The 72,089-nt window shown below is 36.9% G+C and overlaps 2 protein-coding genes across 2 annotated transcripts; one reads left to right on the top strand and one right to left on the bottom strand.

The window, feature by feature from the left end:
* Positions 11,654-41,028, bottom strand: LOC109715197 (HVA22-like protein k). The gene is made up of 9 exons (XM_020240095.1): positions 40,970-41,028; positions 39,824-39,917; positions 37,411-37,469; positions 37,080-37,177; positions 25,278-25,329; positions 17,181-17,244; positions 14,142-14,237; positions 13,744-13,816; positions 11,654-11,999 (listed from the first exon to the last, which is right to left on the bottom strand). Exons 2-9 carry the CDS (start codon positions 39,884-39,886, stop codon positions 11,875-11,877), a joined length of 630 nt encoding a protein of 209 aa, XP_020095684.1. The 5' UTR covers positions 39,887-39,917; positions 40,970-41,028; the 3' UTR covers positions 11,654-11,874.
* LOC109715438 lies at positions 66,399-69,815 on the top strand. Its single transcript, XM_020240426.1, has 5 exons — positions 66,399-66,962; positions 67,072-67,851; positions 69,036-69,159; positions 69,244-69,637; positions 69,716-69,815. Exons 1-5 carry the CDS (start codon positions 66,399-66,401, stop codon positions 69,813-69,815), a joined length of 1,962 nt encoding a protein of 653 aa, XP_020096015.1.

Raw genomic sequence — 72,089 nt, 5'->3', positions numbered from 1 at the left:
TGTGGGGGAGGGCGAGGGCAAGGGCGAGGCAGTGGAGGAGGCGAGGCGGCAGCGAGACGGCGAGCCGGAGGGAGGCGAAGCAACAGAGAAGAGGGCGGAAGGGTATTTTTGGCATAAAAAAATATTTTATAACGGAACCCTAACGGATCACTAACGGTAGGGGGTGAAGTGCACATTTTACATTTTACAAGGGGGCAAAGTGTAGGTTTTTAAATGGCAAGGGGGAAAGTGAAAAATCGGGTTATGACAGGGAGGTTTTCTGTAATTTAGCCTTTTAAAAATTTTCTTACAATTCCCCACCAATTTTTAAAATACATCAAAATACGTCAAAATCAAAATAAAACAAAATCAAAATCAAAAAATCAAAAATTAAAATTCTTGACAACTTGACAAAATTGTATGCATAGATGTAGGTGTATTAAAACTTGAACCTACACTTAGTGAAAACACATCAAAGTTAGTCATAATTGAATGGTAGACAAGCTTTGAACCAACAATTATTTTCGACTAACCAGACATATCTTCATAGAAATGTATAATCAATCGAGTGCTCTATTTTATTGTTGACACTTTTATGGCTTTGTGTCTGCATCCTGTTTCATGAATGCTGTTAGAGTCAAGCCCTTAACTCCTAGAAGCGGCCACACTTCACATTCATATAAGTAGACTCTACCATAAGTGTCCCGTATTTAACACTTCAGTAAATACTACTGTAGGTCTATTAAGAACTTGATTAGTTCAACCTTCCCTTTTCAATCCTGATACCAAGCACTTTACTTGGGATGGAAATTTTATATTATAGTGCTTGCAATCACTCCATATGATGTACTTTGGCTCATTGAACTTAAGACTTGATGATGTTTCAAGTGTTAAGTCGAGTTTTCATCATTGGTGACTTTGTAATATGGGCTTGAGACCCATCCCCATCGATGTCCTGAATATCAATTCTCTTGGAAGTCCCTTAGTCAACGGATCCGCAAGATTTTGGTTTGATCTTACAAAATCAATGGTAATTATGCCATCTGATATCAGTTGTTTTACATAGCTATGTCTTAATCCAATATGTCTTGACTCCCCATTGTATGTTTGACTATATGCTCTTGAGAGCGTAGCCTCACTATCGCAATGTAGCGATACCGGCGACATTGGTTTTGGCCAAACTGGAATTTCATATAATAAATTCCTTATCCATTTTGCCTCCTTACTAGTTGACGCTAGTGCTATAAATTCTGCTGCCATGGTAGAGTTTGCTATACATGTCTGTTTCTTGGAACCCCAAGAAATCGCACCTCCACCTAATATAAATATCCACCCACTTGTAGATGCATGATCTTCTTGATCTGTTATCCAACTGGCATCTGTATAGCCTTCCAATACTGTTGGATATCCACAATAGAAAATTCCATAGTCCATTGTTTTTTTCAAATATTTCAAAATTTTGTAAATAGCATGCCAATGTACATTACCTGGATTGCTAGTAAATCTACTTAATTTACGTTGAGCAAATGCAATATCAGGCCTAGTACAAGACATGGCATACATCAAACTTCCAATAATCGTAGAATATTCTAACTGATTAATTGATCTACCAGTATTGCGAACTAATTTAAGATTAATCAAAATAACCAAATTTTCTAAGAATCTTTTCGATGTAATGAGACTGGGTTAAAAATAAACCATTATTTTCACGAATAATTTTAATTCCCAAAATAATATCAGCCTACCCCATATCTTTCATATCAAAATTGCAAGATAAAAAATTTTTAGTATTTTCTACTTACTGAACATCGGTGCCAAAAATTAACATGTCATCAACATATAGACATATAATAACACCTTTACCATTTGAAAATTTACTATAAACACATTTATCAAATTCATTAATTTTATAACCATTGGAAAGAACAATCTGATCAAATTTTTATACCATTGTTTAGGTGCTTGTTTAAGCCCATACAACGACTTAACAAGTTTACACACTTTATGCTCTTGTCCAGGAACAACAAAGCCCTCGGGCTGTTCCATATAAACTTCTTCATCTAATTCTCCATTTAAGAATGCAGTTTTGACATTCATTGGATGAATAATCAAATTATACATAGAAGCAAGAGCAATCAAAGTTCTAATAGTCGCTAATCTGGCAACAGGTGCATAGGTATCAAAATAATCAATGCCTTCTTTTTGTGTAAACCCTTTGGCAACAAGTCTTGCCTTGAATTTATCTATGGTGCCATTTACTTTGATTTTCCTTTTGAAAATCCATTTACACCCAATACGTTTACATCCAGGAGGAAGATCAACTAATTTCCATGTTTGGTTTGTCATAATTGAGTCCATTTCATCATTTATCGCTTCTTTCCAAAAAGCGACATCAGGAGATTTCATTGCCTCCTCAAATGTTGTGGGGTCTGAATCAATGTTTAAAGAAAATTAAAAACTTTCTGTAATCATTTCTTTACTACCCTCAATAAGAAAAATATAAAAATCCGGTCCAAGTATTTTAGCAATTCTAACTCTTTTACTCCTTCTAAGTTCTGGGGTTTCAATTGCAACATCATTTTTCTCATTGGAGTGTTCTTTACTCACAATAAGTTCTTTGGGTCTAGGAATTGAAACAAATCTGTTTTCATCAAATATAGCATCTCTAGATTCAAAAACTGTGTTGATCTCAATGAAGTCATTAGATTCAATCACGTAAAATCTGTATGCTTTACTATGTTGTGCATACCCAATAAATATGCACTCAATTCCTCTTTCACCCAGTTTCTTTTTTTTCGGTTCTGGAACCATCACAATAGCTCTACAACCCCAAACTTTTAAATAATTTATATGGGGCTTTCTTCTCTTAAATAATTCATAAGGAGTTTTATCATTCTTCTTTGTTGGGATTCTATTTAGTAAATGACAAGCAGTTAATAAAGCTTCGCCCCAAAATCCATAACTTAACCCAGAGTTAGAAAGCATAGTATTAACCATTTCCATTAATGTTTTATTTTTTCTTTCTGCAACTCCGTTTTGTTGTGGAGTATAAGGTGCAGATGTTTCATGTATAATACCAATGGACTCAAAATATGAAGGATCATAATATTCTCCTCCTCTGTCAGATCTTAGGTATTTGACCATTTTCTCACATTCACCTCAACTTCATATTTATAAATTCTAAATTTATCTAGCGCTTCGTTTTTAGAATGCAAAAGATAAACATAACTATATCTAGAAAAATCATTAATAAATGTAACAAAATATTTCTTTCCACCAATAGTAGAAGAAGCATGCAAGTCACAAACATCACTATGTACCGATTCAAGTAGACTAGAACATCTATCAATTTTAGGAAAAGACTTTCTAGTAATTTTAGTGAGCATGCAAGTATTACATTTTTCTAATTTATTATCAAAATTAGGAATTAATTCTAACTTAGCCATATCATGTAATCTTCTATAATTAACATGTCCTAAACGATTATGCCATAAAGAAGAAAAGTCAATAATATAGGCTGAAATATTCATTTTATTAATAAAATTGAGTTTGAACATGCCCTCATACAAATATCCTTTTCCCACAAAGATTCCACCCTTTGACAAAATAAATTTGTCGGCCTCAAATACAAGTTTGAATCCAAATTTGTTAAGAAGACTTCCTAAAACAAGATTCATTCTAACTTCGGGTACATGATACACATCGGTGAGAGTAGGGATGTCAATGGGTATAGATACCCGAAATATTACCGGAACCCGAACCCGAACAGGGCGGGTTTACTCGAGCTAAACGGGTATGGATTTGGTTATGGGTATAGAAAATAAAAACCCGACGGATATGGATACGGGTATGGATTTTGTATTTACCCGACCCGAACTCGAACCCGACCCGAACCCAAACCCGAACCTGAATAAATTATATATATACATACTTTATTTTTATTTATTTATATAATATATAAAATATTTAATAATTTTTATCCCTTAGATCTTCATTTAACGGTATGGATTTTTAAAACCGGCCGGGTCCGGGTCCGGGTTCGGGTTTCGGGTTTTTGGGCGGGTATGGATATGGGTATGGATTTTTAAAACCTACCGGGTTCNAGACATGAACGTGCCGCAGTGTGTTATGTTTTCATGTTTGTCATATGTTGGTGTTAGTTTACTTATATGTCTATCGATATGTAAGTATGTAAGTGGTAAGTGTGGCATCAAAATGTAAGCTACAAATTTGTCTTCAGGTGCTTTTTAGAAACTTTTGACAAAGCATGCGCTTTTGGCAATAGAAAATATCTTCGATGGTGCCCCCCATCTTTTGGAAAATAAAATGGTTTAGGTCTTTAGGAAAATTATGCAAGTACTTTCAGGTATATAAGGTTTCATTATTTTTATGACTTGGTAGATTTGACTGATTCGATATTGTTGTCTTATCATCCCTATTTTGATTTGGCTATTGGGGAGACTCTGTCCGTGTGAACAGTGGATTCCCTGTATTTGTGGCGGATCTGGCATAGTCTGGGGTCAGGTTTTCAAAAAAAAATTCAAACGCTTTTCCGCTGTGTTTCAAACAAAAAGGGGACCCCGGGGCGTGACAACGTTAGCCTCGGATATCCTAGCCACAAAATTCTTTTTGGAATCCAGTGCACTTTCCCTTTTGAGGAACCGACATTCTTTCTTGTAGTGACCTGGTTTACCACAATGAAAGCATGCGCCTTTCTTTTTCTTATTTGTCAGGTTGTGGTTGATCGAATGCTTGATTCTCTTTCGATTTTCTTTTGTGGGTTGACAGGTTTTATTATACTCATCTTCCGTCACATACACTTTGGCACTCTGAGCATCTTGCTCCTTTTTGCCATCTTGCAAACGATATTCTTCTTCTATGCGAAGATGGTTAGCCAAATCTTTAGAAGTAATCTCTTCCTTGTTATACTTAAGACTTTTCTTAAAGTCTTTCCATGATGGAGGAAGTTTATCGATAATAGAGGCCACAATTATAGATTCATCCATATTCATATTATATTGAGTAAATTGATTGAGAATATGTTGAATTTCATGTAATTGATCAAGAACAGATCTACTATCAACCATTTTATAGTTATTAAATTTGCTAACAAAAAAACTTCTTACTTGTGGCATCCTTGGATTTGTATTTTTCTTCAAGACCTTCCCACAGTTCTTTAGCCATTTTCACATTTTGATAGACGTCGAAAAACGCATCCGACATAGCATTTAGAATGTTGCCTCTGCATATATTGTCATCTTCATCCCATTTTTGTCTTGTACGAGTTTGTGCAATAGGTTCATCATCGTTTTCTTCTAGTCTTGGAGTAGTGAGAACATAAGCAACTTTGAGAGTCGACAGAAGGAAAGATAATTTCTTCTACCAGCACCTGAAGTCCATGCCATCAAATCTTTCTAACCTCATAAAGTTTGTTGCCATCTCTCATAGAGTAGTAGTCGACATTATCGGATTTAAGCCTTAAGATTGTTTGAGCAAATAGTGAAAAAGATATGAAGTAGAAAGATGAAAAAGGCTTCAAGGCGTGTAGCAATGCCACTTTTCATAAGGCTTAATCCGTCCCCACCGTTCAAATAATTTGGTGTGCACCGGGTCAACGGACAGTCTCCCAAGATACAATAAAGCATAAACCTCAATTGCGTTTGCACACACGAAGTCGAGCCTTTGAGCACTCACTCGATTAAGTTGTCAAACAGAATAAGAAAACAAGAATGGAATTATTATGAATGGAGACTTAAACTCTTCAACTATTTCGTCTTATGTTTCTGCAACCAATACTGTGAACTTATATAGACCACGAACGAGTGCTTCATGAAGTGACTATTCATGAACGGGTGTTTCATGAAGTGGCCCTTCAATTGTAACTTTTCATTTGATTATAACTACCAATAAGTTTTATAAGTCAAGTTCAATGAATGTAAGAATTAATTCCAACGGACATATACTCGAAGAGACACACTATAAAGATGTGTCTTTTTATGTCATATCCTTTCACTAAAAGTCACATCCTTTCACTCTAAGAGTCACACCCTTTGATTAGAGTTGCATCCACTCACTAAGGGTTGCATCCATTCACTAAGGATCGTATCCATTCACTAAAGATCAATAAACAAAATATATTATTTTAAAAATTTTCTTACACAGACACCATAACTCGGCAGCTTTCAAAAAATTAGAACACGAACACGACATGGATAACACTAATAAAATATAATAATATTATTAATATAAAATATTAATTTTGGTAAAATATTATTATATTTCTCATATGAATGAAAATTAGTAAAATTTTCATTGATAGTTCATGTATTTTAAGAAAAAAAATTCTCCACAATACATAATTTATTTATATTATTAACAAAATTATATGCATTCATCAAAAAGCTTACCATCTTACGTGATATATGCATAGAAAAAACAAAATAAAAAATATATTTTTATTGGTTGTATGCGCTATGAATCGGCATTGAACGCGCGTTCAAGAAGTGTCATATCGGACACGTGTCCGACACAGACACGGGCATGTCCGATATGAACACGGAGGCTTATAGAAGTGTTCGTGATATATAGGCAACAACTGCTACAATAAAAACAAAAGAAAGATAAAAGTAAATTAAAGAAAAAACTATAAAAATAGTAAAATTATGCTTATAATAGTAATAAAATTATGCTTACTAAAATGTCATATGACTTATAGTTAGAGTAAAAAATTATAATTAATTAAAGTTTGAGAACTAAGGTGTGAGATGCCTCATAGTTTGAGCCAGAAATTATAATACATTAAAGTTTGAAGACTATAGGTCACGTGCCTTATAGTCTATGACTAAAAGTGTAGTTTATCCTTTTTTATATTTTATTTTTATTTCAGATGAAGATAGTGTTGAACATAAATTGGTTTTATTCAATTAATAATTTTATTTGAGGAAAGAATATGCTGAACTATCTAATAAAGTTTAGAATACATAATTATTAAAATTAAAAATCGATCAATTATATTTGGATATTTTGTCTCAAAAGATTTTGAACGTGATCAATGACTAATTATATTTTGGATATTCGAGAAGATTGTGAACTTAAAGTTGATCACTCATCAGACTATAAATATAGCATTAAAGTTTGATTTTAAAACCAAAGAAAAAATGTATCATACTTTCTTGAACTATGGATCATTTTGAATCGGTTATCCAACATTTCAAAATATTATTTTTACTATCCAACATTTCAATTTGTTTGATTTTAAATCAGTTAATGATACTTTGACTCTAAAATTTAAATGTGTCTTTTGTTTTTGTAGTTTAGTTAGTATACTTCATGAAATTTTTGCAACTATAAATTTATTTGTAATTAGCTTAAACTCTATCAATCTTTCTCTTTTTTTTATTGTATAATTTATTTTTAAGTGATAAATATTATGAAATTAAAATTTATATTTAATATACGCAATTTTAACTATGTGCAAAAAATATATAATTTAAATTTTTATAAAAAAATAAAGAGGAGATTTGGTTGGTGAAAAGAAGGTGGGTCCACTCTTGTCCTATTCGCAAATCAACTTGGGGAGAGAGAGAGAGAGAGAGAGAGAGAGAGAGAGAGAGAGAGGAGAATTGGATATAAAATAATAACATAGTATAGATTATATAGATATCGATCTGTTTGATTTTTGTCAGAGTAGTGCTAATTGTAAATCCTAATTTAGGGTGTATATTTTACACCTGCTAAATATAAGGGCTAGCATGATTTTTTTTTTTTTTCTATCGTGGATCAGAAATTCTAATATTAAATTAGAAAAATTGATGTTATGCTCACCCTCTTTTCTCCGCCTTTCTTTTCGGTCCGTCATTCTCTTCTTTTCTCTCTAGGGGTGAAAATGGATAGAATGTTATCCAAAAATATTCATATTCATATTCATTAATAACTATTTCTGCATCGAAAATATTTTAATTCAGTCGAACATGGATACGGATAGAATTTTAAGAAGTCAAAATTATCCGGATATTTGAAAACACAGAATATATATAGTTGTGGATATCCAGATTTTTTTTTTATATATTATCATAGTTTATATTAATAAATTAAATAAATTGCATTCTAATATCCCATTCTCATTATCCCAATATCTCATTTCTTTATTTCAATATTGTGTTTACATTTTTTAGAGATATTTTTAAAACAAAAGATTATTTGATTAGTAATATGTGTGGGGAGATAAAGAGTGTTTAACTATCTTTTTCTGCAGGAGATAAAGATTAAAGACAGCTTAATTGCGACTTGTGGAGAAATACAGAGTTTGAATTACTTTTTGTGGAGAGAGAATATATATTATGGGAAAACAAGATGGTTTTTGTGCTCCTTGTTTATTTTATTTGTGAGTTTCATATAAAAATTACATTTGTCATTGTTAAATCTTATGTTTGATTCAATCAAATATAGGTATATAACAGTTTAAAATGAATGCGAAACTTTAGTTGCAATTTATAAGTGCATATTATTAGTGCATATATTATTATTATTCCAATAATACCCGAATATACATATCGGGTCTATATTTGGTCAAAAGAAATGTTCGACTGTATCTGAATTCATTTTTAGCGAATATAATAACGAAATTTAGCATCCAACAAATATTCGAATTTGAATTCATATTTTTTTTAAAAAAAAAGAAAAAAAGAAAAAACCGGAGGATACAAATATATATGGTTTCATCAAATATTTATCCAAATTCGATCGGTACGTTTCGATCCCTACCGCCCTCCTCACTTATTTTGTTTCTGCACCTCTTGTCTGTAGGCTAGCTAGCATCGTCCCCTCTATGCGCCCACCATTCACTACTGTAACTCCGTCTCGTCTCTGCACCTATCAGCAGCCATCGCCCGCCATGGTGTCATCTCTGTGCCAACTACAGACTAAATTTCCTCTCTCTTCCCCCGGCCCGGCCCTTTCTATCGTACGTTCATTCAAACTGTGAGACGGTACAATCGATCTGCGTTTGTGCATCGCGTGCACTCTAGCTAACAACTCCTTGTGTTAACGTGATCCTACATATTTTGATATCATGTCACCAACGATTATTATGAGCCCATCAGCCTGTATTACACTCTTTGAATTTAGAATAGCTAGTTTTTATATATAAAGTCTAATGAAAAACTAAATAAGATGATGATGGGCTATTTACATATATAGAGTAGAAAAAACAGCCGAAAATTCAATAATTTGGACTGCACTAATATTATATTTCAAGGGAGTGGCCACACCGGCCAAGAAGAGACAAGTAGAGAAAAATGCCTCACCTATAAATATAGTATAAGTATAAGTATATATATATATATATATATATATATATATAATAGAGTTAATAGAGTTTAAGCTAGGATAATCTTATAGGTATAATAGTCCTAGTACAAATTTGAACTCAGTGAGCATAAACAGAGATGGAAAGATTTTGTTTTTCAAAATAAGAGAAATAAAATAAAACTCCGCAGTTTCTAGGTGCTTACAATCAATCTTAAGAAAGCTACTGTCGACCACCTAGCTAGCTGCCAAAGAAAAACAACTCACTTGGAACACTTTTGGTTTTTTTTTTTTTTTTTAGAGAGAGAAAGGTAGCAGCATGTTAACCGCTTCGTTTATTTTTTTAGAAATAAACTTAGCTGAAAATGTTAATCGATTAGAATTCAAATTTGGCATCTCCAGTATCAACCACCAAACCCTTAGCCACTTGCGCTAGGGACATTCGGTCTTGGAATACTTTGTTAAGTTGCAAAAGTGTCAACATTATATAGGCACTTAACTTTCCAAAGGTTGATAGAGATAGGGCTGGCAAACGAGCGAGCCCGCTCGCGTTCGACTCGCGTTCGGCTCGATATTCGGCTCGCTCGAGCTCGGCTCGAAATTAGATGAGCCGAGCTTGAACAAAAAAAAAAGCTCGAAATTCATTTCAAGCCGAGCTTGAGTATTACTCGGCTCGCTCGAATTAGGCTCGAAAAGCTCGAATATATATATATATATATATATATATATATAGGCTAAGTGAGTAACCTAAGTTTAGTTAAAATTGAGCCAATATTACTGGCCCATAAGAACAAACCCAATATGCCAACAAAAAAATAAAATTTTACTAAATTTACACTCTCTCCCTCTTTTTCTTTTACAAAGCCTTAAATTCCTAATCTCTCTCTCTCTCTCTCTCCTCAAGTGGTCAAACCTAAAGCCCCCAAGTTATCAAGTAACAGCACGCGTCCGCTGTTGCCTACCTTGCCATTAATTGTGTGCTTGAGAAAATATACAGAATACTTTTAAGATAAAAAATTATTGTTTATATAAAATTTTGATTTTAGTTATATATAATTAGATAGTTTAATCTAATATTTGTCTATAATTTATTCATTTTTTGACCGCATAGATGAAAAAGAATAATATGAAAATTGAAGGCGGAAAAGAAGACATGCGAAGCTGAAAAGATTAGATATTCAACTCGTTAATTATTTTTCTTCATATTATAATACCGTATTTCATATAATTATTTTGTATCTTGAACTATTAGATATATTTTTGTATCAAATTGTAAATAATGTTCTATACAAATTAAACTATTAATCGTACGATGTTGAGAATTTCAAGCGGCTCGCTTAGGGCTCGAGCTCGCTCGACTTGAAATTAGGCTCGCTCGAGCTCGGCTCGAATTAATTTCAAGCCGAGCTTGAGCTTAAATTTAGGCTCGAAATTAATTTCAAGCCGAATTTGAGCTGAGGCAAACTCGCTCGGGCTCGGCTCGTTTCCACCCCTAGATAGAGATAGAGAGGTATTAAGGAGAAGCTAAAATACATAAAAACCTCCTTCACACTTTAGCAATTCTCGCTTGTGTTCACAATAATTTTCAAAATTCTATACTTGACCTCTCGTCAATATTTAGATTTTGTTTATTTTTCTTTGCGGTGGGGCGGAAACTGCACAAGAATTCCCAATTTGACTTTTATTTGATTTAAAATGAACGGGTAGGGGCCAATGCCAAACCCCCATCCAAAGGGATGGCTTTATCCCGAAAAAATAAAAAATTTAAAATTAAAAAAAAAATCAAAGAATTTAATCACTTAGCATAGGGATGGGGGGGGACCAATCCAACTCGCTGTTTGCAAGCAGTTCATGTTCGGGTCTAAATGATCGATTCAAATCGCTCGTTGTAGTAAACGATGCGAACACGGAGCTTGAGATTAGCTCGTGTCGTGTTCGGCTCCTCGAATACATATATTTTATATTTATATAATTTATTTAATTTATATTTTTATATATAAATAAATAATTATATATAATATATATTTTTATTCTTTAATTTTTAGCCAAAAAAATATAAATACGAGCTTAATTATAAAAAGACTCATTTATACGTAAAATTTTAACTATTAGATCAAAGTCCAAGGAATAAGATTTTATAAATTTATTTTTTATATATATTTAATCTAATTTTTTTTAACTTATTGTTGGTTGGGCAGCTCGTGAGCCAGCTCGTATTCGGCTCGTTAATAAACGAGTCGAACACGAACTAAATTTTTCGGCTGAACGAGCCGAACATGAGCCGGCCCTAGCTCGCTCGCTCATGTTCGGCTCGTTTAACACCCCTGCTTAGCACCATTCCATCACACATCCACATTCAATATCATTATTTACTGAAGATAAGGCGCTTGCAAACCAGCTAAATGTTCCGGAGAATTAAATGTAGATTTTCAGATACGAGGAGAGCAAGGTGATAATTACAAAATATCAGGATGTCACTCTACACTTAGCCTTAAGAAAGCATCAATAGAACAACTTTTCGTACAACTGGACATTAGCATGCTTTCATAACTACTACTTCTAAGATATGCCGTCGATCATGCTGCAACTTCAATTGTCGGTCTCACCATCTGAATCGTCTGCTTCTTGTCTCAAGCGCGAGTTTTGGTCCTGAACTGTATTCCTCATCCCTCCAGGTAGTGCCATCTGAACGATGTCGTTGACCATCTGATTTGCTGGTTCAGATGTCAAACAGAATAATTAGTGATTGCAGACAAAATGAAACTGCATTTCCGTGAGCCAGCAAGTTGACTGCTATTTTCACGAGGAAACGGGACCTCATTATATGAGACTAAGTTGACCAAGTATTGCTATAGGAACATCACTTGTATGGACGCAACAAAGTAATCATCAGACGGCAACATTTAAAATTCAGGTGTTTCCCAAATGACGACAACAGTAGAAAAGCTTCAACCATTTCGACCAATTGGACTTTTTTTCTTTATTCAGTCCCATGAAGGACGCAAATCCATTATCATCGGAAAAAAGGTCAAAAACTCACCCTATGGTGTAGTGTATGTGCAGTTTGACACTCATCAATTCAGAATAGCACACTGCGGTCAAGATTTAAATATCACTTTGCTGCCATGTGGTTTCTGCTTGTTTTCCTTGAGGACCTGCCCTCAGAAAGAGCAGCAAGATAACGTGGAACAACCAATTACTCTAAAGCCTAAATTGCTAGAGAATGGTATTTTTAATACTTCATATTCAACACTCCCCTCATGTTAAGGCTCGAGGCTTTTTGATAGGCCGAGGATGTGTATTGAATTAAATCGGAGGAAATTAAATTAACTAGGAGTCTGGTAAGATTTGAAGTCGGCACATTTTGCTTTGATACTATGTGAAATAACCATTTGCCTTTAAAAGCTTAAGCTGATAGCAAACGTCATTTTTAATATACTTGATGCATGAACAAGTTGAGCGAGCACGATAGCATAGCATGAGTACTTGCAGAGGCATAGTATTCGGCACTACTTATTATATTACTCCCATTTCCGGTTGTTATTTCTCACTTTTAACTTGCACTATTATGCCTCGTCCAGATCGAATGAGTGCAGATCACCCCTCTCGGCAACTGTACCCACTGGAACCTATTGTCTTTAGTTCTTGCACCCTTTTGGTGCTTACTTTCAGATTCAACCATAAGCGGAGGAATGTGTGACCGCGGGGAGTTGCGGCTAGCTAGTCTACTCTTTATGTGCTTTAGTGCAGTTTGGACATGAAACTATGTAGTAAAGGTGTTGTCCCAATTTGAATAGAAGGATATAAGAGAAATTGCAATATTTGGAAGGATTTCAATGTTAACTCCCTTTTCCTAGTTATTGCCATTCGTCTGCATGTATTTCATGTTGCAAGCTGATTGTACTACTAGCATGTATTTCATGTTGCAAGCTGATTGTACTACTAGCAGTTGGCTGCTTTGCACGAACAGGGAAGACTCCGTCCGGGCAGCGGAGCTTCCGTGCCTGGGCGTGGCACCAATTGTACTTGCGTCACTCCAACACCCCTTAATGTAGAAATGTACAAGCTTACTGTGACATACAGTAACAGCTTTATATGAGTCTCCACCATATTCACTTAATTTCTCAGCATACGAATGATTTGCTAACCGAAAACCCTAACTAGGAACGAGAAGAAAGAGACACCAGAGCCCAGATTAGATATTACTGCGGAAATTCATGGGGTGGAAATTCATGGGCTTCCCTACTCAAATGCCATAGGTTCATATGACTCTCCTAAATATGACTAGTGATTTTTTAAGCATAAAAATAATGAGTAGCTAATCTTAAAAATCTGGTAAGTATGAAGAAACAGAAAAATACCACAACCCTAGCATAGAGGCAAAATTTTGCACTCTGTAAGAAAAACACATGCTAGAGAAGAAAAATACTGAGAAACAGCTGGAAGAATTTTGCATACCTGTTGTTGCACATTTAATTGCCGCAGCTTTCACGAAATGAATTTCTCCTCTGTGATTGCTAATAAACTTGTTCTGATTAAAAACAAAATAAAATCATTATCTTGTTTCAATACAAAACTATACTGGATGGATCAAGCATGGAAAAGCTAACAGTTCTACATATCAAGATCATCCATAAAAAAATTACTAAGAAAGTATGTTTAATGAAGATCAAAGATCATATCTGATCTTTGTACAGACGCAGGCAATTAAAGCAGCTAGACAGATGCTTACAAATTACAAGTAGGAAAAAAGCTGCATTGCGAGAGAAATAATTATAGCAAGCAAACACCCCTTGAATCGAATGTGAAAATAAGTAATTTATGCATTGCAAAGGTAAGTAGCATGGGGAGCATACAATTTCATTGGACAAGAGATTAAGCAGTCGATCAATTCTAGCTTGATGTTTGAGAAGAAATGGACGCAAGTGTCTTGAGTATAAATGTTTTGATCCCTGAAAAAGGAAGAACATTAGTAATCAGTGCCATCACAAAGTAGAAAACACAAACCAAATAACAAGTATAACAGTGCTGGTTAATTAGTATATTGTCAGACAATATAAGTATACTAATAAAATTAGCAAAAGTCAAGTATCGACTACTAAATACTAGATCTGGTTTTGTCTCAGTTGAAACAGTAAACCAATACAAAAAGCTCTCTTTATGTAGACCATTAAAATCAACTGAATATATGTTCCTGAACTAAGTTTTGATCTCAAGGTTATCTCAAGGTCTACCATCGTTTGTAGATGCCTGAAATCCAAGTACATTCAAAGCCTATAAAATGTTCTTGCTTGTCTTGCTGATTGAGTCAGCTAAACTATGACACCCCTAGTCCTATATATAAAATATAATAGGGTTAAACCTCTTAACCCGGCTATAACATTTTGGATGGTGGCCAGGCCCAGAAGGTTAAGAAAGTTAAGCGCAAGGATTTAAGTGTCGTGGCACGCGATTGTACCAGAAACTTGCCGGCACGGTGTGTGCCGGTCACAAAAAATACATATGTGCCGACACATACTAGCATGAAATATTTTATTTTCTTTTGCAACAAAATATTCTAATTATTTATTATGCATATTTATCAAATCTTTTAAACTTTATTGAGAAAATTACTTACTAATTTAAGGAATAAAGGTGGTTTTGTGTTGTGCCATCGACACGGGGACTATATCGTGTCGATATCTTGTTGGCACGATACAACACGGTGAATACAATTTGTGCCGATGGGCACTTAAATTCTTGGTTAAACATACTAGGACTAGAGTAGTGCTAGGATGGGTGACCCCCTGGGAACTGGAAAATAGGACATCACAGTTGGTATCAGAGCCATCCACCAGTCAAAAATATAAGATGAGTCTCGAGTGAGCTGGGATTACACGGCAGGTAGAGTGTGACTCTCCAACTGATTACCGTTGTTGTTGTAGCGCAGCTCCCCATAAGGTGGGTTAAAGGTTAGCGAGACAAGTCTGATATCGCTTGGTGCTTGTGAATGTGCTTGAGCCTGACAAGAACGTCAGGGCTTAAAAGGGGGAGGAATGTGACACCCCCCCACTCTTATATATGAGATATAATAAGGCTAAACATCTTAATCCAACTATAGCATTTTCGGTGGTGGCTAGACCCAAGAGGTTAAGAGAGTTAAGCATGCTAGGACTAGAGTAGTTCTAGGACGGATAACCCCTTGGGAAGTGGAGCATCACAACAGCCTCTAGTTCTTACTGTTTTGTAATCTGTTAGTGTTCGTCTCACAATTTTTTCGCACTGTCTGGAAAGAAGAGTTTCCATGTTCTATCGGAAGAAGATTCTGCTTTCAATTTATAAAACACCAATTATACCAATGCAGCAGACACACAAAAGGTACCATACCATGCACATGCAAACAGCACATAACCATGCTCTTATGGTAGTTAGGAACGAGAGCGTGCATTTGTTTGAGTTTGATGCAAAGGCCACATGCAAAAATTAATTTTTTAGGATAAGGTGCTTAAAATAACTTTCTTATGATATGTAATGGATCTAAAGAATGCAAATAACACTGCAATATTTTAAGCAAGAAATTAAATGCCCACCTATCAATTGGATCATTTTCTCCTCATAAGATAAAGGCTTGGCCAAACAAATCCTTGTTCCCAGTGAAGAGAGCAAAATAGGTGACAAAACCCTATACTTTCCACTATAACCGATAAACTAGGAAAAGATGGTTTGATTAGCAAAAGAATGTCTGGACCCCACACAGTCCCTTGGGTGCCACTCCACTCTATCCAAACAAATCATAGATGCTCCGGTCCCAAATAGGTTATCATACTTTTGATATGCAATGTAACTCATAATATATCTAACAAAAATACCTATCGCTTGAATGACAATATCTAAGATGGCTGGTCGACAAGGATTTAAGTGCCGTGGCACGGGATTGTGCCGAAAACTTGCCGGCTAGTATAGCACGGTGCATGCCAGTTCGTGTCGATGCATACTGGTTACAAAAAATACATGTGCCGATACATATTATATGACATATTTTCTTTAGCAACAAAATATTCTAACTGTTTATTATGTATCTTTATCAAATCTTTTGAATTTTATTGAGAAAATTACTTACTAATTTAAAGCATAGAGGGTTTTGAGCTGTGCCATCTGCACAGTGGTTGTATCGTGCCGATATTTTGTTGGCACGATACAGCACGGTAGATATAGCCCGTGCCAATGGATACTTAAATTCTTGCTTGTCGAACATTAAATAAAAGGATTTAAAGAATAAAAGTTTCCACTGGCCAACACGGTTTTACTATTATAAAACAACTAAAATTATTGTGTAAGCAATTGTCCGAGCAATCTATCTTGATTTCAGAATCTGATTATCTAATTATATATTTGTTCTCTCCGCATTTGGTTTAGCAGTGCCCAAAATTATCCGGCATTACGTTCGCACTCCATATACTAGCTACTACTTGGTTAATTGTCAGTTAAAATAACATTAATAGTGTTTTCAAGGAGATAAATGGATAGAACAACAGAAGGTTTCCAATATTCAGTAACATGAACAAACTAACCATCAGCAACCGCACTCTCAACTTTACATGCATGTAAATGTATTGCTGCTAAAATTTGAACCATTAGTTTTCAACAAAGAATCCAGCGAAATGGACAAAACCATGTCAGGAAATTCTAATTCATGCAACAAGTTTTATTCATTGTGAATTCATTTTGTTGGAGCAGTTTTCCTTAAAAAAGCCAAAAGCACATATATTGCATCACAAGACTTTCAAAGCAAAGAAGCATTTATAATTTGTTATGAACCACATTCCATCAGAACTATCCCTTTCTTGCATTATGTTATACAAGAAAGGGGAGAGATGAGGCCAAAGATTTCCTAATGCATCTTTCAAGTTACATACATTGCCACTGGGGAGTTGGAGCCAAACGAGAAAAGCCAACTTCGTATGATAATAGAAAGGGAACCTGCAAAAAGAAAAGGTCTGAAAAGTAAAGCTCCATCTGATTGGCATGCTCGGATTTTGGCTAAAAAAGAAAAGTTTAAAATGCACAAAACAGAAAAAGGAGCCATTTGAATGCAACAAACAAGTTATAACAAACAAAAGGGTGGTTGAAGCATATATGCTACCCTCTGTTTCAATTAAGGACGATGTTATAAAACACAGAAAACAAGTCCTAGCTGGTCAACAAACCACATAGCACCTATTTAGAAGATGAAAGCATACGCGATCTACATAAGACGTAAATTAAAATATAAATGTAAAAATGCCTTCACACTTCCACTTTGTTTCCACTGATAGGACATCACAATGGACAATAGACACCACTAAACATGATATAGGCTATCAAACTTCCAAGGAACTAAATTTCATAATTTTTTGATATAATTTAAATATAATTTACCTACTGATCAAGTAATTATCTCTAAATTGACAATTCAAATGGCCAAAAGGGCGTTTTTTGTTTAACAATGTCGAACAATCCAAATCAATTAAATTGTTTATATATAATTCTTTAACTATTTAGACTTTAGGCAAGATTTACAGTCCTAATTTTGAAATAATACTTTAATTTATTTTTTGAAGGTTATTCAATTTTAACTGTTCATCTTGACGCTAGCTAATGAACTGGGATGTCATTTTTTGAAACTAACGAATTCACTACCTAGAAAGTCCAAATATCATGTTTAGCATGTCAACTCTAAATGTACCCAGTACCAAAATATGAATAAAAACAAATGATAAAAGAACAATAATGAAACATTCTATGAAAATGTATATTGTAGGACAAGTCCACTATAAAGTTCATGTCAATATCCATCTAGCTATAAAAAATGTGTCCAAGTACGAAAAAAGACTAATAAAAAATAGTTTAATCATTTAAGTGTATGATTAACTAATATAGATATGTCACATATATATACAGTTAAAGTAGATGAAAGTAAGCGGCTTTCCCATGTGCTCATTATGTGGCACTAGATCCACATGCGAATGCAGTTTATGCAGAGCACTGCGGTGACTGCATCTGCATATGCAGGTAAATACACTGATCAATCAGCCGCTTTTTACTGTAATGATTAAGTATGAAACAAATTACAATTAAACTATCTGTAATCTGCCTTAAATTACGGAAGAGCTCATGAAACATCTATTAATTTGTTTGATTTTAGCCACGTAATGTGACTCTTTTTCCTACTTTTAAATTTACTTCGAAGCTGGTGTACAAGAAAAGCGCAATGGAATGCTATTTGTCACTCATAAAAAATAATTGATAGAATTGAGAAAATTTAAGAATTCTAGAATCAACAAGTAATACAAGGATGTATCTCAAGATAACTATGCGCTGACCAGCTATTTAAATTGTTCAATTCATTCTCAAATATTTTCTTCCTAAATCACAGGCTTAAATATAACTCCGTTCACTAGTTGTCTTGATCAAAAGCAGCCATACGCCCACGAATTGCAATCTTGATTAAAAGGAATGCTAAACCATGTCATTAGTAAATCATAAATCGTTGATTGTCGAGGACCATCTTTCTTTCCAGCTAATAACACGACCTCTTTTAGGCTTTCGTCTATAAAAAAACCCACAGGCTTTCTGTGCTTTATTTTTATCCTATACCAATGTTTCTATTTGTTGTCTCCAATTTCTCTAAATCTCTATCCTCTCTTCTGCAAATAGATTCTATCTGACAGCTTTATAGGGGTGAGGCGAATATGCGGACCATAATTTGTTGAGGGAGACAGACAAGTAGTGTAGAACAAACTCATGATCTAATAGGAGTGCTATGCACAAACTTAGTTCATAGATGCTACAAATGTTATTTAACACATGGTGACAAAGCCAACTTCAACACAAAATCAAGCTTTTAATCAGACTAGTTTAGGGCCCACGTTTCGCAACGGACCAACATCGGCAACCTAAAATTTCAGTTTGATTTTCGATTTAAAATAAAAAGTTAAATTTTGATTTCATAGTTGAATTTTAAATTATCATTCCGATTTAAAATTCAAAATTGATAAATTTTAAATGAACATCTTTCAAGCTTAGATTTTAAATATTATTTTTAACTTTTAAATATCAAATATCAAATTTAAAATTTTAGGTTTCAAATATTAAATTTTATATTTTATATTTTATATTTTAAAATTCAAAATTTAAATATAAAAATGTAAAATTTAAAATTTAGAAACTGAAATTTAAAATTTAAATATGTAAAATTGAAAATATTGAGCTCTTGCAATTACTCGAAGTTTTGGAATTGTGAGATGCATGATATTCCAAGGTACTCAAAGGGCCTGTTTATTTACTTATTAATTGATTGTCAAGTTGAGATTGATTTTTACTGATACTGAAGTTAAAATGAATAATATTTTTTCTACTACCGACTCTTGATAAAATTCAATGAGAAATGATTCGGTACTTTATTTTATAAAAAATAAAAAAAATCTTAACCATTGATCAATGGAGGTAAAGATGTAATTTTAACATATAGCAGGTAAAAGGGTTACTTCGTTATTTTTGTAATTAAACAATGAAATATTTAAATAAATTTTTCATTGATATCCTAAACTTAGGGATTAAGTTTTTACTAATTTTAGAAATTGATTGATATCCCAAATTTAGGCATTAATTTAGCCATTTATTTTAGGAATTTTAGCGTTTCTCTAATTTAGGCATTAATTTAAATTATAGAAATTTTAGAAATAGTACTATTTCTAAATACATTGAATTTAAATATTAAATATTTAATATTAAACATTTAAATTTTACAAATGTCAATTTAAGTTAGAGAAATTTTGTATTACTATTTTAAAAAATTTAATGTTGGCAAATATTTAAATTCAACATATTTAATATATTTAAGAAACTTTTAAATTTCTCTAGTTTAAACATTAATTTTGTATCACTTATTTTAAAAAAATTGAATGTAGGTAAAAAATATATGTATAAATTCAATGTATTTAATATGTTAAAAAAATTTAGAATTGATCTACTTTAGACATTAATTTTGTATCACTATTTAAAAATTTTGTAATGATAAATTCAAATTATTTAANAAATAGTGGTCCCACCGAAGCCCCCCGCCAACCGCGAGAAACCGAAGGGGCGCGAGAGGGAACGGTAGAGAGAGAGGCGCTGAGAAGCCGACACGTCGGCCACAGTAAAACTCAGGATTTAATATATCTATAGATGCTTTCCAAGGACTTCAAGTCCCATAATGTATGTCCCTCTATACAAAAATTCAGCTACTTCCAAGTTTTTTAGTTGTTATGCCCATGATGCCCGTGAAATTCACAAGAACAATAATCCCCTCCCCGCCCCCCCCAAAAAAAAGAAGAAAAAACTGGTGCCGCCGCCGCAACCATGGCCACCATATAATAACTTCTCAAGGCCCTAATGTACCAAATTGGAACTAATTGTGCTTAGAATTCCGTATCTTTTAAAGTTGTATAAATAAGTAGCTTGCTAAATATTGAAGTGCTATGTAACAAATACTTGTTAACAACACACAAATGTAGAAATTACGTACTTCAGAATTGTCGTATTAAATTAGTACCTTGAATATCACGGCATAGGGAAAAGCAACCATCCATACTGTTCAATACCATTGATGAAATTCGATATATCCCTACACACCTTGATACATGTTGGCAAGGTTCAATACTTTATGGCACAGGAGGTACCTTGATATGGGCTACTCTACTCTGCCAAAGCAATTTTAGCACATTTCTCACTATGCTGACTAGTGCAATAGGCAGGAGCATTCCAAGGTTGTGTTAGTTTTGTCCCACCTGAATTTCTTAATGAATATTCTTCAACCACTTCAAATATAATAAGGTCTTCAATTTAGTCCACTGCAACGCACTAGGCTTGCATGAGAAATCCAACTATTTGCAGTCTTGCAGGCTATGATCGTGATGTCCATGTAGACCAATTTTATAATGTATTATAGTTAATATACATGAATTTATTGAAGATGAAAAACTATCATTGTAATAGAGTTTGATTTTTAAAGTTGTCCCTATTGAACTCTTTCTTTAAGAGAGAACAATAATACTCATGAAACCCTTTATATACCCCTCTCACAAACCATAAAATGCATTAATAGCGATCACTGAGCTAAAAGTTCATTAGGTATCGTAGTCGATGGTTAAAAACATATTAGCGGACTACTAGACATCTCTTACCATTTAGCATTGAGGTCCATTTAACGCTATTGCGCAAATGGAGTTGGAGTGAAAGCATATAGGAATATGCTTTGCCGCTTTCCGATGGAACCCTTTTTATACCCCTCTCACAAACGCTAAAGTGTGCTAATAGAGATCAAAGCTCATTAGGTATCGTAGTCAAAGAGTAAACACAGTGGTGGACTAGTAGACATCTCTTAGGCCCGTTTGGCATTGAAGTCCATCTAATGCTATTAGGCAAAATGTAGTTGCAGCAAAAGCATATAGGAATTTGCTTCTCCGTTTTCCAATGGAATAGCAAAATATATATCATAACCTACTCATTGTGGCATGCACAATGTGATATTACGTACAGAAAAAAACAATATATTTTTTCATCATACTTTCCCACCTCGCATAATGCAATCTCCCGCAATCCAAACGAAGTCGATCTATGATTTGCCAAGAGATTAAAATTTTATTCAATTAATCAATCCTCCATCTGTCCACCTTTAATCTAAACTAATCAAGCCTGAACCCCTCATCTATTGTCCAGATGAGTTGATCATAGACTTTGTTCACTTTCCTTCATAGGTCACAAAAATAAAGACCACAACAAGAAACATCTCAAATAAGCAAAATGCAATGTATATCTTAGACCAACTACCAAATTACCTTATCAAATTGATTGAATGTCCTCACCAAACTTATAAACTTTATTCAATTAATCGATCATCATCCCATCCACCTTTTATCTCAACCTATCAAGCCTTAAACTCATGTATTATTTGGATTAGTCAGTCGTGGACAAGCCACTTTTCTTACATAGGTCCGCCTTCTAATTTGAATACTAAGAAATCAAGACACCACCAATATCAAGACGGTCTCAAACCCTAGATCTTAAATCAAATACAAATTTGGTCACAAATGGAGTACCTTGTTAAATTAATTAAGTATCCTCCCTAACTATTGAGGGGTCTGGAGACTCATAAACTTCATGACTTCATGAATTTGACTTCAAACAAGCATAAGAGACTAAACATATTTTGCTCATGAAAATTGATAATAAAATAGGACTAACAATGTTAATTCACTGCTAGCCATCATGGCTACCAATTGCATATTTTTCACAGCGACCTACTATTCGAGTCACTAACCAAAGGTTTTTTTCCCTGAATAAACTTTCTTACCTCTATGTATACGAAGTGTTATGAAAACCATCGATTACATAACATTGCCTCCAGGTCCTGATGCACAACATCCCATAGTTTGCTTGTAGCTTGTGGCTATGTCTAGATAATGAAGCCGCAATGGATCATCCATGTACAGCAGCCTAAAAGTGTGAATTCCATGGTATTCATTTATATAATTTGCTTGACAAACGTTTTACATAAGCTATCAAGCTACTTACCTCGGCCTCCTTTATCCAATCTACAAGATTGGTTACAAAATGTATATCAGTAAGGAGCCGTTTGGTTCACATTATGCAAGATTAACAAAGAATGTTAAAGCGTCCATAATTTTATTTGTATTGATCAGATTTCTTGAAATATAGGATTTCTCTGTTTCATTTGCACAGTATATCATGTCAAAACTCAAGAAGTGTCAAATTGATGTGTTTGATTAGTAATCATCTTTGTAATAATCCTTACAGTGAGCAAGCTCTTCCTAGAAGCATTCTAGTTTTAAATTTAACTTTAGCTTTAATTCCAATTTGAAATTTAAATTGTGAATTTTATGACTTGATTTGGATTTGAAATGTGAATTCAATTTGTAAGTGGGTCTGTGATCTTTCGTAAAAAATGCTCAGATGTAGAATATTAGAGGAGAGATGAGAGAGATATTAGACAAAAAAAGATTTCCTTTTAATTTCATTTCCTCAATTAAAAAGATTACAGGAGTTATATTTATAAAAACCCGAACAGAATCCACAATCCTACCCCGATTCAGAGTGATACTCCTTGGACTCCGTATTTTCCTTTTATGGGAAGTCGGTCCAACAGTATCATATTTGGGAAGAGCATATTAAGTACATCAAATTTGACTAAAAGATGAAATCCTACTTCTTTACGGAAAAGAAGATAATCATGGTCAAACTTTCTATAGATAGAAAGTCAAACTATTGACTGCGATTTTGAACGCCCAAACAACCCCAAAATGCCCTAGGACGCGTACTAAGTTACGTTGCCAGAATCTGACTAGACCTTCTCGATCCGCACACATAAAACAAATAATAGTCTCGATCGACATCTGTATGTGGAAGATATGCCCTTCGGACGATGTTGCTGTCTTGACTCAAACCAAACTTGACCACCCAGAGCTTTGTGGATCATTAATTTCAATTGTGAATTTAAATGTGAACTCAAATTAAGCTTTCATACATCTGAGAACTATGAAAGCTCACCAATGTCCATCTTTTAAGACATGACAACATAACTAAGGATTCGCATGAGGGTAACATTTTACGCCCTTCCATTAGCAAATTTGTCACTTAGTATGGGATGCAAACCTTCTCACGGTTCCTAAACTAGAAGTAAATTATGTATGAGGAAGTTCGTGACGTTGTATCATGGGCACAAAACAATTGTGAATTTCATAATATTGACGGAGCCAACTTCTAATTCCAAATCTAGGACAGCTTTTTTTCTTGTCTATTTTCGTCAAACACCCCAAAACTTTTGGAGTCTATTGCGAGTTCTAATTATTCAAATGATCAGTTCACACCTGATGCGGCAGTAGTAGCATCCGTATAGGTAGATAGTTTCTTAAATCATTGACCAAAATTGTTAGACTTAATAGTTCAAACCAATGTGATACCAATTCCGTACCCTAAAACAACATTGGTTCTTTTTGTCATACTGAATATGATTAGTTGAAACCTACAGCAACAAGGTTGCACATATCCATACCTAGATATTAGAGCTACCACACCAACTCAAATGTTGTATACTAAAATCGCTGCCGATCATGTTCACATAATCTACACGTAATAATGTTCTACACTTACCCTACGAAGTGTTAGCTTGCATTAATTGAAACCAGCAATACACATCATCCAAATTCCATAATTTTAAAACTACTAAATATTACTAGTTTAGTGTTGTTCTACTCAACTCAAATAGGCCTTTTTTCAAAGCTTAGAATCAGTAATGTGAATCTTTAAAAGAATTTATATAGGGTAAGGTACATGTATCTGTTCTAGCCAATGAATTCCACTTTGAGTTATGTCCTTTCCTAAACAAATAAGACTAAATCTTTTCTTATCATATCAAACCATATTATTTTGCTTCCTTAACCACTTTACCAACTAGTATTGCCTAGATCTAATAGGTCAGGGCATTTGTATCTCTATTTTATATTAGTTCTTTACTAGAAATATATAGTAAAAAAGAACTAAAAGAAAACTAAAAATGAAAAGAGTCCAAATGAATAAACCAAAGTTTGCGTTAGCGGCAGCTAGCAAATGCCTAACAGCATAACAACCTGGGTTTTGGCAGTATAATTTGTCCATAAGTTGCGATGCTAAGAATATTCGGTATAAACACAAGCATTACAACAATAGATACTTCCTAGTTTTAACATACACAAGTAATATTTGTTTTGATAAGAAACTTGTAAATTATCTTAGGAAATGTGAAGAATCCATAAGGAGAAGGAAGGAAAAATCACATAATTATCAACCATGTCGCCATTCAGTTGCAAAATGAAATATTAACGGGTAGAGGAATAACAAAATCCAGGGCTTGTCTCAAATAACTAAACTGTCAGCACTCATCCGTAAAAGATAGTAAAATATAAGTGCAATTTTTCACGTAAAGAAAAATATACCACGAAAGAAGTTTGTCAGAGAAGATCTCCACGAGGCTAAAAGATCCATAAGCTGCAGAAAACGTACATTTAAGAAAACTATTACAAATTGTTGGACGTAAAAGCTAAACTAGAACAGAAGAAACCAATAGTAACAACCAATAATTCAATGATGCAAACAACATGTCGATGTCTTCTATTTGCTGCATTCTAGATCATGAGTAAAGGACATAAATTGAGTGCAAATCACAAGTTAGGAGCCTTTAGACGATCATACGTCAAGCTGAGTTGCATTCACAGGAAAATTACTTCTTCATTCAAATAGTGGTAAGTTGGAACTCTTCGCAAAGGGTTAAATGAAAAGGTTAAATCAGGATGCCAAAAGGCAAACAAAAGAAAATATCTACTAAGAAGTTCTTCCTTGTCTCAAAAAGTTCATCCCAAAAGTCAATTCTACATTCATCAATAAAGTAAACAAATTTGCAATAGAATACTTAACTCTCAAGAAATTGCAATTATATCTCATTTATAAGGAGATTATACAAAAGTTAAAAGTAAAGTTGAAAACATTTTATACAATTGTATGCTATCTTTGTTTCCTTACAAGGCTGTAAATAGCAAGTAGCAGGCACATAGCATTTGGGCAATCTCATAGCGGAAAACATATAGCGGATGTCATAGCAGACGGTACAAACCAAATCGTTTTCATTAATAGACTAAAAAATCTTATAATAATAAGAATAGCCCTTACAAAGATTTATTTACAAAATTAGGCCTATGCGGTGAATGAATCACCGCTTTCTAAATGCGACGAATCATACATCGCTTTTTCCAAAGCATTAAAATTACTTTTAGTGTTTAATACTATACATTCATCGAAATTCTGATGTAGAAAACATACAAGTTAGGTGAATTTCACCACTTTCTAAAAGCGGTAAATCATTCACCGCTTTCGGCCTAGTTTTAAATATTAAAATTTTTTTAATTTTAAATTTTTAAAATTAAAAATTAAAAATTTGACCATATAATTAAATCAAGAAGATCTATTTTTAACTTTTTATAAACTATAGATTAAAAACTGCCTAATTTTATATTTCTTCAAAAAATGAGCTTTACAAATAAAAAATATTCAAAATACATAAACAAAAATTTAAATTATAACTTTTTTGCTTACATAATAAGTAAATCTTCGATTTGCAATTGTTTGCCTCTTTTTTAAGCGACAAAAGAAAAAAAAGGGGACACAAAGGCCCACCAAAAGAAAAAGGAAAAAGATTCCCACTCCCCACAGGTAGCACAGTGTGCGTTCGAAGGGAGAGGGGTGAGTGTGCAAAAAGAGAAAAAAAAAACCACAACAGAAATAAAAATAAAATAAAATAAAACCGGCATGATAATGTGCCGCGATACCCACTGGGGTATAGCGTCCTGTAAGACTCCCCTTGTACCGTGCCCCCATACTGGGGGCACGATAAGTGTTGCCCCATGCCATACGCCACAGGCCAGCACTTGAATCCCTGAGTAAAACTTTCGACATCGGTTCTTTATGTACATGAAAACTCTTTTAATCTATTTTCAAACTTGCATTTGTGGACAAAGCTAGAAAATCAAATTTTCCCACCATCCCCCTACTATGAATGGTTTTAAGGAGAATTTTAGAGTCTCTCGAAGTCATTCAATTAATAGTCTTTCATAGGCATTTATTAGCCTCATAGATTTTATGTTGGTTGATAGGAATATGGCATCAATTTCACGATCAATGAAATTAAGCCAAAACACAAGTGTATAATTGGTCAATCGTTTCAAGTGAGCCTGACAAGCTGCTTTGTTAGGTAAAAGTAGTTTAAATGATGTCAAAGTCAAATGAAAAGTCAAGCCAAACAATTATACTAAGGTTCAAGAAGGCATATAGTTTATATGCAAATTATAGATAAACTAGATGTAGCACAAGTCACAAAGAAAGATATACAATATAATAATGAACATAATGAATATTAGAATATCTTTGACAATTAATTTCTTGGAGGCTGATGCAAGACTAAATGAAGCATCTTTATTTTATTTAGATTTGTTTAGTTTTCACTCTTTGTTTATGAATTTACAATTTGGTTCATATTGTTTATTTGTTATTAGATGGTTTGTGGTCTGCCATCTCGATGATGCACGTGGGTTTTGAAAAATATTTTCTCCAAAATTCTAACTTTACCCCCCATATAAATAACACTGCTATCAAATTGCCAAGAACTACATAAGAGCATATGGCCAACATCCATAGGAGTTACATCACACCAAACTTCATTTTTATAAGTTTTACCCAGGGATTAAAGTGCCTATTGGCACGGGCCGTATCCACCGTGTCGTATCGTGCTAGCAAGATATCGACACGATACAGCTCTCATGCCGATGGCACAACTCAAAACCTTCTATTCTTAAAATTAGTAGGTAATTTTCTCAACAAAGTTCAAAAGATTTGATAAAAATATATAATAAATAATAGGCATATTTTTTGTTGCTAAAGAAAATAAATATTTCATGCCATTACGTTTCGGCACACATATATTTTTTTGACCAGCACGCATCGGCACAGCCCGACACGCACTGTGCCGGCATGTTTCCGGCATAACCCCGTGCCACGGCACTTTAATCCTTGGTTTTACCCATGGAAAAGGAAACAAGACAACACTTGGTAACCTTTACTTTTTGCCTTTTTAAACCATGCAATTGTCTACAGCCTAGGACATGGTTCCGTTTTCAAGTTGAGCTTCTTGATCATATTTGAGACAATATTCTAGCAACTGTCATCATCGATAACAAGAGAGCACACCTTGCCATAGGATCTACTGGGAGTTCTTAAGAGATTGTTTCGAAGCCCATCATTACAATCTTCCTTTGGACTAATGACTGCTCTATGCATCACTAAGAATTCTCCTTCCTTAGGTGCAATCTCTTCACACTACTATTCAACCCCTTCATCAAATCGTGTGTGACGAAGTGAATTCTCGAAAGCCGAGAGTTGGACTTCGTCCAGGATCGACTAACTGTAGAGCGAGTAGCCTTCGGAAAAGCCAGAATGGCACGAAACCCAAAAAGTGCATTTGAATGGAGTCCGCGAGAGCAAATGATGCAAAAACCTGCACTGGGCGGATCTGCTCTCGGGGACCGGTCCCTTGCGGGAGGGACCGGTTCCCGAACATGGTCTGCGCGGGTTTGCTCTCGGGGACCGGTCCCTGGCAAGGAGAGACCGGTCCCATCGGCTGGTGGTTGCGGCAACGCGCGAGGCAACCGGTCCCTGGGCCAGGGAGACCGATTCTCGAGCGCGTGGAAATGAGGAAGGTCCTCTGGGACCGGTCCCAGGCAGGGAGAGACGGATCCCTCCGCGCGGGTCTTGCCCAGTCTGGGCAGTGCACAGAGTGGAAAGTTGAGGGACTTGTATGCATATTGTTACAATAGAAGGTTATGAGAGGGGTCTCTCTCTCTCCTCACATTTTCCCCCTCACTCTCCCTCAGCCGCTCCCTCTCTCTGTGCATGAAGAAGAGGAAGAAAGAGAAGAAGAATAGAAGGGAGGAAAAAGAAGAGAAGAAGAAGAAGAAGAAGAGGACTAAGAAGGAGATCTTCCTCCTCCTCTTCATCTTCTCCTTGGTTGAGGCTTCTTGGAGAGGTAAGCTTCCAAGCCCTCTCATGGTAGATCATTAGAGATGGATTTTTTATCTCTAAAATTAGTTTATTTGGAACCCTAGCATGCTATCTAGATAGATTCCCCTCATTTCATAGATCGATTTGGTGGATTTGGCTATAGTAGCATCTAGGGCACCCAAAATGGAGTGTTGGTATTTGTGAGGGTTTGATCTCATTTGACCCTCTGTAAACCTAATTGATAGGTAACGAAACGCGTTGGCGAAGTCGGTTCAACGATCCGACGAGCCTACGAGAAGATATTGCCGAAATAAGGGTTTTCGGCTTTGTTATCGCCTGGAGGGCCGAGGCGACGTCCATAAATCGCGAGATTGGGTCCCGAGCACTGTAACAACAAAGCGAAGACCTTTAATTCTCGGAACTGCAAAGCAGCGCGCGGTTGGAGCGCAACTGCGAGATCGGGCCAAACCGGATGTCGAGTACCGCGGGAGGCCGATTGCAAGTGTCGACAAGCAATCGGAAAGCAAACTAAGGTGGGTTGTACTTACCGAAGCGACTAGGTCGCCTGTATGTCTAAGTAAAATGAATTCATATTGATGCATGTTAATAAAATGACATAGATGATGCATGTGGTAAAATGCTAAGTAGATGCATATAAAATGATATAGAGATCATAGAACGCATGATTAGCGTTGTGAGGATATGCACGTAAACTAGGTTGATAACTCTAGAATTAATAGAGTTGATTGACAAGAGAACCGGATAGAGGACAATTAGATACTCTATTGGACAACTAGGATGTCAAGTAGATCGAGTGGCACCTAACCTAGTGTTAAAGAACATAGGTTGATCAAGTGAACCTAGAGTCGAACAAATCTAGGTGTGTATGGCATCGAACCTAGTGTTAGTAAACATAGATCGAACAAGTGAACCTAGAAGTTGACATCTAGGTAGAGGTGATATAGAACCTAGAGTATTGGAACCTAAGCTACGTATGTAATAAACCTAGAGTGACATTGAACCTAGGTTGTTGAGCATAGTGGTAGCGACGACAAGGATGTTCTAGGTCGACAGCATAGGGTTGGTTATGGACCCTCGACCTGTGGAAGCGGATTCCGGAATCCCAAAACTTGTGATGACCCTGGTATCAAGGCTAGGGCGTGTGCGACGATTTCGCCGCCGAGGTTGATACCTAGGGAGGATCGGGGGCGAGCACATGGGGCTTACCGCCCGAGGCTTGAACCATTGTCGTGGCGTGGGCGACGATTTCGCCGCCGGATAGTTAAGCCAATTGTGGATCAGACCGCCGGGATTGACTGAAACCATTGCTGGGTAAGTACGATACGGGTGCCGCCAGGTGGCTGAGTCGTGACTGAAACCATTGTTGGGTGAGGTGCGATTAGTTCGCCGCCAGATGGATAGATCATGACTTGAGTCCTCGCTAGGTAAGTGCAACATGTTCGCCGCCAGAATGGCTATGTTAAGGGACTTGAGCCGGGTTCATCGTGTGCAACGATTTCAGCGCTAAGAGCTAAGTCACGGAGAGCGGTAGGCTGTTGAGCAGCCAGTGTGCGGAATATCCGCGGATGATTGACTCGAGGCCGAGTCGGGTGGATAGCTTCGATAGGGTAGTGGAACCCTTATAAGCTAGTGATAGAGGCTAGAGCTAAGGTAATAGAGACCTTAGAAGCCAGTGGACTTGAGTGTGATCCTAAGGTAATAGAAACCTTAGAGTTGAATGTTATGAGCTAAAATTAGCCAAGTAAATGTAGAATCAATTGATCTACTATAGTTGCATGATTTTCATATCGCATATTGTGAGGCATGGCATGTATTTCAATTTGAATATATATTTGTTGTATATTGTTGAACTAACATGTTGCAGTGCCTCCTCGGACCTATTGGTCGAGCTTTTCCCTTGGGTGGTCGTACCCACTAAGAATCATAGAGTTGGTTCTCACCCCACGTTGTTTTGGGGTGTTTCAGGTACACACGTGAGCGGCGCGGCGGCGCGAGGCAAGGACGTAGCTTCGTAGATAGCGCCCTACCCCAGAGACTGAGATAGTAGTACCCCGAGTCAGCAGGGCTTAGGGGTTAGAATGGGATGACAACAACCAACGTGTATTAAATGTAAATAATGTGATTGTATTTGGAAGTTAAACACATGTAAAAGAAAAGGTGTGATGTATAAAGTGTATGAAATGAATGCTTGTAATAGCAGTTAGTTTTTTGTTATTGATACTTCCTTATGCAATCTTGATTGAGATCAGTTCCTAGTTAGAACCCTTGTATTGTACAGGTTGCGACGCCTAGGACATACAGGAAAAACTCTGTCCGTTCGGCGGTCTGTTCGCGGCGCCGCGACCCGGCCAAATAGGCGGGCGGTCGCGGGGCGTGACATCTTGGTTCTTCTAAAAAATCTCAATTTTTCTTCATTGCACTCTACATCAACAAATATTATGCTAACGTCCACTCGCCTCAACAGACATTCACGAGCATAGCGACCACCTTACTTAACTAAAAACAAGTAATATTTCTTCATTGCACTCTACATCAACAATTATTATGCTAACGTCCACTCGCCTCAACAGACATTCACGAGCATAGCGACCACCTTACTTAACTAAAACAAGTGGAAGATTGTTTGGTGTGACTTGACTATCCTCCATGATTGGTCGTGGTCTTCGCAGGACCACCAAATTTTGTAGCACCAACATCATATGTGAGGACTCATCCTTTGTAGGTGGATAAAGACTGCACACATCAACAACTTTTCTTAACCACTTTTAGTTAATTTTGCTTCAATTTAAGAGCAAGTTGAAAAGCATCATGTAACCTGCATATTCATTGTTTGTAATTCTACTTCGTCACGAATTGATACTTTTATACCACCCCTTGCAAAAAGTTGCTCCTTCGTCTCTTGAATGTCATTGCGAGCCATCAATTGGTAAAATTGTTCAGTGTACTCGATAACACTTCTACTTTTTGAAGGTTCTTGAATTGCAAAAACATGTTTTGAGCAAAATTCGCAAGTAGAAAATGCTCTCAAAGCTTGGAGCTTTTCTTTTCCCAAGAAGAGATCTTAGGCTTGCCTTTAGAGGTGAAAACAGATTAGATATTATCTGAAAATATTCGCATCCATATTCAATATTATCCATATCTGGATTGAAAATATTTGGATCAGGTTGGATATGGATATGGATATGGATATGGTTTTAGAGAGTCAAAGATGTCCACAAAAAAAGGATACGAATATGGACATCTAGATTTTTTAGTACTATTACATATTTACATTTACATTAATATGTATGGGATGATAATATATATATATATAGAGAGCTAAGCTGGTATACTATCAGTAGCACGGAGGCCTCCGTGCTACCAAGTTGTTTTCAATAATGCGGCTTCCAAATCGACGATCAGCTCCGTTAGACTTGATTTACACTATTAAAAGTATTTGGAAACTAAATTTCATAATTTTTCGATATCATTTGGCTAGTGATCAAAAGGTCTCAAAATTGACAATTTTAATGGTAGATGTGATGCGTTTGTGAATTTAACAATGTAAAACAATCCATATCTGATGAAATTTTTATAGAAAATTATTTTCATTATTTAGAGTAAGATCAGTACCTCTGATCTTAAATTCAAATATTTTATCATCATTTTATATGAGATTTTTATTTTCAGCCGTTCATTTTTAGACTACTCGTTTGATAGGTAAATGATACCGAAAAATTATGAAATTTAGTTTTCAAATACTTTCAATAGTGTAGATCAAATCTAACAGATATATATAGATCTAGGCTGGTATACTATCGGTAGCACGGAGGCCTCCGTGCTACCAAGTTGTTTTCAATGATGCGGCTTCCAAATCGACGATCGGCTCCGTTAGATTTGATCTACACCATTGAAAATATTTGGAAACTAAATTTCATAATTTTTCGGTATCATTTACCTAGTGATCAAAAGGTCTCAAAATTGACAATTTTAATGGTAGATGTGATGGGTTTGTGAATTTAACGGTGTAAAACAATTTAAATCTAATGAAATTTTTATAGAAAATTTTTTTCACTATTTAGAGTAAGATCAGTACCTCTGATCTTAAATTCAAGTCTTTTATTATTATTTTTTATGAGATTTTTATTTTCAACCGTTCATTTTCAGACTACTCGTTTTATAGGTAAATGATGCTGAAAAATTATGAAATTTAGTTTCCAAATACTTTCAATAGTGTAGATCAAGTCTAACGGAGCCGATCGTCGATTTGGAAGCCGCATCATTGAAAACAACTTGCTAGTACGGAGGCCTCCGTGCTACCGATAGTATACCAGCCTAGCTCGCTCGCTCTCTCTCTCTCTCTCTCTCTCTCTCTCTCTCTCTCTCTCTCTCTCTCTCTCTCTCTCTCTATATATATATATATATATATATATAGTAGGTCTTGTGTGCTATTAGGAGCACGGAGGCCTCCGTGCTCCTAAGCCGTTTTCGATGATGGAGTTTTCGAATCGACGATCGATTCCGTTAGACTTGATCTAGCGTATTTGAAATATCTCGAAAATAAATTTTACGATTTTTTGACATCATTTACCTAGCGATCGAAAGGGTTTAAAATAAATAATTTTTAATGGTTGATGTATACCGTTTGCAAGTTTAACGGTGTATAAGTATTCAAATCATATGAAATTTTGCTAGAAAATTCTTTATACTATTTACAGCAAGATCAATGTCTCTGATCGAAAATTTTAGTACTATATCACCACTTTTTGTGAGATTTTTATTTCCAGCCGTTGATTTTGAACCCTTTCGATCGCTAGGCAAATAATATCGAAAAATCGCAAAATTTATTTTCTAGATACTTCAAATACGCTAGATCAAGTCTAACGGAGCCGACCGTCGATTTGAAAGATCCATCATCGAAAACAGCTTAGGAGCACCGAGGCCTCCGTGCTCCTAATAGCAGCACACAAGACCTACTCATATATATATATATATATATATATATATATATATATATGTATATATATATATATATATATATATGTATGTATATATATGTATGTATATATATACATATATATATATACATATATATATACATACATATATATATATATATATATATATACATACATACATATATATATATACATACATACATATATATACATACATACATATATATATATATATATTATGGGAAAATAAGGTGATTTTTTTTATGTTCTTTGTTTATGTTATTATGAATTTTATATTATGGCATTTATATTTATTATATCTTAGATTTTATTCAATAAAATATAGGTACATAAAAATTTAAACATAAGTGTGAAACTTAAGTTGTATTGGCAATTACTCTAGTTCATATTTATATGTACGTACTAGTATATATTATTATCCGAATAATATCCATATCCAAATCCAAATCCAATCCATATCCAAATTCGAAAAAGTATCTGACTATATCTGAATCCATTTTTAGCGGATAAGGTAACGAAAATTTAGCATCTGACAAATATCCAAAAGGAAATTCACACCCGAATAAAAAAATATGGATGCGGATATGGTTCTGTCCAATATCAGACCGTATCCGATCTGTTTTCACCCCTACTTGCCTTTGCGAAGTCACAATTCTTCGACCTTGTCCCACCAAGTCGAAGCACAGCCACAAAGTCAGTGACCACTAGCTTTTATCTTGTAGTACTCAACGACATCCCTACATTTAAAGAATTTCTCAACAGCACAAAGCCAGTCAAGAAACTCTTCGGGCCAAAGACGATAATCGAATTCCAAGAAACCAACCTTGATGGTATCAAATGTATGGAGAAAACTCTCCTTAATTGTCTCCTCCCGAACCTGCCAGCTGGCAAATGGATTCACATCTTCGTCTTCATCATTGGAATACCCATAGCTTGATGTTTTAGAGCTATGAGCCTCCTGTCGTTCAAAGCGCACAGTAAGCTACTCAACTTGCCTTCAAAGAACTCGAATTTTTTCACCTTTATCATCTCTTATACTGCCCATCATCAGATCTCCATGCCTTCCCCATCCTCCTTCTGTCGCCATGAGACAAGAACTCATCTAATAACCTCACTCAATCTCTAATACCAGATGATGAGGGTGGACGATAGAGAAAGGGAAGAAGAAACTTAAAGCACAACAAAGCAAAGCTAGACAAAGTTGAAGTCAACAAACTCACTATCAATTCATTAATCAAAGATAATTCAAGACCAAACTGACTCAAGCCGATGCTATAGACCCCTTTTATAGATCTCTTAATGTTAGTTGCTTAATGTTAGTTGCTAATTATGTAGATCTCTTAATGTTAGTTGCTAATTATGAACTTCTTGACTGATGAACCCAACCCTTAGACTCCATAAACATTCAAAACACTAGTTGCTAGTTACAAAGCAGGAGAACCACAAAAAAAACTAGAAAGTCGCTTTGTTTCCCATCCTAAATCTGCACAAGATTGTAAACTAAGTAGATGTTTGGCCTAGATTTTGAAAAGAGATTTTGGGCCCAAAAGTGATTTTTGGTTTAATAAAGCGTTTGGCAACCTAGTTTTCAAAATCTGATTCTGATTTTTCGAATCAGTTTTTTTATTTTCGAGGCCAAAATTAGTAGCCAAACCTACTTCTTGAAATCTGATTCTAATTTTGGAAAAATTTTAAATTTTATTTTAAATTTAGATTCAAAATTAAAATTTAAATCAAGCTTTAATTTTAAATTTTAAATTTCACATTTGAATTATTAATTTTCAATTTTAAACTTTTAAATTTCAAATTTTAAATTTAAAAATTCAAAATTTTAAATTTGTGAAATTAAATTTTAACATAAAATTTAAATTTGTGAAATTTAAAATTTAACATAAAATTTAAATTTTGAAATTTTCAAATTTCAAATCTAGAGTTTTAAATCTTAAAGTTTAAATTTTATATTTATATTTTAAAATTGTAAGTTTTAATTTTCAAATAATGGATTTTAATTTTTTAAAATTCAAAATCTAAATTTTTTAATTTCAATTTTAAATTTTAAATTTTAAATTGTAAACATTAGTATTTAAAATTTCAAGTTTTAAATTTTAAATATTCATTTAAATTAAAAATTTTAAATTTGAAATTTCAAATTTCAAATTTCAAATCTAATCTTTTGAAATTTAAAATTTAAAATTTTAATTTTTAATTTTTAATTTTAACTTTTCAAATTTATATTTTAAATTAAAATATCAAATTAAATTGTGTGCAAATTTATAATTTAAATTTAAATTTTAAAATTTAAATTCAAATTTTAAATAATTTTAAAATAAGATTTAGTAAAAAAAATTTATTATTTACAAACAGCAGAAATACTTCGCCAAACAGCATTCCAAAATCACTTCAGAAAAATCGTTTTCGATCCAAAACTCAACCAATCGCTACAGCTTTTAACCAAAATCAATTCTTCAAACCAAAATCAATTCTGTAGAAATCACTTTTCAAAATCTAGGTCAAACGGGCCCTAACTCCTTGGAATTTTGTATCATTGAAAAGTGCTTCAAGTCTAGTTTCCAAAGCATCAAACAAAGTGCAATTTGGATAATTCTAGAGGAAGTTATGACAAAAAAACATTGAACAATGCATAGGCTAACTAGGTCGAAGTTATGACAAAAACATTGAACAATGCATAGGCTAACTGGGTTAACCCGAGAATGACTTTTCACCTTTCATTTCTTTCTTGTGATGCACTACATCAGTATTCTTCTGTTATGCAACCCTCCCCTTGTTGTTGTTTATTTGTTGCTGCCTTGTGCTGCTGTTCTTTCAAATCTATAGATTGGTTGATGGTGGTTTTGGATTGGAATTGATTTGAACTGAACCATAACTCATTACAACTTCAAAATTATTATATCTTGGCACAACTTTTGAAGATAAAAGAAATTCCAAGGGCTCCAAGCACAACACAAGTTCTCGTTCCAATTTGATTAATTTTCTTTTCAGTTATTATCAGTATCACATCAGAATGTTTAACTTTCAAAACAATATAGGTTTTTAATTGAGTTATTATTTTTTGAACTACACCAAAGGCATTACATTTAAAAAACTTTAAAAAAAAAAATCCAATCAAACAAATAAAACAGAGAAAGTTGAAAATGGTAGTGTTTTATGCATTTATAGTAAAAAAAAACCCATGGCATATATTACACTACCAACCTGCCCAATACAAAAGCCATTTTTCCTGTTCATTCTGATCTTTCTTCTCTATAGCTTTGAAAGTTGAGTATACAGGCAAAGCAATCCCCACAGTGCAACTGCACCACATAGATATAGCCAAATAAAGACATAGAACAACAAGTTTGACACAACCTCACCAATTTCATACTTTATAGAAAAAGAATTAAGGAGACAAGATGCAATATCTAGGAAGCTATAACTAGTTGTGTTTGCCAAAAATCATAGTCCTTAGTGAATATACCAAACAAAGTAAGCATTTCAAAAATGTTTCATCATCTAAAAGTAAACCTAAAGAGGATATGAAACTCACCAAGCTGTTCGAATTACGATATTAGAACCAAGTGGGCTTAGCAAAAGCGGCAGCCCCACCTATTCACAATTAAGCAATGAAACAATATTACTCAATAACCAAGTCAATTCGTACCTTCATTACAACATAAAGCAGATAGTCGTGCACAGTGATTAAAAAAGCACGCCTTAGGCGCGCACCTAGGCGCCTAGGCGCTAGGCTCACTGGCCAGCGCCTAGGCAGCCCCTAGATCCAAACCCATTATGACAAATATGAAGAAGGCACGCCTTGAGCGCACCTTGCACCTAGCTCTAGGTGTGCGCCTGGGCTGCCTAGGCGCACGCCTAGGGCAAGGCGCAAGGCGCAAGGCGCAAGAAAGGCGCACTTAATATATATTTGATACTACCGAGTTTGGATCTAAAAATATATGCTTTAATGGGTTTGGATCCTATATTTATTGGTCTAATGGGTTTAAAACATGTAAAATAAACCCAAAACCAATCTAATCTAAAGTTCTAAACCCTAAACATCTATCCGCTCCATCTCTCTCTCGCCGAGTCTGCTCCCTCTCCTCTCGCTGAGTCTGCTCCCTCTCCCTCTCTCCGCTCGGACCGATCCTCTCTGCCACTCGTCCATCACCTCCGATTGCCTCCGGCTATCCCTCTCTGCTTCTTCAACTCAACTCGCCTCTCCCTCTATATTAAGGCGCGCTTTTTTAATCACTGCTTTCAGATGATTATGATGCTTTTTTAATGATTTTTGGCTTGAAACTTTAAACTTTTATGCATATTACTTTTTATGATCTTGTGCTTATAATTATATGATTTTCACATCAAAATTTCCTATATGTTTGTGAATTAATAGTTACCTTTATGTTGGCCTTTATTTGGAGATAAAAAAGGTAATTTGTTCTTTACTTTTATCTATGTTATTTTCTTTTTCAAAATTATCATATATGTTGTTTGGCTTGTTTTCTTTTCTTAATTTTTTTCCTTTTGGAAACGTAATTATTTGGGTAATTATAGAATATTTATTGTGATAATATGATTTTATAGAGTATATTTAGTGCTACTTAATAATTATTAGAAAGTATAGTAAGACACTTCTTGGTTCTTTACTTATTTCAAAATTCTATGAAAGTGTGAGCTTGACCTCTCTCGGGCGCGCGCCTGCGCCTTTCGCCTTGCGCCTAGGCTCCAACAGCCCTTTGCGCCTAGGAGCGCCTTGGGCTTTTTTAAGCAGTGGTCATGCATAATTTGGAAGTATCATGACAAAGCAGATAGGAGAAATCTATTAGCAAAATAATAAGCACTGACAATATTCAAATATTGTTTTGGCTTTTCAAAGGAAAAAAGAAATCAATTCAAGGGTTTAAGTGAGTATCCAAACAATATCTAGGAAAAGTAATATTCTATGGAGGTCATAGGCATGATATCTTTGTGCTTACCTTTTACTCATCCTCGATAACTTGTCGTGTAAAAACAACAAACACTATAATGTTATATTAGAACATTTTAGCATTTCAAACAGTGGCATCCTAGATATGCAAAATTTACAAATTTGAAACCCACTATAACAACCAACCTACATACGCACATTTCAACATTTATGTAAATAAAAATAATCTATTGTGTTATTCCCTATCAATGCATGATTACATATCTAAAAACCACAAAGTTTGTGATCTGACGACAAGCAATCTGAAGGACCAACTACAAACTTTTAGGCCATCTTTTTAATGCATTTCAGATCATTTCCAATATAAGAACAAACTATCTTAGTTATTTAGAGCGGGAAAATTACTTTACAATCTATGTCACTCAAAACAACTGCATAGGTACAGTTTGCAAAGCATCGAGATATATCACAAGGTATCTTGTAGGACTTTTCAAACTATTGGCACTATTACAAATAATCATTTGTTGCATTCTTAAGCAGCAGAAAACAAGTATATAACTAAAGACACCATATATGATAGGCTCGGCATCATTTTCCCATCAAAATACAAACTCTAACATGAGAGACCGACTAATTGAAATGTACCTATTCCAGAAAACCTTGATTGACACGTAATAATCAACTATTTCCTGTACTAATATCCAGAATAAGCTAAACTAACACAATACCACACTATCTTCCATAAAAGGACTGACGAGTTTAGACGTACAATTTCACAATAACGACCATAACCTTCCTTGGTGTTGACGAAAAACAAATGTTTCCTTCTTCTCATCATGTTCAAGGAAGAGACACATTTGACATAGAATCTAAGAAGCCTCCTAGGTTAATTAGATAAAACTAAAACAATCGCCACACGGTGGCAATCACAGTCAAGTCACATTCATAATTTGCTAGACCACCGTACGAGTTACGATTCAGAGAGAGAGAGAGAGAGAGAGAGAGAGAGAGAGAGAGAGCAAAGCAGAGAACTTACCGGTTCAAGAAGGCGAATGGCCGCTCCGCACGTCCCGCCACCAAACCCTCCATAAATCGCCATCCCTTAATATTAAGAGTCTAAAACGCCGCCACTGCAAAAAGGTTTCGATATGTCAGGTTGTGAGGTTTTGTTCGCTAAAATTCAACCGTCGTTTAGGCACAGCAGTGAACCCATCAGCCAAGGTTAACAGGATGGATCAGAACCGCTCCGGGAATTGATTCTACCAGACACTAGTTTTCTTTCAAACCGGTTCAAATCTACACAAGTTTCTCTACAGACAGGGCCTGTATGGCAACCATAGTTAGTTAATTCGGATTCGGCAAAAATTCGGTACGGGTATAATTCGGATAAAATTCGTCTTCTAATTTTTAAATTCGTTGAAAAAAAGGCTAAAAAAGGGATTCGCCAATTATTCGGATACGTGATTTATACGGATATTATACATTCACTAATTAAAAATTCGGGATCAAAAATTCGGCTATTAAATTAAGTTTTTTTTTCTCTCAAGATTTCTGCTATTAGCATAAATATTCATATTTTTTAAGAATATAAGAATAAAGAGCTACAAAATTGAACTAAGTAAGTAAAAAAAATAGTATACTATATTAAGCCTCAAAATATAGAAATAATTAAGCAAATAGAGATCAAGATAGTCCATATTTAAATTGCTGCATTTCTAATACTAAAAAGTTATGTTTCAAAAATTAAGTAGAAACCCCACTGAGTCAATGGTCCATGAAAGACCACAACAAAATTTTCCTTTTGCAAGTGTCGACAGTACAAGATAATGAAATTGATTAGGTATAATAGAAGAGTTCCTGGTCCCTAAGTTAATTAAGATTATTTAGCTCTATGTTTGGGTCTTCTTTGTGCATAACAGAGAATGGACACATTCAATTAAGCACTCGAGATTAAGTTATTGCCCAAAATAAAAATTTAAAATCAATATGCGAATCTGTACAAATAAACTAGAAAATGATGATTTAATCCTCGACTATATCAAAATGCGAATCCGAATTAACTAACTATGGAATAGACACATTCAATTCAATTAAGCACTCGAGACATTTGTGTATAAAAAAGTATCCATCAGGACTAAAAGCTCCCAACTTTTGCTTTGAAGAATGAAACTTCAAATCGTACCTGGTTTGTAAAGAACCACCCGATTACTGATCTATCGTTGGATAGCGGAAGCGGAAGCGGAAGCGGAAGAGGAAGAGGCGACGAGGAGGGTTTCGATTTCTGAAGAGTGAAGAACCCGATCTTCGATCTTCGATTTCTGAAGAGGAGGGCTTCCGATGGCGTTCGGCGAGCGGCCGGAAGGGAAGAGGGGGAGGGGAAGGGACCGCGACCGCCGCAGGGTCGGTGGCAGGGCCGCGCGCCGCACCGCCGCAGGGGTGAGAAGTTAGGGCAAACCCTTTTTTTGGGAGGGGTGTGGGACTCGTGGTGGGAGGGGGGCGATCTTTTCACTTCAGATTTCAGAAAGTTTTTTTTTTTTTTTTTGGCCTTTTGGGCGACAGGGTGAGGGCCGTGACTCGTGAGGCAAAGCGGGTTTTGGGCGAGGCAAAACGGGTTCTGGGCCGGTTTTTTGGGCCGAATTATTCGCGAATTCCGTTTAATTCGCGAATAATTCTTTTTACCCAAAAAAAAAAAATGCGAATTTTTCCGAATTTTTGGAAAAAAATACGAAAACGGAAGTTTTATTCGGCATTTCAAAAATTCGCGAATAATTCGCGAATTAACTAACTATGATGGCAACTACTGAAAAATAAAATAGAGCTTTATTTTACATTGTATTTGATATTCTGAAAAACTCTATATCATATAAAAAAATTATACTGTTTTAAGCGTTTGGTTTATCTTCTAAAAGATTACTCTATTTTTACTTTTACATAAGATAAAATTAAATCCACCAAGACATAGAGACATAAGAATCAAAATATGATCAGACACCATCTAAATGCAAAATAAAAAAAAAAAATCATTTACGGTTGCATTAATGGTTGAATGAAAAGGATAAAGAAGAAAAAAAATCATTTACGGTCGCGGCGCCAGCGGAGGCAGCAGTGGCGGCGGCAGCGTCGGACACGGCGGCGACGGCACCAGCAGCCGCTCGGCGCCTCGTGTTGTAGCGGCGGGAGCTTCTTGCCCGGAGAGACGCCGCCATGGGTGAGGATGTCCTCTTGGATCACAGAGGCAGCCCGTGAAGAAGAAGACAAGGAAAGGGAAAGGAGAAGAGACCGGAAGATTTGGGAAACCTAGGGCAAAAGAGAAGGGGAGAGTGGGTTGAAAAATAAGGATTGGGCAGCGAGAATGGGGAAAGATGAAGTAATGCGAGGGCACAGCAAATAGATTAAATTTTTACGCTGCTCGGATCTATTTTTTCTTTTTTCCTTTTTTTTTGTTTTTTTTAAGAGATAGGTAGCACGTTATCCGCTTCGTTTATTTTATTTAGAAATAAACTTAGCTAGAAATATGAATCAACTAGGATTCGAACTTAGGTCTCGGGTACCAACCACCAAGCCCTTTGTCACTTGCTCTAGGTACGGTCAGTTTTTTCTCTATTATTATTACTATGAAATGTTCATTTGCATAAAAAAAAATCCACAAGTTTTGACTTTTTGCAAAACTAAGCCACCTTTTCTAATTTTGCAAATTCGGACCGAAGTTTTTACATCGGATGAAAATACCCTTATTCCTTTTCTTTCTCTCTCTTCTTTTTTTCTCTCTCTTTTTTTTTCCTTCGTTATTTTTTTGTTCCGCCACCTCCTCCGCAGCACCCTCCCTATCGCCTCCTCCACCTTCGAGGAACCCACCTCCTCCTTCCGCCGCCTCTCCCTCTCCCACGACGACGCCCTCACCTCCTCCTTCAGATCCGACCCCCACCCCCACGGCGCCAATCTTGAGGACTCCTGCGACGGCAGCGGCAGAGAAGGAGGCCGGGGATCCTCTTCGCCAACCACTTTTCCTCCGACCTCCTCTACGCCAACGCCGTCAATGACCTCGCGGAGATCGCCAGCCGCATGATCCGCACCGGGTATGGCCAGGAGCTGAGCTAGATGTACATCGCCGTCTGCCGCGACGCCGTCCGCCGCGACGCCGTCCGTCGCGGACACCCTCGCCGCCCTCAGTGTCGACAAGATGAGCATCGAGGAGGTCCAGAGGACTGAGTGGGGCACCCTCGACTCCAAGATGAAGAAGTAGATCCATGCCCTCAAGATCGTCGTCCGAGTCCTACTCTCCGATGAGGGAGATGAGATTGTCCAAAGAATGCAATTTCTAAGGTGTAGAAAATGGTGTAATGGTGTAAAAAGGAAGAAGGAAGAGGAAGAGGAGGAGAAGGAGAAATTGTACAATTTTGGGCGAAATGGTGCAAAATTGGATGAAATTGTGCAAAATTGAGCGAAATGGTGCAATTTTGGGCGAAATGGTGCAATTTTGGGCAAAATTTACACCATTTTTCATCCTCCTCATTTTCCTTCTACACCGTACACCACCCACGGGGATGGTCGATCCAAGAACATGGTCCAAACAGGATGGCTGCGACATCAACGCAAGTCAAAGCCTCACTCCGAAGCGGCACTCGTCGGCGCGATCCAACCGAGTATGTAAGCGTGTCTCTGCCAAGCCCAATCAGGCTCTTACAGGCTGTAGTCAATGCAAAAGGGTTTAACTGGTCTAACAACCAAAGCTCACGTTGTAATGTACCGAAAATTTTGGGTTGTAATGCTAACTTTGATCTGGGGGATCAAAATGAAGCTTGAGCTGGATGTACATCGTTCCCGAATAATTTTAGAGGTGTGGGAATGATTTTGGGAAGTGATTGAATGTTTCGGTGCATATTGGGCGCGAAACGAACTCGAAAATGAATCTCCGGCTTACGACGCTAACTTTGATTGGATGTATCAAAGTGAACAATGAGGATAATTTATGGTATCTCCAAATCATTTTGGAGATGTGGGGATAGTTAAGTGGCAAATTTAGAAGTGTTTAGAGGTGTTAGAACGAAGTTTACGCGAGAAAATGACTTGGAAGTGCTGCCTAGTGCAGTTTCTGTACTAAAAAGCTACAGGGACTAAATTGTAAAAGCAGAATTTCTGCTTTTGGGGGGGTTTAAGTGCAATTGCTGCTACTGCTGAGTGCTGCTGCTACTGCTAATTGCAGCTGCTGCTACAACTACTGCTGCTGCCAGCTGCTGCTGTCTAGTGCCAAAAAGAGGCTGCAGGGACTGTTTTCTAAAAACTGCAGGGACTGTTTTGTAAAAGCAGAATTTCTGCTTTGTAGGCGGTTTAAGAGCAATTGCTGCTGTTGCCGGCTGCTGCCAAATGCAAGGAAACCACAGGGACTAATCTGTAAAACAGAATTTCAACTTTGTGTGAGGATTTGAGGGCAATTGTTGCTGCTTCCAGCTGCTGCCAGGTGCAGAAAACTGCACGAATCAAAATGTGAAAGAGTTGAACCCAGCTTTTGTGAGGGGTGTTATGAGAAATTAGCTGATCTTATCTGAACCGCAGCTTACCCCAGTAGCTGCTATGTACTAAATCTCCTCTCTCCTCTCCACTTCATCCTCTTTTCATTTTTTTTCTTCTTTTCTTTCTACAAGCCTAAGGTGGCTGAAGTTAGTGAAAAGGGTTCGTGTGGAGTTGGGTTTTCTTGATGGTTTGAGCTGAGAGGACGGTCCAGGAGTTGAGAGCAGCTTGTGGGAGCTTCCAAGTTGAGGTAGGTTTGATCTAATTTCATATTAGAGTTAGGTTATTGCTCTAAAAGAGATTAAGCTACAGATTTTGGGGTATTAGAACTTCTATTAGAAAAATCCTAAAGAATTGTGTGTTGACAACATATATATAGATATATATACATGTGAATTATTTGTTGGGATGAAACCTGAGGTAGGAGAGACATATTTCCTGGTTATGGTTCATGGTATTTAACCTAAAGGAGGAGTAGACAATGAAATTTTAGGTTTCTAAAACTGAAATTGCTATGTGAAACTTAGAGAGAGCTATGTATTATGTTATGTGTGATTGTTTGCAGCTGGGAAATAAATAAGCTGTTGGAGTTTTAAACTGATGTAGGGTTGAGGTAATTCCTGATTAAAGATCATTTTAATCACCTAGAAAGGGTTTAACTTGGGTTTTCTTGGGTTGCTAGTGCTGTTTTTAACATGAAAAGCCTAGAATAGGCCTATATGTATCATGTATATGAACCTGGCAGTTGGGAGCATGGTGAGTAAGTTGTTATTCCTGGTTAAGGCTTGATATAAATACCTTAAGGGAATTGGTTTTGAGATTCTTGAATGGTTAAAGCTGAGATTTCTATATAGATTCTTATAGAACCTGTATAGAAACAGGTTGTATTAAGTTGAAGTTTGTATAGTAGCAGGTTGTTTAAAGCTCTAACTTGAAAATACTAAATTGTTGGATTGAAGCTCTAGCTTGGGATTGATCACGTGGAAACCTAATTGAGGGTAAAACTGACGCGTTGAAAAGCTCGGATCGACGTTCCGACGAGCCTACGACAAGCTAATGAGGAAAAACCTCATTTTAGCTTCGTTTGTCGCGAGAAAGGATTGCGATCGTTCATAAATTGCGGAAAGTGAATTTCTCGCATTTCGGTATCAATTAAAAGTGGGTTGTGCTCCACCGAAGCGATTAGGTTGCTTCGAAGCCAAAGTAAAGTATGATTATTATTTATGCATATATGTATAGTCGTAGATTGTGATTGATAATATGAATCCTATTATGTTAGTTAATGTTACCTACCATTGGAATATGCATATTGACATATTGTGGATAATTGTCACGCCCTGAGACCCGCCTATTTGGTCAGATTCGGGCACTCCGATAGACCGCCGAACGGACAGTCTCCCCTGTATATTCCAGGCGTCACAATTAATACAATTCACGATGTTCCAACCAGAAACAGAATCAAGTATAGATTGCATAAGGAAGTATCAAAAATACAAAACAACTAAGCTATTACAAGCATTCATCCCAGGTTATACATTTACAATTTTCGTTTTACATTTCCTTCCAAATACAATCTAGTTATTATAAATCCATTACAAGTTTGTTTCATTCATTTGAGTTCATTTCAAACCCCTAAGCTAGACCACTTCAGGGTACCGCTATCTCTGGTCTCGGTGGTAGGGCACTATCTACGGAGCTGCGCCCTGACCTCGCGACGCTGCGCCGCTCGCGTGTTAACCTGTACCCCCAAAAACAACACGGGGGTGAGAACTATTGTCCATAGTTTTCAGTGGGTACAACCATCCAAGGGAAAAGCTTGACCAAACAGATCCGAAGGAGGCACTGCAAACATGTTAGTCCAACAAATATCCACAGATATATATATATATATATATGCAACTAACAATCATCATGTTTATGCCTCGCAACGTGCAACAATGCAAATCATGCAGTTTATGCAACTATGCAACCAACTAGTAGATCGATTGATTCTACTTTCAATCCTGCTATCCATAACTCATTCAATTGACATCTAAGGTTTCCTCTATCTTAGATTCAAGTCAATTACAATTCCACTCATAAGGTTTCATCGACCTTTTCAAAGCTATCCACCCGACTCGGTCTTGAGTCAATCATCTGCGGAATACAGCGCAAAGTCAGGCTCGAGGCGAAGGACATCTCACTTGCACCTCAGCCTTAAATCCACTCAATTGGGATTCAACTACAGGTCATATGTATAACACCCAATCACTTAGCTAGCCCGAAGGTTACGCCCCGACTCAGATCTCAAATCTCATAGGTGAAGAGCTACCCCGCTCTTCGCCCCGACTCACATCTCTAATCTCACAGGTGGAGAGCTTCCCCGCCCTTCGCCCCGACTCACATCTCAAGTCTCACAGGTGGAGAGCTTCCCCGCCCTTCGCCCCGACTCACATCTCAAGTCTCATAGGTGAGGAGCTACCCCGCTCGTGTCCCACCCGGTAAGCTACCCCGCTCATGTGACAACTCCGTAGTGTACTGCTTGTGTGGAGCGACCACCCGAAGCTCAAAACAGACTATGTGGGTATGATCCAATCCTCGCCTACTGAGGATACCCTGTCAACTAGGGATAACAATGACTCGGAAAATCCACCTATCCCTATAGTCATCATGTCACAAGTGTCTCTACCACACTAAGTTCTCATGCAACATATCAATCAACTCGGGAACTCATCTATCCCTATGTTCAAATAATAGTGCCTCTACTACACTAATATCAATGCCACTCGATTACATCATTATATTGTAAGTGTCTCAACCACACTAATTTACATGCCACTCGATCTACTTGATATTCTACTTGTCCATATCGAATATTACAGTTTTCATATTCTTGTTTTCCAATGTCGAGTCCTCTAATCACCCTAGAGTTATCGACCCATGTTCAACTCATATGAATCAAGCATATTCTACAACTTGCCAACATGCATATTATCTTTAACATAATCCATAATATGTCAACATGCACATTCTTTCTAGTATATTCCCATGGTGGTAACATTCAAATACCTTCTAGTATAATTCTCATAATGCTAACATTCATATGCCATTTATCTTATGCATTCAACTAGCATCAATCATATGCATTCATCTAACATTTCTATAACATACCAACATGCATTCATTTAGCATTCTTACATTATGTCGATATGCATCCTTCTAGCATTTTATATTATGTCAACATGCATTCTTTGATAGCCTAACATAGCATTCACCCCATGCATTCCTAAGTTTTACAACTAGCTACCATTATATGCATCAATAGTAAATCTCACATCGCTTCGACATGGAAGCGAGCTAAACAATTCGATGAGCACAACCCACCTCAAATCCCTTTTCGATTGCTTGTAGTCACTTGCAATCAGCCTCCCGCAGTATTCGTTGTCCGGTTCGGCCCGATCTTGCAAATGATCACCAACCGTGCGTCAATTCGCGACCTTGGATTTTAAAAGTCTATAACTTGATACCGCGATGCTAGGAATCCGTTTTCGTGATTTTTGGACGCCGTCTCGGCCCTCCAGGCGAAAACGAAGCCAAAAACGTCCTTTTTGCCAATATCTTTGCGCAGACTTGACAGATCGCCGAACCGACTTCGCCAACGCTTCAGAATACCTAGCAATTAGGTTAACATGGGTCCAATTTAGATCAAACCCATCTATATAACAAAACCACATTCAGAACCCTAGATGTTTACTATTGCAAGAATACTCCAAATTAGAACTTGATTCATCCAATTTACAGTCATTTAGCATCCTAAGATTCAATTAAACCCATTTCTAGAGCTTATAACTCAAACTTTAGAAATCTACCATTGAAGCTCAAGAAGCTTACCTCACAAGCTTCCTTTTCTTGAGTCAAGGAAGAAGAAGATGAAAATGAAGCTTCTCTTCCTAATTCCAAGCTCAACCTCCAATTCCTCCTCCAATTTCTTCTCCAATTCCTCTTTAGTCGAGAGATTATTTAGAGGTAGAGAAATTTTAGAGACAAAGAGAGAAAGATAGAAAAGAAACTTGCTCTCTCTCTCTCTCTCGGTTCAGACCAAGACAACAAAAGGGTATGGCATTTGTTACACACATAGCCCCCCAACAACTATTGAAATTTTCAGTTTAGTCCTTCAGAATCTGATACTTTTTGCCGAAGCCCTCTGAATGTCCGTTTGCGCTTAAATTTGACAGTCAGGCTCGATTTTTCTTAACTAGAAGAACGAAATCTTAACTTCTCAGTTTCGACCATTTTTGGTCACCGAAAGTTCTACCAAACTGAAATCTCTAGCAGATAGCAGTCAGATTTTATTTTCCACCTTCCGGGTGTCGGAATGACATGAAACTTTAAATCTAGCCTCATGAAAATAATCCCAACATATTTTCAGATTTTCATAATTTTCTGACACTGTGAAGTTTCTGCTAAAATACCTGCCCCATTTCAAACAGAAAATTCTAAATCTCCTGTTTCCAATCCAATTTCGGCAAAAGTCATTTCCGACTTATATTTTACTTAGACCTAGCAATCTCGACCCAAACCCGCGGATACCCGCGGGTTACCCATAAAATTGCGTGTATGGGTACCAACTTTTCCTACCCAAAAAATTGTGGGTAAAATGGGTGGGTACCCATTAAGTTGTGGGCATTCTGGGTAACCCGCGGGTACCCACGGGTACCCGGATATATATTTTTAATTAAAAAAATGTTTTTTTTTGTTTACCCATCCTAAAAACCCTAATCCTAATTTCCTTTCGTTTATCTTTTTTTCGTTGTGGCCACCTCTCATACTGTGTCGCCTTTGCAACTGCACTCCTCTACTATTCTCTGGTGGCCCGACCTACATCGAACCACCAAGTGCTTATTTACGATCTTCGCCTGCACCTTCTCCGGCTTTTTTGTGTTTATCTGGAAAATGTATGATTTTTTCGGCTTTTTCTTCCTTCTTGTTAATTGTTGGTAAATAACATTGCAGTAGATAATATAGCATTCCGAATACATAGAATAAGTTTATGTTATATTACTTTCTTGTTGAAGATAAAACTTGCTAGTGATTTGATTTCTAATTTTAATGCATCGTCCTTCTCCAACTTTACATCTGTTTATTTTCAATACAAATGTTTAGGCAATGGCCCTTTAATTTTTCTTGTAGCTTTTAACAAATATGAAATAAAAAATTAGCTAGCTTCATATTGCTCATTACATTATTTGGTTGAAAGTTAATATGCTGAAATCTGAAAAATTTTCAAAAATAGTGGAGTAACTTTTTTTTTCCCATTATGTAGTATGGATTCAGAACATGTGCAGATAGTGGACGAAAATAATAATTGTGAGACACAACAGCCTGATATTATTCAAACTACTGTTAAACAAGAAAGGGTTAGTGATAGTGATTCTGCAAGAAAAACCTCGTAAATATTCAGATGTATGGAACAGTTTTGACACATATGTTGATGATGATGGGAATAATAGGGCAAGGTGTATATTGTGCAAGGCCTCTTATGCGATAGGTACTAATACTCATGGGACAGCAAATTTAAAACGCCATATCCAAAGTTGTCCAAAGAAAATTAACCAAGATGTAAAGCAACTACATTTTGGTTATGTCACGCCCCGGGACCGATACCAATTTGGGCCGGCCCGAGCACGTCAAACAGACGCCGAACGGACAGAGTTTTTTCTATCCGCCCAAGGCTCATCACATGTACATTTTCATCAATAGAGAAAAGCACTAGCGGAAATATATACACAAACGGCTTATACGAGGATAAGCAATAGCCATTAGTGAAAGAATAAGGAAACTAAACATTCATTTGTACTATGATTCATTTTTGATCATATACATTCATTCATCTGGTTCATCTTTGAATTTCTTCCATTTCATCTCATCATTTCTTTCTTACATCACATTTACCTCAAAATACATATTACATTCTTTTCTTTACATCATTTATCATCATATACAAAGGATGATCATAGGGTACTTTACTACAAAATGAAATCCAACTTTGGTGGCCTCTGACTAAGGCGCGATACCTTTGCCTCGGTCGCTCGCCAGCTCGCTCGGTCCCGGCTCTGTGGAATAGTGGGGTGAGAACTACAACAAAGTTCCCAGTGGGTTCGGCCTCAACATCACCGACTTTCCCACTAGGACTAACTCAGGCATAATAGAAAGAATAAGCTGCATATAGTAACCAATCTATACATGATGCTAATATGCCTGAACAATAAGCAGAAATATGCTCAACATTGAATAAATGCAGATTATGCAAATTCTTTGTTCTTTTCACGTTACACTTTGTTCTTTGTTCTTTGCTCTTTGTTCTTTAATCTCAAGGCTAACCCGGGGGTTTCGCCACATTAACTTGTTTCACATTAAGTCCATCATCGCAGGAACTCACCCGCTAGGACCGTCCTTCGGGTTTACTCCAACCCGTGATGCATAACTCCGGAGCGCATCGCCCGAGGGGGAGCGACCGCCCTCGAGCACGGAACTCATAGCAAGTATGATCATATCCTTAACTCAAAGGATTTATAAGTTCAATCTTGACTTTACACTAGCTCTAGTGTCCTTTACATCACTTTATGTTGCAAACTCATGCAATCACATTCTTTACATTTCTTTACTTCTGCTAGCTCTAGCATTCTTGTTCGTTACATTTTTTGTTCTTATTGCCCCACTTTACTTTAACTTTACACATTATCCTTTTCATCATTCTTTACATTACGTTGGTTCTTTACCTCACACTATCTCTAGTGTCATTTCACTTTAACTTTATCAAATGCCACTCGATCTATGTCATTGTGTCACTCTGTTCTTTTGCTCACTTTGGGTGCTCACCTTCCTCTCATGCATACACATAGGGTTTTCGACGTTTACTTAGTTCTCATTCATCATATTATGCAAATTGTACTCACAATCGTGCATCATCACATTTTATCATTACTTTACCCTAAAATGCATGCAACAATATATATACACATGTTCAAATGAATGACACATTAGGCATAAAGAGAAGTTCAATGAGTTTGAGAAGCACCACCCACCTTGTAGGCTTTCAAAGGTGCTCCGACGATTTTCTCGGGATTTTTAGGCTTCTCGTTCTTTACCTGCGGCAAAACGAAGCCCTAATAGGTCATTTTGCTCATATCTTTTCATTGGTTCTTCGGAATGTTAATCCGTACGCACCAACGCGTCGGAAATACCCCCAATTAGGTTTCTAGAGGGTCAATTGCACTTAGAAATTCCCATGAGCAAAAGCCCCAACTTGGTGCTCTAGCTCCAATACATATATCAAACCTAGGGTTTGATCTCATTGGGAAGTAAAAGTAGTTTCAATGTACTCTAAAGAGTTCATCTAAACCATTCCTAGCTCATTCCAAACCCTAGTTTGGATTTCACCATGAGAGGTGGGTTGAAGCTCACCTTTGAGCTAAACCATGGTTTTGATCTCAAAAGAAGCAAAAGAAAACTTCAAATACTCAAATGGTTCCATAAAACCCATCTTAAGCTTAATCCAAACCCTAAATTAGGTCCCACCATAATTAGGGTTCAAGGCTTACCTTGTAAGCTCTCATTTTCCAAGCTAGAGATGAGGGAGAGGGAGTTTCTTCACTTCCTCTTCTTCTTCTCCTTTTTCTTCTCCTTCTTTTCCTTCCTTTCTTCTTCTCCTTCTTTGTCTTCTAGAGAGAGGAAGGGAGAGGGATGAGTTTAGGTGTGAGGGAAGGAGAGGGAGAGGCTCTCTCAACCCTAAACATGACCCACATAATGCATTTTTGCAGATAAGTCCCTCAGCTTTGATCTCATTACACTGCCCGAACTGGGCAGTTCGCGCAGTCGGGGACCGGTCTCTCCTTCAGGGACCGGTTCCCGAAGGTCGTCCCAGCACAGCCAGAGCTGCCGCGCGCGGTGCAACCAGTCTCTCTTTAGGGGACCGGTCTCTCGGGGACCGGTCTCTCAGGCAGGGACCGGTTCCCGAGAGCTAATTTCTCAGGACTTAGCCGATTTTTCGGCTGTCTCAAATCATACGCGTTCGGGGACCGGTCTCTCCCACCAGGGACCAGTCCCCGAGAGCTCAAAGTCTGCAGTTTGCAGATTTTGATTCTATAGCTCTCGACAACCTCCCGCAACTCACTTTTAATCATTTTAACACCTTCGGACTTTCCGAAATGTACCGTCCTCGCACTTTAGTCAATTTGACTAAAGTTCGACATTTATTTTCTGAATTTTCGGTATATTACAGGTTACGAGGCAAAATTACGTGGAAAAAAATTTAACCAAGAAACTTATCGTGAGAAGATGGCGATTGCAATTATGAAACACAATTATGCTTTCTCATTTGCTGCGCATGAAGGAATTAGGGATGTGCATTTTTACTTGAATGAGGACGTCAAACCCTATACTAGAAACACAGCAAAGACCGATTGCCTGAAAATACATAAAAGGGAGAAAGAAAATATTAAGCATATTCTAGGGAAGGTTTCTAGTAGAATATGTCTTACTTCTGATTTGTGGTCATCTTGCACAAGTGAAGGGTATATTTGCCTAACAGCACACTTTGTAGATGAAAATTGGATATTGCATAGTAAAATTTTGAATTTTTGTCATCTTCCTCCTCCACACTCGGGTGCTGTCCTATCTGAAAAAGTTTTTGAGTTCTTAAAAGATTGGGGAATTGAGAAAAAAATATTTTCTTATTTTTTATAATATTATAATTAAATTTCATTTATTTAAATAATGGAAATTAAAGTATAGGTATGTTGGTTGAAGCACACGTCTAGTTTTGAACTCGTAAAAGACCAGTTTCACTTGAAGCCATGAAACACTCGTGAAATGAAGGTTACGATGTTCGTCTAAGACTTCGTTGCCAACAATAACCATACGAGTATTATAGTGCGCGGTAGAATCTTTCTTAACCTATGGCTTGTGTTAATAGGAAGGTTTTTAGTTCTTATAAGTTAAATCGTACAAAATATGCTAGCTTGAAACAGAGGAGGTTTATAGCTAGATTAAGTCTAAACGATCACTGCGGTTTAAGTGATAGTTTCGGTAGTTTCAGGATTTGGTAACTTTGTAAATTTTTAATTTCTGTTATTTATATGTTTTTTTTAATTATTTATATGTTTTTTCAATTCATAAACTTATTGACGTTGATATTTCTTTTTCGATTTCTTATTGAATGTGTTTACAGTAAAAAGAAAGAAAATCGTGGTCATCTTGTTAATCATCAACTACTTCTAAAAAGAACCCGAACGTGTCTTTTGAAAAGTTGTATAAAAAGTTTTTCATTTATGTTAAGAACGGCTTGTTAACAATGTGAAAGAACCGAACACTCATAGAAAGACGGAACACGTAGAAGATCCATAGATCAACCTATTTGGACTAAAACTCTCTCAGCTTATAGCTAGGCTTGCGCTCGGCTTGCGCTCGGCCGAATGAGTAAACGCTCCGGATTAGTTCTTATTAACGTTATCGGTTATAGTGTAATATTAATAGGGTTATAAAGAGTTTGAACCTAAAGTAAACAAAACGGTACAGTGAATATTAAAGTAGAAGTGAGAGCCGAAGAAGTTCTTCCGCGAAAACTTAAAAGGTGTGCGAACCTTTCATGTTTAAACGTCAACCTATAAGTCTTGGCCTATTTTCTCATCATTAGAGTATTTTACCAAGATTTTTTAGTGTATAGGAAAGGCGGGATAGGGTGAGTAGTAAACTTCCTGTTATAAATATTACACTTAGTTTGTTTCTTATTACGTATTTTTGTACAGCTTTACATTCTCGTAAGAGATCGTAGTTTATACACCTCAAGGTGGATCACGTATATAGGTACGCGTTTACGTAACTTCATCATTGTAGACAAACGAAACGTTCAAGACGTTTAAATTAGTTAGAACGGAGTGACAAGAATTCCATGAATTATGAAAGAGCTTAGAATACATCACGGTATGATCTTTGAAAATTTGGGAGAACTTGTTAGTTCAAATTCTATACTCGTCTTGTTGCGTGTACTTTTATAAAAGGTAATGTATTATTACGTAAAACGTATGTCTCGACTGAGAAGTTCTAGGGGAGGTAGAACAGTGTTAACGATCGCAATAGATTACACTACNGTAATAAATTTATTTACTTTAAATTAATATTATAATATTTTTTATTCTATGAGAATTAATTATTTCAAATTTTAAATGTAGATGAACACGACGACAACGATCTTGTGGTGCCATTGTTGAATATTGGTGAAACTCCAGAATCAAGAGAATCAACTACTAAAGCGACAGTTGTGGATTGAGTTTTGGTGGTTTATCTTTATTATATTGACTCTATAATTATGAAAAATTTATTAATTTGATATCATGAAAATTTGGGATGGTAAAATATTTTTATATTATGAAATTTATTCGCTTTAAGGCTTTAAATATTTTTATTGTATTTTGTGATATTTTACGCAGTGAATTATGTTACGCTTTTAAAAATTTTATATATGTGTTTTGTATTTAGAAAGTATAGAAGTAAAAAAAGAAAAAAAAATTTATAGGTAACCCGCATACCCACCCACCCACCCGCGGGCGGGTATGGGTAATGATGTCGACTGCCCAAAAATTTGCGGATAAATTTTACCCATACCCATATGACTCGTGGGTACAATGACCCACACACGGGTTACCCAACCCGCCCGTTTGCCAGGTCTAATTTTACTTCTTCAAGTCCAATAAAAATAGTATCTCATACTATTTTTATTTATATTTACTTTTATATTCAAAATTCCGGTACATCATATTCCACCGTAACTTCATAACCTCAGAAGTTCGGCACCTTACAGTAATGCTATATGATATATGAACGTTGACATATTGTGAACATGCTAGATTCGTATGAGTTGAATATGGGTCGATAACTCTAGGTTGATTAGAGAACTCGACAGTTATAAAGTGAGAATATGTAAACTACAATCCTAGGTGTGACAACTAGGATGATAAGTAGATCGAGTGGCATGAACCTAGTGTTATTAAACATAGGTTGGACATGAACCTAGTGTCATTGAACATAGGTTGAATAAGGAAACCTAGAGTCGAGATCTAGATAGAAATGACATAGAACATAGCGTGATTGAACCTATGTCATGATGTATAGTGACACTTAGTGTATTTGAAACTAAGTTGTGGATTATAGTGGTAGAAGGACCATTAGGAAATGAATGGTTTAAACCTAGAAAGGTTAACAATAGGGCATGTGCTAAACCTTTAATTTTTTGGAAGTGGATTCCGGAATCCCTAGGAATGGGGACTGCAAGTGCAGTGGTTGAGACAAGAGGATTGGCAAAAAGTGAATCAGAACTACGGGTATGTTGGTTCTCCTCGACCGACAGTGATTCAACGGGTATGTTGGTTCTCCTCACCCAGTATGCTATGAAGCAAGTGAATCAGAACTACGGATATGTTGGTTCTCCCCGCCCGGTAGTGATTCAACGGGTATGTTGGTTCTCCTCGCCCAGTAGTGGTATTTGGAAGTTGTAACATGTAAAAAAAGAAACTGTGAGATGAATGCTTGTAATAGTATAGTTTAGCATTTATATTTTTGATACTTATGCAATCTATGTTTGAATACTGTTCCTGATTGGAACCTCGTGTATTGCATTGTATGGATATGTGACGCCTAGGACGAACAGGGGAAAACTCTATCCGTTCGGCGGTCTGTTGGCGTGCTCGAATCCGACCAAATAGGCGGAGCTCGGGGCGTGACACACGTGCCCTTAGCACAGTCTGATGCAATTCTAGGTCCACCGTCAACCACGACGGCACCCGACAGTACAGAACAGTCTACACTCTACTGTAAAACGAGCTCGGGCCCTTAGCACGAGCGTAAACTCACCCTACACTAATCTGAGTATCCAATACGTACTAACAGCGGGGATACAAAAGTACAGTAGCTCCCGAAGCTAAATCTGGTAACTTTTCGAAAAATGACGGTGTAGGTTTAATGAGTTTTCTCCTAAGTCAATTCCAAGTTCAGCATATAAATTTGTCTAAAATACTAAATCATGCTCCAAAACTCAAATTTCATAAAACATGCTTGTTCTGAATTTGAGTTACAACGTAATAACCAAAACCAAGAACCACATTGTAAGGTACCGGACTTTTAAAATTATGAAGTTACAGTGTACATTTTGGTTGGAAAGCCATTTGAATGGTTCCGGTGAGGTTACGGTGGAATGTAATATACCGAATTTTAAATATAAAAATAGAAATAAATAAAAATTGTATGACATACTATTTTTATTGGATTTAGAGAAGTGAAATATAAGTTGGAAATGACCTGTGCTGAAATCGGAGCGAAAATAAAAAATTTAGAGTTTTCTGTGAGAGACGGGGCAGATAAATTAGCAAAAAATGTACAGTGTCAGAAAATTATGAAAACTGGAGGATATGTCAGAATTAATTTTATGAGGCTAGATTTCAAGTTTCATGTCATTCTGACATCCGGAAGGTGAAAAATAAAATCCGACAGCTATCTGATAAAGATTACAGTTCGGTATAGTTTTCGGTCACCAAATGGGGTCGAAACTGAAATATTAAAATTTCTTTGGACTCGTTGAGTAAAACTGAATATGACTGTCAAATTTGAGCTCAAACGGATGTTCAGGGAGTTCCGGCAAAAAATATCAGATTTCGAACTGCTCGGAAGTGAATAGTGTTTTGGGGTGTAATATATAAAGAAGCCTTTTGCTTCTTCTTCCTCAGCCGACCACACCCGCACACCACACACACGCATACATGATGGAGAGAGAGAAAGCTCTCTCTCTCTCTCTCTAGATTTCTCTCTCATCTCTCCAAATCTCTCGCTCAAATTCGGGGCGTTGGTGGAGAAGATGCTTGCGAACGCGTTGGAGGCGACGGATCGAGCTTTCGTACGCCCGTTGGAGCGACGTGTTTTCGTCGCGGCGTTCACATTGTGGTAAGCTTTTGGGATTTGGCTTAATCCTTCACATTAAGTGTTCTAATAGCCTCTAATGAACATTGTTAGCATATTGCTCCATTTAATTTAGATTATTTGGAGGCTAATTGCATATTAGGGCTCCGAATGGGGTTTTGTAAAATAGTAGGGTTTGATCTCATTTGACCCTCCCTCCGTAAACCTAATTGCTAGGTAAACGAACGCATTGGCGAAGTCGGTTCGGCGATTCGTCGAGCCGTTGTGAAGTTATTAAAGAAACGGACGTTAGGCTTCGTTTCTGCCTGGAGGGTCGAGGCGACATCGTAAAATCATGAAAATGGGTTTGGAGCATTGTGGCACAAAACCGAAGACCTATAATTTTCGGAGCCGCGATTCGACCCACGGTTGGTGAGTATTAGCAAAATCGGGTCGAACCGGATACGGGTGCCGCGGGAGGCCGATTGCAAGTGTCGACAAGCAATCGGAATGCGATATGAGGTGGGTTGTGCTTACCGAAGCGACTAGGTCGCCCTTTATGTCTAAGAAACATACGAATTCACATTGATGCATATAGTTGTATTGGTAGGCTTACATGATAATATGAATGCTTGAAACATACTATGTAGTTGATATTACCTACCAATGAGATGAAATGTATAATGAATTAAATGCTAAAAGAATGCATGAGATGCTAAGTATAGACTACTTTGGATGATGATTATATGTNACCCAAGCGGTTATTGAGTGAAAAGTTAGGGTTTCACCCCTCCCTCGAGGTTCACGTGGGTTCGAGCCCTGGCAGATACCTGGAGGTACACCAGGCCTGGAGGTTCACCAGGATTAGCGGGCTGTGAGGCCTCATGAGCTGCTGGTTAGGAGAGGTACACTCCTATACCTACCGAAATGATAGGGCTTATTGTCTGGCACTCGAACTAGATAGGAGAGGTGCACTCCTATGGGATGCTTGATCCTGGTTGTAAGAGAGCCTTGAGTGGATAAAGCTGTAAGTACGTATCAATAAATCGAGATGATTCAAGTAACAAGTGCTCAGTAAAAGATCCTTTAGGTGAATAGGGATTCAAGTACTTGGAAATCACAGTTCATGTGATGTAATTACGGTGAGAGATACAGTGACTTATTGGTAGCTCAAGTAGAGAAAGAAAACCGTGATATCCTAGGTATAAGGCTGGGTTAGGAATGGATAGTTAAAGTGGTTCATAAGGTACGTGTGATCCAATTGTAAATCTTCGTATTCTTTTTCCATGATATTACGTTAGGATGTTACGTTGTATGTTCTCTACTTTTAATACATAAAGATTCTGTATCTTTTTTCAAGCCAACGAAACCCTACTGTGGGAGGTGGAAAACTCCATACTTCCAAGATCTTTGCGAAGGGTTGCTTACAATGCTACTCCAGAACCGGAGGAACCAGGTTTTGCCACGAGTTAGCTGATATAAAGCGGCTATCGAAAAATGGGCGAGCTACTTGGCTTTTAGGCTGAAGCGGGGGCGCAAATCTGTGGATAGTTTATCCAAATGTTCGGTGATTTACTCTAGTTAGAGTACATAAAGGTTTTTGGGGGTAAACCCACAGGATTCCAAGTGTAGAACGTTAATCGTGATATCTTGGGATCGAAGATCGAGATAAGGTGATAATTATCACGATCTCCAGATAAACTGGAGTAGAGTTTTCGGTTTTTGGGTTTTTGGAATTCAAGATGGTAATCCCGAGTTCTCGAATGGAGATCCAATCGAGGTTACCTCTCCTCTCCTTCTGCTCTTCTACGAGGTTCGGAAGGGATCGAGCGAGAGGAAGAAGAAGAAGAAAAGGAAGTAAAGAGTAAGAAGAAGAAGAGGAAGAAAAGAAGAGAAAGAAAAGAAGATCTCTCTCTCCCTCTCTCTCTACTCTCAACTCTCCCTTTACTCTCTCCCTCTCTCTCGGGAAACGAGAGATATGAGAGATTGATTCCGTATTAACGTCGGTTCGGGGAGTTGAAAAGTAAAGAGTTTGACGAAACGGACTCGTCAAAAGCGTGCCTCCCTGGCCAAGGAGCAGCCCTTCTGGCCAGGGGCTCTCGTTAGGTACGCCCTCCTTCCGAGAGACGGTCGGAAGTGCGTATGCCCTTGGCCAGGGACGTGCTCTCTGGCCAGGGACGTGCTCTCTAGCCAGGGACCCTCTGGCCAGGAGGGCTACTCTCTGGCCAGGGGCTCTCGATCCCTACGTTTGCCCCGCCTAGGCCCCCGCCCTCTCAAGGGCGTGGAGGGCAAGGTAAAAAATAGACCCGCCCTGCCTAAGCCCCGCCCAATGAAAAGTAAAATAAAAAACCGAGGGTGAATGGCGAGGTAAGCTCCGCCTAATCCCGCCCTCGCCCCGCCCTCGCCTAAAAATTGCCTAGCCCCATCTAACTTCCTTCTTTTCTCAGAGGGCGGAGGGCGAGGTAAATGAACCGCCTAACCCCGCCTAAGCCCCGCCCAATATAAAAAGATATAAAACAAAAGGGTGAATGGTGGGGTAAGCCCCGCCTAGCCCCACCTCGAGGTGGTTGGGCCTAGGTAAACGTAGGGATGGCTCTCGTGGAGTCGGTTTATGCGAATACCCTTGGCCGGGAAGAACGGTCCCTGGCCAACGTAATCGACAGACGGCGTTGGAGTCAATACCCCTGGCCAGGAAGGAACGATCCTTGGCCAGGGGCTCTCGTTGAGTCGCGTCTGGGGAAGAGACGGTCGTAAGAACGAATGCCCTTGGCCAGGGGTGGCGGTCCCTGGCCAGGGGCTCTCGTCTTGGACGGTTTACGTATAAAAACGTAGAAACGAGAGCGCCTGAACTGAGGTTTCATGAAAAACACAAAACTTTTAGAAATTGAAAAGGCTTCGGATGGGTGAGCTGTTAATCAGCTAAGACCTACTTCAGGTTGAGAGCCTAAAGCTCTTAAGTGAAGGAATGTAGGAGGGGAGGAATTTTCCTCAAAGTAGGAGCTTTGACTAACTTGAATTAATTTTGAGTCAAAGATATGGAATAAGGAGTTTATTCACTCCTACTACGAAAGAGTAGTCTAAGAGCTCAAGGGTCCACCGGAGCGCTAGTAGTACTAACGAGGTGGCCTAGAAGTACATCCCTTAGAGCGCTAAAGCGTCAAAAGCGTGAAGAACCCGCTATTGGTAGTGGCCTTTAAGGAGCATCGAGTTCAGAAGAACTTCAAGGCCGCCAAGTATATCGTAGCGTACGATCTCCAGTATTTACATGAACGCTTCCAACCTCTGTACCTTGTGTAACACATGTAGGCGCTCGAAGCCACCGTTCCGTTCAGCTATCCGATGGCACGGTTGAGCGAGGTTATAGAGTATACCAAGTTATATGTCCCCTGAATTGAAAGGGCGTGAGGTTTGGCGAAGTGTGGGTGTAACCGCTTTGAAAATTCTTATGCGCCAGTGGGTGGCATCTAAGATACAGAGCTGCCGCGGATAGTCGTATCGAAAAGACAGAGCTGACGCGGCACTCGTCAGCGAACGCTCGTTCCGCCTGAAAGAGGAGACGAAGAGCGTTGTGCAGACCCGGCTTGAGATGTACGAGTGGGTGTAGTGGGCTCACATATCCTCTGGCTGTGAAGGCGGGTATCTCCCGGAGTTTGCCACGGTAGAGATATGAACGTACTTTTGACAACAACATCCGCTTGAGCCGGTAGCCGTTTACTAGTGTGGTTGAGGGGAATATCAGCTACTGTATGCGGACGTCGTATAGGAGGTCTCAAATTTACCAGGAAAGATAAACGGGTAGACAGACTCCTACCTTACGATATGATTTTAGCTCGGCATACGATTCCCAAAAGACGTCCGAGAAGGTCTTCACACTCCATTTGGCCCCCAACGCTAGGTTGTAATAGCTGAAACCGTGGGTTACGTCAGAGTGATAGAGCAGTTCTATGTGGACGCAGTTGAACAGTGGACGGGTGCACCACACCACAGTGCGGGGCCCTGGGTCGCCTTCGGGCGGGCCGTGCACGGGTCTGGGCGGTACGCAGATTTTGCGTATTCCGCAGATTGTTGTTGTTATTATAGGGCTTTGCTACAGATTGGGTAAAAGATAGTGAACAATGCCATTGAACATTATTATTCGAATATGGATCGAATTCGTTAGCATGATAGTAAACCTTTACTATTTAATGCATTATATGAGTTTTAGTTGCATCCCAGTTGAGTGGATTTAGGGCTGAGGTGCATGTGAGACATCCTTCACCTTGAGTCTGGCATTGTGCGGTATTCCGCGTGTGATTGACTCAAAACCGAGTCGAGTGGATAGCTTATAATAGTAGGTTAAACTCTATGAGCAGAACTGTAATTGACAAGAATCTAAGATAGAGGAAAACTTAGAGGTCAATTGGTTGAACTGTGAATAACAGGAATAAAAGTAGTATCGATTGAACTACTAGTTGGTTGCATGGTTGCATAAACTGCATGAATTTCATATTGCATATCGTGAGGCACAACATGTATTTCAATACTTGAATATATATATATCTGTTGGATATCTGTTGGACTAACATGTTGCAGGGCCTCCTTAGACCTATTGGTCGAGCTTTTCCCTTGGGTGGCCGTACCCACTGGGAACCATGGAATTGGTTCTCACCCCATGTTGTTTTGGGGTGTTGCAGGTTCGCACGTGAGCGGCGCGGCGGCGCAAGGTGAGGGCGTAGCTCCATAGATAGCGCCCTACCCCAGAGACCAGAGATAGAGGTACCCCGAGTCTGCATAGCCTAGGGGTATAGGAAAAAGAAAAAAAAAAGAGCAAACTTATAATAATATTGCGATCATTAATTGTATTTGGAAGAAAATGTAATATAATAATGCTAATGTGATGTAGAAATGAATCTAATAGGAATGCTTGTAATAACATAGGATGTGTTATGTTGTTTGATACCTTCCTTATGCAATCTTGCTTGAATACTGTTCCTGATTGGAACTTCTTGTACTTGTATCGATTGTGACGCCTAGGACATACAGGGGAGACTCTGTCCGTTCGGCGGTCTGTCGGTGTGCCCGAACCCGACCAAATAGGCGGGGCTCGGGGCGTGACACACATGCTGACAACACTACGACTTAGGAGGAAATCCGACGATTTCGGTAAATATTAACCCACCTCGAGTGCTCGTCCAACGTCGGCAAGAAGTCGACAGGAGACACCTCGCGCGCTCGCTCGACCTCCGACGGTTCAACCGGACTCCACCACGGCGCGCGTGCAACCCTCCTACGACACAAAGGAAATGACGAGCTCTAACCTCAGGTTCCCAACAAAATGCAAGGAAAAATTAAGGAGAGAGAGAGAGAGAGAGAGAGAAGCCAACCTGTGTTTCACCAACCTCAGGCACAAAAGAGAAGGCTGGGGGGTTTGGTTTGGTTTTAACGCTAACAAAAGACCAAAAAGCTCCTTATCTACTCAATTTGCCTTTTGGAGTACCGGTACCCAACTTGGATACCGGTACTCGGCCTCTCTTTCCTTAATCCCGCACACTGGGTACCAATACCAGCCCGATGCAGTATCGGTACCCGAGCTCAATACCGGTACTCGACAATAGGTATCGGTACTCAGCATCAACATACGCAAACCCGAGAGCATCCAGTTCTGAAATCTCACTGGGGTACCGGTACTCCTCCTCAGGTACCGGTACTCAACACTGAAATCCTGCACTTTGCAGATTTCAATGTCAGAACTCCACTCTCGCATCGCGCTAAGTCCGTTTTGCGTCAATTTCGCACCAAAATGATTCCGACTTGTCTCGATACCCACCAGACGTGCCAACAAGCCACAGATGCTGAAATTACATAGACCGCTAAACACTAGGGACACTACACTCTATATATATATATATATATACACACACACATATATATAGTCCGGCTGGGGTACTATCGATAGCACCAAGGATTTGATGCTATCGAGTTTTCCACCGTTAGATTTAACCCTTTGATTATCTTTACCCATTAGATTATACTATTCAACCAACCACTCACTCAATCCTAGGGGGCCCACATCATCCTAACCATCCATTTCTCAATCCAATGGCTAAAAAATCAATAGCACCAATAGTTTGGTGCTATTGATAGTATTCCAGCCTAGTTCTATATATATATATATATATATATAATATTGTATATTAATATCAGATAATACTTATATTATATATTAAATCATCAAACGAATAAAACTGCAGTATAATTCAAAAATAATACGCTATATAGAAAAAAACAAAATGAAATTAGAATAAATAAAGTCAAGCAAATCCAACAATCATAGATAGCAGCACATACAAAGCAAAAAGTTATATGGATAGGTAACAAAATTTCCCTGATTGATCCTTGACAACGCCCGGCCAAAAGGCGAGCACGCAGCGAGCAAGATTGAGACAGACAGAGAAAGTGGAAGGAAAGATCGCAGAGTTTTGTGAACGAGCAAGAGAGTTGGCGATTCAACCGAGGAGTGCCTCGCTTTTGCACCAAAAAAAACTAAGAGGAGCGAACTGAAAATCATCTGGGGAATCAAGAGGACGCCCGTTCTCCCTAAATTTTGAAAAAATTAAATTAAATTTAATGTAGAAAAATTAATTTGATAAGAATTATAAAGCATAACTAAGTTTAAATAAAAAATTAATTTTATAACAATTATTTGCAAAAAAAAGACTTTGTGCTATTAATAACTTTTTCACTAAATTTTATTTAAAAATGAATTTTGGAATTTAAATTTAAATTGTAATTGTATGAGAATTTAGCCAAAAGAAAAATGAATTTGTAATTTTTAATTAAAAAAATTTAAAATTTTGAAATTTAAAACTAAAAATTTCAATTTTTAACATCTAATTTAAATTCAAATTCAAAGTTAAATATAAATTAAAATTTATAATAATAAAATTAAATATTAAAAATTTAAAACTTAAATTAAAATTTTTAAATTTTAAATTTGAAATTTAAAAATTTGAATCTTAAAATTTGAAAATAAAAACTTATAATTTTAAATATAAAATTTTTAGATTTTAAATTTTAAATTTTAAATTCTAAAATTTTAAAATACAAATTATCTTAAATTTTAAATTTGAGATTTAAAATTTTGAATTTTAAAATTTAAAATTTGAGATTTGAAATTTAAATTTAAGACTTAAAATTATAAATTGAATATCTAAATTTCAATTTTTAAATTTAAAATTTAAAATTTAAAAATTTAAATATAAAATTTAAAAATTAAAATTGAAATTTGAATTTAAATTTAGAACTTGGATCTAAAATAAAAAAAAATTGAATTTTGAGTATAAAATAAGAATCATATTCCAAGTAACAGGTTTTAGTTGCTTCTAATTTTGGTCCTTGAAGATTAAAATCTAATTCTAAAAATTAGAATCGAATTTTAAAAACGAGATTATCAAAATCTCTATTGAGCCAAAAATTACCTTTGGCCTGAAAATCATTTTTCAAAGCTAGACCAAACACCCATAAAGACTAGCTAGCTGGTTTTGTGAAAGAGCTCCGTATTTTAGAAAACGAACCAAATATTATATCCAAAACATTCATACCCATAGTTAGGGCATGTTTGGTTGGTAAGAGAAATAGTATAAAAAATAAAACTGAATTGCACTAAAATAAAAAATGAAACAATGAATCATCTAAAACTTTTTATTTTTAGAATAAAAACTAAAATTAATATTTACAAATTTGATAGAGAATGTTTTGATTCAGAGAGAGAAGAGTGATAAAGGAGGTGGTGAGGGAGACGTTTATGAAAGAACATTTTGACTGATTATTTTTAGAATGTGTCCGTCTGAGATTCTAATCCGGATTAAGCCATAAATGGATATTGGGCTTATTCCCATTCCAAAGTGGAAATCGACATCTAATTCCTATAAAACAAAATTAATGAATCTCATTCTAATTTCTTAATCTAAAATAGGTGAACAAAACAACCTCTTATTATCTATTCACATCTAGATAAAAATAATAGGGTTATTTGCATACACGTCCTTGCAAACATAGTGAATTGCAGAAATATCCCTGCAAATTGGAAACTCCATAAGTTGTCCCTGCAAAAGTGCAATGTTATGCAGATATGTCCTTGCTGTTAGAGTCTGTTAGAGAAATTTATTTAACCACAGTTAAACTACTTAACCATGATTAGTTAATAGTGTGAATTGACTAGTTTGCCCCTCTTATGTTATATCCTATTAACTTACCTAACTACTATGGTGGGCCCTTAACCCTAGTTGAGTGGAACCAAACCGTAAGGAGAGCCCTCAGGTGTTCCGCCCGAGAGTGCGAGGAGAGCGACCGCGATGCAAGGAGAGCGCCCGCGATCGAGGAGGTTTAGTGCTCGTCTTCCTCGCGCAACAACGAGGTTCAGATCAACGAGGTTTATTGCTCGTCTTCCTCTTCCTTTTCCTTTTCCTATTCCTCTTCCTCAAGCTTCAGATCTACCATTACTAGGGTTTTTTCCATCATATTCATCAACGAGGTGTATTGCTCCTCTGATTGTTAGTTTTTTTTCATTACTAGAGCAAGGTTAGTGCACTACATACTATAAATCAAAAACTTGATTTATCTGATTGTTAGTTTTGGAAAAAAAACCCTAGTATTTTAGGTTAATTTTTTAAAATAATTTTGGCCTTAAGAAGTAGGCTTGAATCATCCAAGTTAGATCTATATAATTATTGTCATATTTTCATAGAGCATACGAGTATAGAACCTAGTCATTTTTATTTTTTTTTTTGTTTCTACAGTGGCAGTTTGATCATAGATAGGGAGGAGCATGGTTTTTCCAAAGTGAAGTTCAATTATGCTGGGTATTTTAAAACAGTAAAAACTGCATGTGGACTGAGATATTGTGATGGTAAGAAGCATTCGTTGATGATAGACCTTGATAGTTACAATCTTACTGAATTTTGTCGAGATGTACGATCACTATGGGATTGTGGTGTTACGGAGAACATTGGTATATGGTATATAGCAAGAAATGTTAAGTCAAAGAAATTCATTCAAGCAATCTCTGAGCAGGAGTTGATGGCTATATTTTCTATATACAATGACATGAAAGAAGCAGAAATTTTATAACTATTCAGTCGCAAGGCATTTCATTAAACTATAATGGTGAAAAAACTCTAACACAAGAGGGCAATATTGATATGATTGATGATAACATTGTGGGTATTGGTGAAGGTGTTGGTGAAGGTGTTGATGAAGGTGTTGGTGAAGGTGTTGATGAAGGTGTTGGTGAAGGTACTGGTGAAGGTGCTGGTGAAGGTGTTGGTGAAGATATTGGTGGAGCAATTGGTGAAAATGTTGGTCAAGTCGCCGAAGAAGCAGTTGATGAAGATATAGGTGAAAATATTGGTGAAGCATTTGGTGAAGATGTTGGTCAAGTTGCTAAAGAACCAGTTGATGAATCAGATGCAATGTTAAGTGAAGATAGCTTTCGTTCTCTTAAAACTGATGATTCTGATTTAGAGGATAATATGGATCATGTAGGAACATTTTCATATGATGTGAATAACCCTATTATGGAAGTAGGAGCAAAATATCCAAATGTAGGTTCATTTAGAGATGCATTGACTCATTTTGCCCTACTAAATGAGTTTGAGTATAACCTACAAAAAAGTGATCTTTTGAGGGTAACTGCAACGTGCGCAAAATCTAATTGCAAGTGGCGAATCCATGCATCTCGACTTCAAGATTCCTTAGTTTTTCAGGTAATACCAACATTATCCTATTTTCACTTTTCATTCTTGAATGTACTTTTAGTATCATTCATTTATAAATGAAAGTTGCTGATATTTCTAACTAACATTTACGTGATAGATAAAGACTTTACAAGGAGAGCACACATGCACGTCGGCCAATAGGTGTCGGAACAAAGTGGCAACACAATCGTGGGTGTGCAATAGGGTTATTGAGTGGCTACGGTTGGAAGGAGATTTATCTACAACTGAATTGCGGAAGAGACTGCAACAAAAATATCATGTGGACTTGACCTATTCCAAGATATTTAGGGGAAAAGAAATGGCATTGTCTAAGATTCATGGGCATTGGGAGTATTCGTATCAAAGAATCTATAATTTTAAAGAGGAAATTGTTAGAAGAAATCCCGGCAGCCACGTGGAAGTAAAGCTGCAAGTGATTAATGAAGAGCATCATTTTCAGCGAGTTTTTCTTGCATTTGGTCCATGCATACAAGGATTCCTCAATGGATGTAGACCTTATATTGCATTAGATGGATGTCATCTCAAAGGAAAGCATAGAGGAGTTTTGATATCGGCCACAAGTATTGACGGAAATAAATCAATTTTTCCAGTAGCTTTTGGTGTTGTGGAGTCGGAGAACTCGAATAGTTGGGAATGGTTTCTTCATGGGTTGAAGACAGCAATAGGAGAATCCGAAGGCCTAGTATTCTTCTCGGATAGACAAAAAAGCTTAGATGAGGCCGTTCAAGTTGTGTATCCAAGAGTTGAACATAGAGAATGCATGCGCCATCTTTATGGCAACTTCAAAAAAAAATTTCTTGGGGACTGCTATAGAGACAATCTGTGGGCCGCAGCGAAAGCATATATACCTAATGTTTACGAAACTAGCATCGCTAAGGTGTATGAAGCAAATCCAATGGCTATTGAATACTTGCGGCAAAACCATAGTTATTTGTGGAGTCGAAGTAAATTCGGAACGATTGCTAAGTGTGATTACTTGACTAACAATATTTCTGAATCATTCAACGCATGGATATCTAATGATAGGCATAGACCATTGATTGTGTTATATTTGGTTTAGATTTGTAGTTATCTAAATTGAGGATAAATCCTAATCTAATTGGGATTAGATATTATTTAGATTTAATTTGGCATATATGGATTATAATTAGGAGTGTAATTCTAATCTAATTAGAATTAGACTCTAGTTAGGAGACATGTATTATAAATACATGCTACGGCCAAATTAAAGAAGTCGCGACCAAAAGATTAAGAGCCATGGAAATTAATTAAGGTGTTGGTGCTCCGTCCGGTAAAGAAGCAGCCTCGACTCAAAATTAAGCTATGATGTAATTAAGCTATATATTTGAGGAGAGTTGACCGAGCCATGCAGGTTGGTCTCTACGAGGAGCCGAAGCCTTAATTAAGAGGTGATGCTTAATTAAAGTATCTATTGAGTCGAGCCATCTCTTCTTTGATGCTTATGTCCGTACCACAACTGGGACGTGCGACGTGGTGCGCTTCGGTAAGAGGGTCGAGCCACTTAAGTTTTGTACGGATGCTAATTGCGGCGTTTCGGATCTAATTACGTTTTGGTCTTTTGAGAGATCTTCTTTGTACTCCGCCTTTTCGACATTAATAAATTATTTGCTCCGTCTTCGCCCGTGGACGTAGGCCGTTGGCCGAACCACGTAAATATCGGTGTGTTCTTTTCTTATCTTTTCTTTTCTTGCATTAAATTATTTTCTGGATCTATTTTTCGCCGTTCCGATTTTAACAGATTGATATGCTCGATACTATCCGGCAAAAAATAATGGTTAAGATGGAGGATAGAAAAAATAGAGCAAGAAAATGGGATCATGAAATTGTACAAACGGTTCTCAAATATGTAAACAATATATAAGCAAGGTATTACACTGATTTTAATCTAATTTAATCTAATTTAATCTAATTTAAGCTATAGTCTAATTACTTTTCATGATTACTAATTTTTTCTTTACCTTTAAGCTATAATCTAATTACTTTGGCCTCTTTATTAGATATAATCTAATTTATTTATGCTATCCATCGTCATAATTTTAGGGTTTGGGTCAATATGAGGTGCTATGGAGTGATGAATTTTCAGCAGAAGTGATTGGACCTCAATCAAGGTTTGAGGTGAGACTACATGAAACACAGTGTAGCTGCAGGTTATGGCAAGTGAAAGGTGTGCCATGCATTCATGCAATGGCAGTAATAGGTAAATTAAAACATGAAAAGTGGGAAAAATATGTGCACCCATATTTTACAGTGGCCAAATATAAGGAGGCCTATGCTAGTTCCATTGCACCATTACCCAGTTGTGATCAATGGGTAAAGATTGACATCGGTCATCGTGTATTACCTCCTATTTTAAATAGGCCAGCTGGAAGACCACGAAACAAGCGAATTAGAGGATCAGACGAGATGACAATCAGGAAGAGGCATCGATGCAAAAGATGCAATAAATTAGGCCACCGTGCAAAAACATGCAAGAACCCTGTCGATGCGAATCAACAGCCTGCTGCAGGACCATCTCAAGCAGCAAATCAACAGCCTGCTGCAGCACCATCTCAAGCAACAAATCAACAGCTTACAGAACCGTCTCAAGCAGGGAATCCGCACTCTGAACCACCATCTCAAGCAAGTATTAGCAGTCGCACAAGGTACTATACTGACCAACAATGTTCACTTTAAATTTATTTTCTTTGCTACAATAGTTAGTAACTATATAAAAATTGCAGGCGTAGAGGAAAAAGGGTAGTATCGAGATCAAAACACTTGCAGTCCCAACAAAGAAGTGCTATAAGTGAAATTGATGCACTTGGTTCTCTAGAAAATTAAGATTTGGTTTAGAAAAACAGCTGATGTAGTAAAAGCCTTATTTTGGTAGATTTGAATGGATGTATTTTGGTAGATACTTGAAATGGTCGATACTTGAAGCGCAATCAGCCTCTAGATGCTTGTATCTAGTATTTTGGTTTGTATGCAATCAGCCTTTGGATGCAATATTTTGGTTTGTATGTAATCAGCCTCTAGATGCTTGTGCAAAATCAGCCTCTGGATACTTCAATTCGAAATAGGTACTTGAAATGAGACCCTTGGATGATTTGTATGCAATATTTTGGTTTGAATAGATATGAAACTTGATGCAATAGTTTTGAGTTTGTATTGGTTTGAAACTTGAATAGCAGTTGTTTTGGTTTGAATAGATATGTGTTGTATTTGGTTCTACTTTTGTGGATCATTTTGACTTTATATTGGTTTGACTGTGGATACTATGTTTGTATGGAACAATATTAACTGTGGATACTATGTTTGTATAGAACAACATTGACTGTGGATACTATGTTTGTATGAAACAATATTGATTGTGTATACTATGTTTGTATAGAACAACATTGACAGTGGATACTATATTTGTATGGAACAACATTGACTTTGGATACTATGTTTGTATGGAACAATATTGACTTTGGATACTTTGTAGAATAAAGCTTATACTTTGTGGAACAACATTGACTTTGGATACTTCAATTACTCTGTAAAATGCATGTAGAAATAAAGCTTACACATCTCTATTCACTTGCATTACAACAAGTACAATTATCACTCACATTACATTGTCAAACTAAACAAGATATTAGTCAATACTAAACATACAAGCAACTTAAGTAGAAATAAAGCTTTCTTTTCTAACTTCTGAATACGATGCTCCACTGCTTCTTGAAATGCTTGTACTTGGTATTTTAAGTCAACAGTATTGTGGTGTGCGTCATCAATCCAACCAAAGTAATTATAGTGCTCATTACTCTGCAAAATATGAAACTAATTAGTAAATGGTTAAAATTTAAAGTTAGGGTTAAATACTGCAGATAATGCAAAAGAAATTATCTTACCCCCCAGTTTGGACACCCATAGAACCGACGACCTCTAGTGTGCGGTTGCTTTGAAACCCAAATTCTACAAGTTTTAAAGCAATCGCACTTAGGGATTTGGTTGCTCGAAGAAGAATCCGCTGATCTTTCACTCATCATAAAAATATTAGAAGAGAAAAAAAAATCGAAAAGTAAAGTTGCTGCGATTTAACAGATCAAAATGAGAGAAGAAGGAAAATAGTGGATCAATAAAGGAGAAAAGAGCAAAAAAAGAGTTATATGATATGTTGCAATGGAGTGATGAATTTATAGAGGAAAAAGATGACCGTTAGGGTCATTTTTGGGGACATTTCTGTACAACTTTATTACTTTGGGTTTTGGAGGGATATATTTGTGAGGGCAAAATGGACATTTCACTTATAAAGAACAAAAATGACCGTTGTCATTTTTGCGAGGATATTTTTGCAAATGTTTATCAGTTAGGGCTTCGGAGGGATATATTTGCAAGGGCAAAAATGTCATTTCACTCTTCAACTGTTAAAAAATAATCAGTTCACTAACGGATGTTGACCGCAGGGACATATCTGCATAACATTGCACTTTTGCAGGGACAACTTATGGAGTTTCCAATTTGCAGGGATATTTCTGCAATTCACTATGTTTGTAGGGACGTGTATGCAAATAACCCAAAATAATATCTGGATCCGATCTCACAACATTTAACTTAGATAAATGTTACAACACATTATCTTTTACATTCATCTTCCAAATACAATCACAATTATTACAATTTATTACAAGTTTGTACTTTGTCTCTAAACCCCTCAAGCTAGACCATCAACTCGGGTGCTGCTACCTCGGTCTCTGGGGTAGGGCGCTACCTACGGAGCTACGCCCTTGCCTCGCGCCACCGCGCCGCTCACGTGTGTACCTGTAACACCCCAAAAGAACGTGGGGTGAGAACCAACTCCATGGTTCCCAGTGGGTACGGCCACCCAAGGGAAGAGCTCGACCAATAGGTCCAAGGAGGCACTGCAATCATATTTGTAAGATACCGGACTTCTAAAACTATTAAGTTACGGTGTATATTCGATTGGGGAGCTATTTGAATGGTTCGGGTGAAGTTCGGTGAGGTTCGGGAGCTATCGGGCGTTTCGGTGCGCATAGGCGCGGAAACGGAACCCGAAAGGCTAAATTGGGCCGTGAGCTAAATCCGGAATTAGCGAGGATGGAAAGATGA

This window comes from Ananas comosus, linkage group 9, assembly GCF_001540865.1.
Source record: "Ananas comosus cultivar F153 linkage group 9, ASM154086v1, whole genome shotgun sequence".
Taxonomy (NCBI): domain Eukaryota; kingdom Viridiplantae; phylum Streptophyta; class Magnoliopsida; order Poales; family Bromeliaceae; genus Ananas; species Ananas comosus.
Note: the sequence above shows the minus strand (reverse complement) of the source record. Positions and strands in the feature narration are given on the sequence as shown.

Coding starts and splice junctions, on each gene's coding strand:
- LOC109715197 (XM_020240095.1), bottom strand. CDS start 39,886: ATGGCGATTTATGGAGGGTTTGGTGGCGGGACGTGCGGAGCGGCCATT. Junction 37,178..37,410: donor ATCGTAATTCGAACAGCTTG/GTGAGTTTCATA, acceptor TATGTGGTGCAG/TTGCACTGTGGGGATTGCTT. Junction 13,817..14,141: donor ATCTCTTGTCCAATGAAATT/GTATGCTCCCCA, acceptor GTTTTTAATCAG/AACAAGTTTATTAGCAATCA.
- LOC109715438 (XM_020240426.1), top strand. CDS start 66,399: ATGATTGATGATAACATTGTGGGTATTGGTGAAGGTGTTGGTGAAGGT. Junction 69,160..69,243: donor CAGGTTATGGCAAGTGAAAG/GTGTGCCATGCA, acceptor CATATTTTACAG/TGGCCAAATATAAGGAGGCC. Junction 69,638..69,715: donor AGTATTAGCAGTCGCACAAG/GTACTATACTGA, acceptor TAAAAATTGCAG/GCGTAGAGGAAAAAGGGTAG.